We start from the raw sequence: 72,089 nt of genomic DNA, 5'->3' as shown, positions 1-72,089 counted from the left end.
CAGGTGTCACAGAAACAGTTTTCTGTGATGCACTACTTTCCAATAAGGGAGCAGGTACAGTTACCTCATCAAGTTCTACTTTCCTCCCACTCACTTCTTTCGAGAGAAACTCCTTCTCCAGAAAGTTTCTGAACTTAGCAACAAAAGTCTTGCCTTCGGATCTGTGATAGAAGGTGTATCCAATAGTCTCCTTTGGATATCCTATGAAGACACATTTCTCCGATTTGGGTTCGAGCTTATCAGGTTGAAACTTTTTCAGATAAGCATCGCAGCCCCAAACTTTCAGAAACGACAACTTTGGTTTCTTGCCAAACCATAGTTCATAAGGCGTCGTCTCAACGGATTTTGATGGTGCCCTATTTAACGTGAATGCGGCCGTCTCCAAAGCATAACCCGAAAACGATAGCGGTAAATCAGTAAGAGACATCATAGATCGCACCATATCTAGTAAAGTACGATTACGACATTCGGACACACCATTACGCTGTGGTGTTCCGGGTGGCGTGAGTTGAGAAACTATTCCGCATTGTTTCAAATGTACACCAAACTCGTAACTCAAATATTCTCCTCCATGATCAGATCGTAGAAACTTTATTTTCTTGTTACGATGATTTTCAACTTCACTCTGAAATTCTTTGAACTTTTCAAACGTTTCAGACTTATGTTTCATTAAGTAGATATGCCCATATCTGCTTAAGTCATCTGTGAAGGTGAGAAAATAACGATATCCGCCACGAGCCTCAATATTCATCGGACCACATACATCTTTATGTATGATTTCCAACAAATCTGTTGCTCTCTCCATAGTACCGGAGAATGGCATTTTAGTCATCTTGCCCATGAGGCACGGTTCGCAAGTACCAAGTGATTCATAATCAAGTGGTTCCAAAAGTCCATCAGTATGGAGTTTCTTCATGCGCTTTACACCGATATGACCTAAACGGCAGTGCCACAAATAAGTTGCACTATCATTATCAACTCTGCATCTTTTGGCTTCAACATTATGAATATGTGTGTTACTAATATCGAGATTCAATAAGAATAGACCACTCTTCAAGGGTGCATGACAATAAAAGATATTACTCATATAAATAGAACAACCATTATTATCTGATTTAAATGAATAACCGTCTCGCATCAAACAAGATCCAGATATAATGTTCATGCTTAATGCTGGCACCAAATAACAATTATTTAGGTCTAATATTAATCCCGAAGGTAGATGTAGAGGTAGCGTGCCGACCGCGATCACATCGACTTTGGAACCGTTTCCCACGCGCATCGTCACCTCGTCCTTAGCCAATCTTCGCTTAATTCGTAGTCCCTGTTTCGAGTTGCAAATATTAGCAACAGAGCCAGTATCAAATACCCAGGTGCTACTGCGAGCATTAGTAAGGTACACATCAATAACATGTATATCACATATACCTTTGTTCACCTTGCCATCCTTCTTATCCGCCAAATACTTGGGGCAATTCCACTTCCAGTGACCAGTCTGCTTGCAGTAGAAGCACTCAGTTTCAGGCTTAGGTCCAGACTTGGGTTTCTTCTCTTGAGTAGCAACTTGCTTGTTGTTCTTCTTGAAGGTCCCCTTCTTCTTCCCTTTGCCCTTTTTCTTGAAACTAGTGGTCTTGTTGACCATCAACACTTGATGCTCCTTTTTGATTTCTACCTCCGCAGCTTTCAGCATTGCGAAGAGCTCGGGAATAGTCTTATTCATCCCTTGCATATTATAGTTCATCACAAAGCTCTTGTAGCTTGGTGGTAGTGATTGGAGAATTCTGTCAATGACGCAATCATCTGGAAGATTAACTCCCTTTTGAATCAAGTGATTATTATACCCAGACATTTTGAGTATATGGTCACTGACAGAACTGTTCTCCTCCATCTTGCAGCTATAGAACTTATTGGAGACTTCATATCTCTCAATCCGGGCATTTGCTTGAAATACTAACTTCAACTCCTGGAACATCTCATATGCTCCATGACGTTCAAAACGTCGTTGAAGTCCCGGTTCTAAGCCGTAAAGCATGGCACATTGAACTATCGAGTAGTCATCAGCTTTGCTCTGCCAGACGTTCACAACATCTGGTGTTGCTCCAGCAGCAAGCCTGGCACCCAGCGGTGCTTCCAGGACGTAATTCTTCTGTGCAGCAATGAGGATAATCCTGAAGTTACGGACCCAGTCTGTGTAATTGCTACCATCATCTTTCAACTTTGCTTTCTCAAGGAACGCATTAAAATTCAATGGAACAACAGCACAGGCCATTTATCTACAATCATACATAAGCAAGATACTATCAGGTACTATGTTCATGATAAATTTAGGTTCAATTAATCATATTACTTAAAGAACTCCCACTTAGATAGACATCCCTCTAATCCTCTAAGTGATTACGTGATCCAAATCAACTAAACCATGTCCGATCATCACGTGAGATGGAGTAGTTTCATTGGTGAACATCACTATGTTGATCATATCTACTATATGGTTCACGCTTGACCTTTCGGTCTCCGTGTTCCAAGGCCATATCTGTATATGCTTGGCTCGTCAAGTATAACCTGAGTATTCCGCGTGTGCAACTGTTTTGCACCCGTTGTATTTGAACGTAGAGCCTATCACACCCGATCATCACGTGGTGTCTCAGCATGAAGAACTTTCGCAACGGTGCATACTCAGGGAGAACACTTATACCTTGATAATTTAGTGAGAGATCATCTTATAATGCTACCGTCAATCAAAGCAAGATAAGATGCATAAAAGATAAACATCACATGCAATCAATATAAGTGATATGATATGGCCATCATCATCTTGTGCTTGTGATCTCCATCTCTGAAGCACCGTCATGATCACCATCGTCACGGGCGCGACACCTTGATCTCCATCGTAGCATTGTTGTCGTCTCGCCAATCTTATGCTTCCACGACTATCGCTACCGCTTAGTGATAAAGTAAAGCATTACAGCGCGATTGCATTGCATACAATAAAGCGACAACCATATGGCTCCTGCCAGTTGCCGATAACTCGGTTACAAAACATGATCATCTCATACAATAAAATTTAGCATCATGTCTTGACCATATCACATCACAACATGCCCTGCAAAAACAAGTTAGACGTCCTCTACTTTGTTGTTGCATGTTTTACGTGGCTGCTACGGGCTTAAGCAAGAACCAATCTTACCTACGCATCAAAACCACAACGATAGTTTGTCAAGTTGGTGCTGTTTTAACCTTCACAAGGACCGGGCGTAGCCACACTCGGTTCAACTAAATTTGGAGAAACTGTCACCCGCAAGCCACCTATGTGCAAAGCACGTCGGGAGAACCGGTCTCGCGTAAGCGTACGCGTAATGTCGGTCCGGGCCGCTTCGTCCAACAATACCGCCGAACCAAAGTATGACATGTTGGTAAGCAGTATGACTTATATCGCCCACAACTCACTTGTGTTCTACTCGTGCATATAACATCAACACATAAAACCTAGGCTCGGATGCCACTGTTGGGGAACGTAGTAATTTCAAAAAAATTCCTACGTACACGCAAGATCATGGTGATGCATAGCAACGAGAGGGGGAGAGTGTGATCTACGTACCCTTGTAGATCGACAACGGAAGCGTTAACTTGGTTGATGTAGTCGTACGTCTCCACGGCCCGACCGATCAAGCACCGAAACTACGGCACCTCCGAGTTCTAGCACACGTTCAGCTCGATGACGATCCCCAGACTCCGATCCATCAAAGTGTTGGGCAAGAGTTCCGTCAGCACGACGGCGTGGTGACGATCTTGATGTTCTACCGTCGCAGGGCTTTGCCTAAGCACCGCTACAATATTATCGAGGACTATGGTGGAAGGGGGCACCGCACACGGCTAAGAATATGATCACGTGGATCAAATTGTGTCTATAGGGGTTGCCCCTGCCTCCGTATATAAAGGCTCAAGGGAGGGGGGCCGGCCGGCCATCATAGGGCGCGCCAGGAGGAGTCCTACTCCCTCCGGGAGTAGGACTCCCCCCTTTCCTAGTTGGAATAGGATTCGCGGAGGGGGGAAAAGAGGAGAGAGAGGAGGAAGGGGGGGCGGCCCCCTCTCCTTGTCCTATTTGGACCAAGGGGGGGAGGGGCGCGTGGCCCATCTCTGGCCACCTCTCCTCTCTTCCACTAAGGCCCATATACCTCCCGGGGGGTTCCGGTAACCTCCCGGTACTCCGGTAAAATCCCGATTTCACCCGGAACACCTCCGATATCCAAACATAGGCTTCCAATATATCAATCTTTATGTCTCGACCATTTTGAGACTCCTCGTCATGTCCGTGATCACATCCGGGACTCCGAACAATCTTCGGTACATCAAAACGCATAAACTCATAATATAACTGTCATCGAAACCTTAAGCGTGCGGACCCAACGGGTTCGAGAACAATGTAGACATGACCGAGACACGTATCCGGTCAATAACCAATAGCGGAACCTGGATGCTCATATTGGTTCCTACATATTCTATGAAGATCTTTTATCGGTCAGACCGCATAACAACATACGTTGTTCCCTTTGTCATCGGTATGTTACTTGCCCAAGATTCAATCGTCGGTATCCCATACCTAGTTCAATCTCGTTACCGACAAGTCTCTTTACTTGTTCCGTAATACATCATCCCGCAACTAACTCATTAGTTGCAATGCTTGCAAGGCTTCAGTGATGTGCATTACCGAGAGGGCCCAGAGATACCTCTCCGACAATCGGAGTGACAAATCCTAATCTCGAAATACGCCAACCCAACATGTACCTTTGGAGACACCTGTAGAGCACCTTTATAATCACCCAGTTACGTTGTGACGTTTGGTAGCACACAAAGTGTTCCTCCGGCAAACGGGAGTTGCATAATCTCATAGTCATAGGAACATGTATAAGTCATGAAGAAAGCAATAGCAACATACTAAACGATCGGGTGCTAAGCTAATGGAATGGGCCATGTCAATCAGATCATTCAACTAATGATGTGATCCCGTTAATCAAATGACAACTCTTTGTCCATGGTTAGGAAACATAACCATCTTTGATTAACGAGCTAGTCAAGTAGAGGCATACTAGTGACATTCTGTTTGTCTATGTATTCACACATGTATTATGTTTCCGGTTAATACAATTCTAGCATGAATAATAAACTTTTATCATGATATAAGGAAATAAATAATAACTTTATTATTGCCTCTAGGGCATATTTCCTTCAGTAGGGTCACAAAAGATTCTTCGTCACGTGCATCACGTCGATTGCGGAGCAGACCTCTAGGTCTCCAATAGGGCAGGTCCCAAAATATAGATTTCTTCTTCCACATGGGTGCACGTCCGTCAGCGTCATTCGGAACAGGTTGTCCACCAGGACCCTTTCCAAAGACCACCTTCAAATCCTTGACCATATCATGTACATCAGCACCAGTACGGTGGTGAGGCTTCGTCCGGTGATCTGCCTCACCTTTGAAATGCTTGCCTTTCTTTCTTACGGGATGCCTGCTTGGAAGAAATCGACGATGTCCCGGGTACACATTCTTCTTACAATTAGCCAAATATATACTGTCGGTATCGTCCAAACAGTGCGTGCATGCGCGGTATCCCTTGTTTGTCTGTCCTGAAAGGTTACTGAGAGCAGGCCAATCATTGATGGTCACGAACAGCAACGCCTTTAGGTCAAATTCTTCCCCCATGTGCTCATCCCACGCACGTACACCTGTTCCATTCCACAGTTGTAAGAGTTCTTCAACTAATGGCCTTAGGTACACATCAATGTTGTTGCCGGGTTGCTTAGGGCCTTGGATGAGCACTGGCATCATAATGAACTTCCGCTTCATGCACAACCAAGGAGGAAGGTTATACAAACATAGAGTCACGGGCCAGGTGCTATGGTTGCTGCTCTGCTCCCCAAAAGGATTAATGCCATTGCCGGTGTACAAAAAGAGGGGTACACTTTTTGTACCCCTATAATTGTGCACGGGCAGTCTGAGCCACGGGCACCACCACACCAAGCAAGGCAAGGGAGGTGAGTCAGGGTAAGACCGAAGCTCAAGAGAACTAGAACAACGCCAAGGCCAAGACCACGAAGAGCAAAGGGGACGAAGCGGACTCCCCAGACAAGATCCTTGCCGGGAGACAGTTCTAGCAGCCCCGGCAAGACCCTTGCTGCGGCGACTCGTCCCGCGCCTACGGAGCAAATCACCCTTGAGTCCACTGCCCCCAAAAGGGCAAGGATTCGGGAGACATCCCCGTGGCGGCATGCAGATCTTTGTGAAGAAATTCAAGATCAGATACGCATTAAGGAGACGACAACCCTTGGCGAGATCCCAGCCGAGGAAGACCACAAGGCCCCCGGCAAGCGCCTTGCCGGGGATGACAGCAGGCACCTCGGCAAGACCCTTGCCGGGGCCCCGGCAAGGCCCTTACCGAGGACACCCGCAGGGCCACCATCAGGCCCACGCCGACTAAACCTCCACCACCGCATGCATGCAGCTGCCGACCCAACCAGCTGGGCAGGCACCTGCGTGGCGGCATGCAGATCTTCGTGAAGACCCACCACTGCGCCACCTCAGCTTCCTGCCTACCTACATGGCATCGCAGGCGTCGATTGCCAGGGCGCGTGTCAACACAAGAAGGAGCGGCGACGGACGAGACAGATCTCTCCCCCGTCCCCGATAAAGCAAGGACATCTAAGCAAGATGCATTAAATGCGCCTTGTCATGTAATGCGAGGGATAACCTCGCATCACTGTACCCTTTCCACCTCCTGTGTGCCACTGTGGCAACCCCTTTTTTCTATAAAAGGAGGCCCGAGGCGACCAGGATAAGGATTGGGCTTTTTGGAGCTCCTCACGCCCCATAGCTAGCTCAAGAACACAGATATACAATGTTGGAAATATGCCCTAGAGGCAATAATAAAAGCATTATTATTATATTTCCTTGTTCATGATAATTGTCTTTATTCATGCTATAATTGTGTTATCCGGAAATCGTAATACATGTGTGAATAACAGACACCAACATGTCCCTAGTAAGCCTCTAGTTGACTAGCTCGTTGATCAACAGATAGTCATGGTTTCCTGACTATGGACATTGGATGTCATTGATAATGAGATCACATCATTAGGAGAATGATGTGATGGACTAGACCCAATCCTAAACATAGCACAAGATCGTATAGTTCGTTTGCTAGAGTTTTCCAATGTCAAAGTATCTTTTCCTTAGACCATGAGATCGTGTAACTCCCGGATACCATAGGAGTTCTTTGGGTATGCCAAACGTCACAACGTAACTGGGTGACTATAAAGGTAGACTACGGGTATCTCCGAAAGTGTCTGTTGGGTTGACATGGATCAAGACTGGGATTTGTCACTCCGTATGACGGAGAGGTATCACTGGGCCCACTCGGTAATGCATCATCATAATGAGCTCAAAGTGACCAAGTGTCTGGTCACGGGATCATGCATTACGGTACGAGTAAAGTGACTTGCCGGTAACGAGATTGAACGAGGTATTGGGATACCGACGATCGAATCTCGGGCAAGTAACATATCGATTGACAAAGGGAATTGCATACGAGGTTGATTGAATCCTCGACATTGTGGTTCATCCGATGAGATCATCGTAGAGCATGTGGGAGCCAACATGGGTATCCAGATCCCGCTGTTGGTTATTGACCGGAGAGTCGTCTCGGTCTTGTCTGCTTGTCTCCCGAACCCGTAGGGTCTACACACTTAAGGTTCGGTGACGCTAGGGTTGTGAAGATATGTATATGCAGAAACCCGAATGTTGTTCGGAGTCCTGGATGAGATCCCGGACATCACGAGGAGTTCCGGAATGGTCCGGAGGTAAAGAATTATATATAGGAAGTGCTGTTTCGGCCATCGGGACAAGTTTCGGGGTTATCGGTATTGTACCGGGACCACCGGAGGGGTCCCGGGGGCCCACCGGGTGGGGCCACCTGTCCCGGGGGGCCACATGGGCTGTAGGGGGTGCGACTTAGCCTTCATGGGCCAAGGGCACCAGCCCCACTAGGCCCATGCGCCTAGGGTTTCCAAGGTGGAGGAGTCCAAGTGGTGGAAGGCACCTCTGGCTGCCTTGGGGGGGAGGGAATCCTCCCCCTGGCCGCCGCACCTAGGAGATCAGATCTCCTAGGCTGCGCACCAACCCCCCTTGGCCCTCCTATATATAGTGGGGGAGAGGAGGGACTTGATACACCAGCCCCTGGCGCCTCCCTCTCTCCCCGTTACGTCTCTCTCTCGTAGTATAGGCGAAGCCCTGCTACTGTGACGCCCTGCATCCACCACCACGCCGTCGTGCTGCTGGATCTTCATCAACCTCTCCTTCCCCCTTGCTGGATCAAGAAGGAGGAGACGTCTCCCGTCCCGTACGTGTGTTGAACGCGGAGGTGCCGTCCATTCGGCGCTTGGTCATCGGTGATTTGGATCACGTTGTGTACGACTACATCATCACCGTTCTTTGAACGCTTCCGCACGCGATCTACAAGGTATGTAGATGCATCTGATGACTCGTTGCTAGATGAACTCCTAGATAGATCTTGGTGAAACGAGTAGGAAAATTTTTGTTTTCTGCAACGTTCCCCGACAGTGGTATCAGAGCTAGGTCTATGCGTAGTTCTTCTTGCGCGAGTAGAACACAGTTTGTTGTGGGCGTAGATTTGTCAACCTTCTTGCCGTTACTAGTCTTTTCTTGCTTCAGCAGTATTGTGGGATGAAGCGGCCCGGACCAACCTTACACGTACGCTTACGTGAGACTGGTTCCACCAACTAACATGCACTAGTTGCATAAGGTGGCTGGCGGGTGTCTGTCTCTCCCACTTTAGTTGGAGCGGATTCGATGAACAGGGTCCTTATGAAGGGTAAATAGAAGTTGACAAATCACGTTGTGGCTTTAACGTAGGTAAGAAGACATTCTTGCTAGAACCCTAATTCAGCCACGTAAAACTTGCAACAACAATTAGAGGACGTCTAACTTGTTTTTGCAGCAAGTGGTTTGTGATATGATATGGCCAAAGTTGTGATGAATGATGAATGATCTATATGAGATGTATGAGATGTTCATGCTATTGTAATAGTAATCACGACTTGCATGTCGATGAGTATGACAACCGGCAGGAGCCATAGGAGTTGTCTTTATTCTTTTATATGACCTGCGTGTCATTGAGAAACGCCATGTAAATTACTTTACTTTATTGCTAAACGCGTTAGCCATAGTAGTAGAAGTAATAGTTGGCGAGCAACTTCATGGAGACACGATGATGGAGATCATGATGATGGAGATCATGGTGTCAAGCTGGTGACAAGATGATCATGGAGCCCCAAGATGGAGATCAAAGGAGCTATGTGATATTGGCCATATCATGTCACGTTTATTATTTGATTGCATGTGATGTTTATCATGTTTTTGCATCTTGTTTACTTAGAACGACAGTAGTAAATAAGATGATCCCTCATAACAATTTCAAGAAGTGTTCTCCCCTAACTGTGCACCGTTCCTAAAGTTCGTCGTTTCTAAGCACGCCGTGATGATCGGGTTTGATGGATCCTTACGTTCACATACAACGGGTGTTGACGAGCCTAGCATGTACAGACATGGCCTCAGAACACATGCAAAACACTTAGGATTAACTTGACGAGCCTAGCATGTACAGACATGGCCTCGGAACACAGAAGACCGAAAGGTCGAGCATGAGTCGTATAGAAGATACGATCAACATGAAGATGTTCACCGACGTTGACTAGTCCGTCTCACGTGATGATCGGACACGGCCTAATTAACTCGGATCATGTAATACTTAGATGACTAGAGGGATGTCTAATCTAAGTGGGAGTTCATTAATAATTTGATTAGATGAACTTAATTATCATGAACTTAGTCTAAAATCTTTGCAATATGTCTTGTAGATCAAATGGCCAACGTAGTCCTCAACTTCAACGCGTTCCTAGAGAAAACCAAGCTGAAAGACGATGGCAGCAACTATACGGACTGGGTCCGGAACCTGAGGATCATCCTCATAGCTGCCAAGAAAGATTATGTCCTACAAGCACCGCTAGGTGATCCACCCGTCCCACAGAACCAAGACGTTATGAACGCTTGGCAGACACGTGTTGACGACTACTCCCTCGTTCAGTGCGGCATGCTTTACAGCTTAGAGCCGGGGCTCCAAAAGCGTTTTGAGAGACATGGAGCATATGAGATGTTCGAAGAGCTGAAAATGGTTTTTCAAGCTCATGCCCGGATCGAGAGATATGAAGTCTCCGATAAATTCTTCAGCTGTAAGATGGAGGAAAATAGTTCTGTCAGTGAGCACATACTCACTATGTCTGGGTTACATAACCGCTTGTCTCAGCTGGGAGTTAATCTCCCGGATGATGCGGTCATTGACAGAATCCTCCAGTCGCTTCCACCAAGCTACAAGAGCTTTGTGATGAACTTCAACATGCAGGGGATGCAAAAGACCATTCCTGAGTTGTTCTCAATGCTGAAATCAGTGGAGGTAGAAGTCAAGAAGGAGCATCAAGTGTTGATGGTGAATAAAACCACTAAGTTCAAGAAAGGCAAGGGTAAAAAGAACTTCAAGAAGGACGGCAAGGAAGTTGCCGCGCCCGGCAAGCAAGCTGCCGGGAAGAAGCCAAAGAATGGACCCAAGCCTGAGACGGAGTGCTTTTATTGCAAAGGGAAGGGTCACTGGAAACGGAACTGCCCCAAATACTTAGCGGACAAGAAGGCCGGCAACACCAAAGGTATATTTGATATACATGTAATTGATGTGTACCTTACCAGTACTCGTAGTGACTCCTGGGTATTTGATACCGGTGCCGTTGGTCATATTTGTAACACACAGCAGGAGCTACGGAATAAGCGGAGACTGGCGAAGGACGAGGTGACGATGCGCGTCGGGAATGGTTCCAAGGTTGATGTGATCGCCGTCGGCACGCTGCCTCTACATTTACCTACGGGATTAGTTTTAAACCTCAATAACTGTTATTTAGTGCCAGCTTTGAGCATGAACATTGTATCGGGATCTCGTTTAATTCGAGATGGCTACTCATTTAAATCCGAGAATAATGGTTGTTCCATTTATATGAGTGATATGTTTTATGGTCATGCTCCTATGGTGAATGGTTTATTCTTTATGAATCTTGAACGTAATGCTACACATGTTCATAATGTGAGTGCCAAAAGATGTAAAGTTGATAATGATAGTACCACATACTTGTGGCACTGCCGCCTTGGTCACATAGGTGTCAAACGCATGAAGAAGCTCCATGCAGATGGACTTTTAGAGTCTCTTGATTATGAATCATTTGACACGTGCGAACCATGCCTCATGGGTAAAATGACCAAGACTCCGTTCTCAGGAACAATGGAGCGAGCAACCGACTTATTGGAAATCATACATACTGATGTGTGCGGTCCAATGAGTGTTGAGGCTCGCGGTGGCTATCGTTATGTTCTCACCCTCACTGATGACTTGAGTAGATATGGGTATGTCTACTTAATGAAACACAAGTCTGAAACCTTTGAAAAGTTCAAGGAATTTCAGAGTGAGGTTGAGAATCAACGTGACAGGAAAATCAAGTTTCTACGATCAGATCGTGGAGGAGAATACTTGAGTCACGAATTTGGCACACACTTAAGAAAATGTGGAATAGTTTCACAACTCACGCCGCCTGGAACACCTCAGCGTAACGGTGTGTCCGAACGTCGTAATCGCACTCTATTGGATATGGTGAGGTCTATGATGTCTCTTACTGATTTACCGCTATCTTTTTGGGGCTATGCTTTAGAGACTGCCGCATTCACTTTAAACAGGGCTCCGTCGAAATCCGTTGAGACGACACCGTATGAATTATGGTTTGGGAAGAAACCTAAGCTGTCGTTTCTAAAAGTTTGGGGATGCGATGCTTATGTCAAGAAACTTCAACCTGAAAAGCTCGAACCCAAGTCAGAAAAATGCGTCTTCATAGGATACCCAAAAGAAACTATTGGGTACACCTTCTACCTCAGATCCGAAGGCAAGATCTTTTTTGCCAAGAATGGGTCCTTTCTAGAGAAAGAGTTTCTCTCGAAAGAAGTAAGTGGGAGGAAAGTAGAGCTTGATGAAGTATTACCTCTTGAACCGGAAAATGGCGCAACTCAAGAAAATGTTCCTGAGGTGCCAGCGCCGACTAGAGAGGAAGTTAATAATAATGATCAAGATACTTCTGATCAAGCTCCTACTGAAATTCGAAGGTCCACAAGGACACGTTCCGCACCAGAGTGGTACGGCAACCCTGTCTTGGTAATCATGTTGTTAGACAACGGTGAACCTTCGAACTATGAAGAAGCGATGGCGGGCCCGGATTCCGACAAATGGCTAGAAGCCATGAAATCCGAGATAGGATCCATGTATGAAAACGAAGTATAGACTTTGACTGACTTGCCCGTTGAACGGCGAGCCATAGAAAATAAATGGATCTTTAAGAAGAAGACAGACGCGGATGGTAATGTGACCATCTATAAAGCTCGGCTTGTCGCTAAGGGTTATCGACAAGTTCAAGGGGTTGACTACGATGAGACTTTCTCAATGGTTTCCTTAAGGAAGAATTGTATATGATGCAGCCGGAAGGTTTTGTCGATCCTAAGAATGCTGACAAGGTGTGCAAGCTCCAACACTCGATTTATGGGCTGGTGCAAGCATCTCGGAGTTGGAACATTCGCTTTGATGAGATGATCAAAGCGTTTGGGTTTACACAGACTTATGGAGAAGCCTGCGTTTACAAGAAAGTGAGTGGGAGCTCTGTAGCATTTCTCATATTATATGTGGATGACATACTTTTGATGGGAAATGATATAGAACTCTTGGAAGCATCAAGGCCTACTTGAATAAGAGTTTTTCAATGAAGGACCTTGGAGAAGCTGCTTATATATTAGGCATCAAAATCTATAGAGATAGATCAAGACGCCTCATAGGTCTTTCACAAAGCACATACCTTGATAAGATATTGAAGAAGTTCAATATGGATCATTCTAAGAAGGGGTTCTTACCTGTATTACAAGGTGTGAAATTGAGCTCAGCTCAATGTCCGACCACGGCAGAAGAAATAGAAGAGATGAGTGTCATCCCCTATGCCTCAGCCATAGGTTCTATTATGTATGCCATGCTGTGTACCAGACCTGATGTAAACCTTGCTGTAAGTTTGGTAGGAAGGTACCAAAGTAATCCCGGCAAGGAACACTGGACAGCGGTCAAGAATATCCTAAAGTACCTGAAAAGGACTAAGGAAATGTTTCTCGTTTATGGAGGTGACGAAGAGCTCGTCGTAAAGGGTTACGTCGACGCTAGCTTCGACACAGATCTGGATGACTCTAAGTCACAAACCGGATACGTGTATATGTTGAATGGTGGAGCAGTGAGCTGGTGCAGCTGCAAGCAGAGCGTCGTGGCGGGATCTACATGTGAAGCGGAGTACATGGCAGCCTCGGAGGCAGCACAAGAAGCAATATGGGTGAAGGAGTTCATCACCGACCTAGGAGTCATACCCAATGCGTCGGGGCCGATCAAGCTCTTCTGTGACAACACTGGAGCTATTGCTCTTTCCAAAGAGCCCAGGTTTCACAAGAAGACAAGGCACATCAAGCGTCGCTTCAACTCCATCCATGAAAATGTTCAAGATGGAGACATAGAGATTTGTAAAGTACATACGGACCTGAATGTAGCAGATCCGTTGACTAAACCTCTCCCTAGGGCAAAACATGATCAACACCAGAATTCCATGGGTGTTCGATTCATCACAATGTAACTAGATTATTGACTCTAGTGCAAGTGGGAGACTGTTGGAAATATGCCCTAGAGGCAATAATAAAAGCATTATTATTATATTTCCTTGTTCATGATAATTGTCTTTATTCATGCTATAATTGTGTTATCCGGAAATCGTAATACATGTGTGAATAACAGACACCAACATGTCCCTAGTAAGCCTCTAGTTGACTAGCTCGTTGATCAACAGATAGTCATGGTTTCCTGACTATGGACATTGGATGTCATTGATAACGAGATCACATCATTAGGAGAATGATGTGATGGACTAGACCCAATCCTAAACATAGCACAAGATCGTATAGTTCGTTTGCTAGAGTTTTCCAATGTCAAAGTATCTTTTCCTTAGACCATGAGATCGTGTAACTCCCGGATACCGTAGGAGTGCTTTGGGTATGCCAAACGTCACAACGTAACTGGGTGACTATAAAGGTAGACTACGGGTATCTCCGAAAGTGTCTGTTGGGTTGACATGGATCAAGACTGGGATTTGTCACTCCGTATGACGGAGAGGTATCACTGGGCCCACTCGGTAATGCATCATCATAATGAGCTCAAAGTGACCAAGTGTCTGGTCACGGGATCATGCATTACGGTACGAGTAAAGTGACTTGCCGGTAACGAGATTGAACGAGGTATTGGGATACCGACGATCGAATCTCGGGCAAGTAACATATCGATTGACAAAGGGAATTGCATACGGGGTTGATTGAATCCTCGACATCGTGGTTCATCCGATGAGATCATCGTGGAGCATGTGGGAGCCAACATGGGTATCCAGATCCCGCTGTTGGTTATTGACCGGAGAGTCGTCTCGGTCATGTCTGCTTGTCTCCCGAACCCGTAGGGTCTACACACTTAAGGTTCGGTGACGCTAGGGTTGTGAAGATATGTATATGCAGAAACCAGAATGTTGTTCGGAGTCCCGGATGAGATCCCGGACGTCACGAGGAGTTCAGGAATGGTCCGGAGGTAAAGAATTATATATAGGAAGTGCTGTTTCGGCCATCGGGACAAGTTTCGGGGTTATCGGTATTGTACCGGGACCACCGGAGGGGTCCCGGGGGCCCACCGGGTGGGGCCACCTGTCCCGGGGGGCCACATGGGCTGTAGGGGGTGCACCTTGGCCTTCATGGGCCAAGGGCACCAGCCCCACTAGGCCCATGCGCCTAGGGTTTCCAAGGGGGAGGAGTCCCAGTGGTGGAAGGCACCTCTGGCTGCCTTGGGGGGGAGGGAATCCTCCCCCTGGCCGCCGCACCTAGGAGATCAGATCTCCTAGGCTGCGCACCAACCCCCCTTGGCCCTCCTATATATAGTGGGGGAGAGGAGGGACTTGATACACCAGCCCCTGGCGCCTCCCTCTCTCCCCGTTACGTCTCTCTCTCGTAGTATAGGCGAAGCCCTGCTACTGTGACGCCCTGCATCCACCACCACGCCGTCGTGCTGCTGGATCTTCATCAACCTCTCCTTCCCCCTTGCTGGATCAAGAAGGAGGAGACGTCTCCCGTCCCGTACGTGTGTTGAACGCGGAGGTGCCTTCCGTTCGGCGCTTGGTCATCGGTGATTTGGATCACGTCGTGTACGACTACATCATCACCGTTCTTTGAACGCTTCCGCACGCGATCTACAAGGTATGTAGATGCATCTGATGACTCGTTGCTAGATGAACTCCTAGATAGATCTTGGTGAAACGAGTAGGACAATTTTTGTTTTCTGCAACGTTCCCCGACATACAATCCATCAAAGTAGGAGTAGGGTTTTACGCATCCTCGTGGCCCGAACCTGGATAAACGAACCGTGTGCTACCTGTTAGATCCGCTCTTCTCACGACCCCGCGCCCCGCTAACCGTAGTAGGGATTCTTGTGATCCCATAGGTGTCATTCCCACTAACATCTTTGGCGCGCCAGGTAGGGGGCTGGCGCAGTTGTGAGAATCGGCTCTAGCAATCAGCCCAGCACTCCTTCATCTTCGTGGCTCTTGGAGAGGGAAGGAGGCCAGAAGATCGGCGCTCAAGCGATTGCAAACAGAAGCTAAGTTGCACTGAACCCTTATTTGTTCTGTCCTTCTTATATGAGGTTATTCCTCCCCCCCCCCCCCGGAGATGTCACGCCTTTGTATGAGAAACCTGCACGCCAGGGGGCTCCCCCACGATCGGCAACGCCCTTGCCCTGTTTCGAGTCCGCTCAACAGCTCAAGCGGCTGCGTCGAGAATGGCAGAGTAGCCTTCTGCGATCAACAACGCTCTCGATTCTGACTCGAGTCAAGCTCGACAGTTCGAGCGGCCGCGTTCAGAACGGAAAGGTGGCTCGTCCGGCAGCACGCATACCCAGCAGGCCCATGGGGATCCGTCCCCAAAACGCCGCTAGGGGCTTCCACGCCGGCGAGCCTACCCAATCGACGTAGGGCGCGCATACAAAGAGGAATTGAACGGGGAAATAACGTGCATGAAATTAAGAGTACTGCAAAGTTATATTACATCACATCATTGCTGCGGTTCTAACTAAAGATGAAATTTGTCTTGGTCGTGAACCTGCAGCGGCGGTGAAGAACGGGATGCCTAATCCCGGCGCTGGTCTTCCACCCTCTTGATTTCGTCGATGCTGCTGATGACGGGCTTGATGCGCTCCTTGAGCACCGTGAGGTCAGTACCATCCGGCAAGCTATCCATCGTGGCATCGAAGTCGAGGTCGGGATTCTAGTACGCCATCTTGGTGAGGACCTTGGTCATGAGCCCCCGGCAAAGTCGCCGGGCTTCCCCGGCCAACGTGGCCGCTCTGCTGGAGTGAAGATAAGCCAAGGCTCCAAGGACGCCCTCGAAGAACTGGGTCAGCTTGGCGTTGACGGTCCCGCTGTGCTCAGGGGCATACCTCACGTTTGGCATCCCCATGGTGGCCAACTGCGAGGTGACCCTGCCGGCGACGTCCTCCAGATGGCTGATCCATCTGTTCTCGCCCGCTACATATTCCTGGTGGGAGGCAGCCTCGTTCGCCCGCAGCTGCTTCTCCTCCTCCAGACTCCTGGTCAAGGTCTCCTCCCGAGCCCTGCTCTCCGACAACATCTTCTCGAGATCCTCCAGCTTCAGCTTGAGATCTCTGACGGAGTTTTGCGCTTCGGAGAGCTCCCCAGCCCTGCTGATGACCGCTCCTTGCGCCTCTACCAAGGCGCTGTTGAGCGTGCTCTTCTCGTTGGACAGCTTGAGGGCCTGCTCCTTCAACTCGTCCTGCTCCACCTCCAACTCCCTTACTTTGCCGGCATGGGCCAGAGCCTGGGCATCGAGTGCCTCCTTGTGGCTCTGCTCCAGCTCGCGAGTCCACCGCGCGACAAGGGCCTCGAGCTCCTCATCCTTGCTACGGAGCGCTGCGGCAAGGTTCACCTCACGCACGGTGAGGTCCTCTTCCTGGGAATCCAGTGCGGCTTGATGCTGGTTCCGGACGGCCTCGGCCACGGCAGGCAAGTTCGCCGCCTTTTCCTGGGCTCTCTCGATGTCAGCCATCTTCATGGTGAGCTCGACATTGCGCTTGGCCAATTCCTCCTGCAAGGCCCTCTGCTCCTCGCGAGTCTGGTGGAACCAGGTCTGCGTCTCAGCAACGCGCGCCTTGAAATCCACCTCCGCCTGGTCCACCGTTGCCGTCCTGGACTTAACCTTGTCCAGACAGACATGGTAGAGCGCCTGGAGTTTTCCGAAGTTGGCCCCCATAGCGCGGAAAAGCTGTTCTTCTGGAGAACCATCACCGCCAACGCCCGGCTCATCGACAACCTCGAGCCCAGTGGCAGCAATCACCTCGCCGTCAAAGACTTCCCCTTCGATGGGCGCTTGGGAACTTGATGCCCCTGGAAGATGGATGAAAAGATCGTCGCCCACCTTCAGGTATCTGCCGGGGCCCGAGGTTGAGGAGGAGGAAGGCTGATCATCAACCACCTCTTCCTCGGCGGTGGCCTTGCCGGCTTCCCCGGCAGGCCCACCGCTGGCACCCTCGGCAGAAGCCTCGCCGGTCGCCTCGGCGGCCCCCGCAGCGGTGTCCTCGGCAGCATCCTTGGCGTCCTCCTCCACGGCCTCCTCAGCAATATTCCTAACAACAGTATCCACGTCCTCCATATCTATTGAAGGAGGGCCTGGGTAGTAATGGGAGCATTGAAGCCAAGAAAAAGAATAAGGAAAAAACAGAGATGGAGGACAGGCGACTCACCAGTGCCAGGCTGTGAAGCAGAAGCCCCCTCCCTGCCAGCATCCGGCGCCGTGGTAGAGTCACCAGCGCCCAAGTTCCCCTATTCCTCCATGGGTGTGGGCTCCGTGCTTGATGCCCTTGCCGGGGACGCCCCTCACGGCGGCGTAGTCGATGGGGGTGGTGTGTTGGGGGTAGCCGTCTGCAGCTCCTCCTGCTGCCGCTCCCCTCCTGCAAACCCGACAAGGTCAACACCATAGCATCGAACGTCTACCACATGTCGAATAAGAGGAGGGCGACGAACTTACGCTGGGGGCTGTGCTGGGGGCTGCTGTCCGGGTTGCTCAACACCACCAGTGGCGTCTTTGAAGCCCCAGCTGGGGGCTGACTGCTCGCCGAGGCCTTCGCCCTCTTCACCCTTTGGGCCAACGTCTCTGCATCCCTGCAAAAGCAAAAACGGATCAAGATGAGTGACTTAATTCAGAGGAATGGAAATGGCAGTAAGGAACGGAGTACTTACTCGTCATCCACCTCCTCCTCTTCCACCACTTTCCTTTTCCTCTTCGGGCTGAGAGGCCCGAGATCAAAAGCGACCTCCGCGTCAACATTCGAGTCGACATCTGCCGGAGGAGGCGAAGACGGCGGGGTTTGTGCGTGCCCAGATGAGGAAGGGGTTGTTGTCTTCTTCTTCTCAGCGGCCTTCGTCAGCCTCTTGGCTGCCGTGGCCCTCGTGTGATGCCCAGACCTTGAGGCCGCGTAGCCCTACCGGGCCGGACCGGCTCGCCGGAGCCAGCCCGCCGCAGGATTCGCCCTCTTCCCCTGGTTGGCGTCAAGCCCGCCGCCACGTCCTCCTTCGACGACGACTCGTCGGCCGCGTCTTCAATGAGCGGAGCTCCAGTGTCGGCGCTGCTGACCTCCCCGGAGGCCGCCGCCCACCGGGTGAGCTCCTCTTCCTCCGCAGCCGTTGTGGCCTTGTCCTCCACACACCCGGCGCTGCCGGCCTCCATGGCAAGCTGTGCCTCCCTCGCCCTAGTGGCGATGTAGTCCAGCTCTGCCTGGGTGGTGTCCATGACAAGCCACGGCTCGACGTCAGCATTGACATACACCTCGATCAGGGTGTCAAAGAATTGCTGCACATCAGCATCCTTCGGCTCCTTCCAGCTTGGGACAGGGCCGTGCGCGTTACAGTCCGGCATCATAGCAATGATCTCGGACCGACATGAATTATTGCACAACGGGACCACCCCTACTGGCAACTTGAAAAACGGCCCCTTGAGGGCCTTGCCAACCTTTGCGGCAGCCCTCGCGGCCTTGCCGGTCCGTTCGACCTCGCCATCGCGACCCACATCAAGCTGGAAAAGCCGCTGGCAGAAGTGGGCATGTGCCAGCACTGTGAAGTTGTGATCGAGGCCGGGGCGGAGTCGCATAATGTTAGCCGAATTCGTAAAGAGCCAAGCTGGCCTCCCCTTGTTGTGCAACAGGGCGATCCGGCGGCGAATGAAGTCCGCCCCGATCATCTCAAGGGTGAGTCCGGCCCGGGTGAGCCAGAGAATCCTAGTAGTGGCAACAGTGAGCCTCCCGTCGGCGGCGTCGACATCGCTCCAATCGCTGCCACGGACCGGCGGCACTCGGCGGACCTTGCAGAATTCCGGCGGGTTTTCATCCTCAATCCAGCACCACCGGCCACGCCATTCCTCCCACCTCTCCTTCACGGCACCGTCTGGGTACGCCCCCTTGGATCTTGGGATCCAGGTGACGCAACCAGAGACGGCACCTCCCGGCTGGATCCGAGGGAAGAAATAATGGCGGAAGAGCGCCGTGTTGGGCTGCACCCCGGCAAAGCCTTCGCAAAGATGCGCGAAGAAAGCCATGCACGCCACCGCATTCGGAGTAAAATCCAAGAGGCGAAAGCCGAAGGTGTGCATAATGTCGCAGAAGAAATTGGAGAAAGGGGGGCATAACCCGCAAGAAAGATAATCGACGAAAAAGGGATGCCGATTTGGAGCAGGATAGGCGCAAGCAGCAGGAATGACGCGCGTCACCGGGTGTCCCGAATTCTCTCCTCAGTCTTCGCTCCCCATAGGGGCCTGAAGGAGGCCCGGAGCTCATGAACATCAACCGTCGAGGGGAATAAAAAGGCAGACTTCGTCCGGTCCCCCGACAGCGCACTCTCCGGTGGCTCCACAGTCCCAGCGCCCTTAGCCACCCCCTTGCCCTTGAAGGATTTGGGCGCCATGGCGGCCAAGAAGTTTAGAGGGCTGAGGAAGGGGGGTGGCGAAGCAACGACGGCGGGCGACGGCAGAAGCTTAGGAAGGAAGGAAGAGAGGAAACGGCGGCTCTGAGATTGGAAAAGGCACGAGGAAAGAGGAGAAAGTGAGCAGCGCGCCCGCGGTTATTCCTTTTTTATGGGGGAAAACACGGGCCGCCTCCTTTCACATTAACTATGGTGTGACGCATGCCCGCGGGAACCAACCCCACGCATGCTGCCCACATCACACGCACCTCCCCACGCCGCGCCACGCGCGGGAGTCGTGGGAAGCGCAGCGCGCGAAGAATCTTACCGCGGTAAAAACCGCCCCGCCTGCCTGCGCACCGTTTTTGGGCCTAGCCCAACAACGCGTTGTGCTTATGTGTGACCCAGGCCCGGGGGCTCCTGTCGGTGTACAAAAAGAGGGGTACACTTTTTGTACCCCTATAACTGTGCACGGGCAGTCTGAGCCACGGGCACCACCACACCAAGCAAGGCAAGGGAGGTGAGCCAGGGTAAGACCGAAGCTCAAGAGAACTAAAACAACGCCAAGGCCAAGACCACGAAGAGAAAAGGGGACGAAGCGGACTCCCCCGGCAAGATCCTTGCCGGGAGACAGTTCTAGCAGCCCTGGCAAAACCCTTGCCACGGTGACTCGTCCCGCGCCTACGGAGCAAATCACCCTTGAGTCCACTGCCCCCAAAAGGGCAAGGATTCGGGAGACATCCCAGTGGCGGCATGCAGATCTTTGTGAAGACATCCAAGATCAGATACGCATTAAGGAGACGACAACCCTTGGCGGGATCCCAGCCGAGGAAGACCACAAGGCCCCCGGCAAGCACCTTGCCGAGGATGACAGCAGGCGCCTTGGCAAGACCCTTGCCGGGGCCCCGGCAAGGCCCTTACCGAGGACACCCGCAGGGCCACCATCAGGCCCACGCCGACTAAACCTCCACCACCGCATGCATGCAGCTGCCAACCCAACCAGCTGGGCAGGCACCTGTGTGGCGGCATGCAGATCTTCGTGAAGACCCACCACTGCACCACCTCAGCTGCCTGCCTACCTACATGGCATCGCAGGCGTCGCTGGCCAGGGCGCGTGTCAACACAAGAAGGAGCGGCGACGGACAAGACAGATCTCTCCCCCGTCCCCGATAAAGCAAGGACACCTAAGCAAGACGCATTAAATGCGCCTTGTCATGTAATGCGAGGGATAACCTCGCATCATTGTACCCTTTCCACCTCCTGTGTTCCACTGTGGCAACCTCTTTTTCTATAAAAGGAGGCCCGAGGCGACCAGGAGAAGGATTGGGCTTTTTGGAGCTCCTCACGCCCCATAGCTAGCTCAAGAACAGAGATATACAATCCACCAAAGCAGGAGTAGGGTTTTACGCATCCTCGCGGCCCGAACCTAGATAAACAAACCGTGTGCTACCTGTTAGATCCACTCTTCTCATGACCCCGCACCCCACTAACCGTAGTAGGGATTCTTGTGATCCCATAGGTGTCGTTCCCACCGACAACCATCTGCGCTTAGACCAAACCATACGTTCCTTGCGTCATCTACAAACTCCTTCCTGTACTTTCTTTCGATTTTTCTCCACTGCGACCCGTCAGCGGGTACTCTCAACTTTCCGTCTTTCTTACAGTCTTCTCTGTGCCATCGCATCGCCTTGGCATGCTCTTTGTTTTGGAACAAACGTTTCAACCGTGGTATTATAGGAGCATACCACATCACCTTGGCAGGAATCTTCTTCGTGGGGCGCTCGCCCTCGACATCACCAGGGTCATCGCGGCTGATCTTATAGCGCAATGCACCGCATACTGGGCAAGCGTTCAAATCCTCGTACTCACCGCGGTAGAGGATGCAATCATTAGGCATGCATGTATCTTCTGCACCTCTAACCCTAGAGGGCAGACAGCCTTCTTTGCTTCGTACGTACTCTCGGGCAATTCGTTGTCCTTTGGAAGCATATTCTTTATCATTACCAGCAACTTTCCAAATCCCTTGTCAGATACACCATTCTCTGTCTTCCATTGTAGCAATTCCAGTGTGGTGCCTAGCTTTTTCTTGTCACCTACGCAATTCGGGTACAGCAATTTTTTGTGATCCTCTAACATGCGCTGCAACTTCTTCTTCTCCAAATCACTTGCACAGTTTCTCTTTGCATCGGCAATGGCCCGACCTAGATCATCAACGGGCTCATCCGATGCCTCTTCTTCAGCTTCTTCCCGCATTGCCGGCTCAGCTTCTTCCCGCATTACTGGCTCAGCTTCTTCCCTCATTGTTGTATCATCGTATTAAGGGAACCCATGGCCAGGATAGCTGTCGTCGTCCTCTTCTTCTTCATTGTCTTCCATCATAACCCCTCTTTCTCCATGCTTGGTCCAAACATTATAGTGGGGCATGAAACTGGACCCAAACAGGTGGACGTGAATGGTTCTTGACGTAGAGTAATTGTGACCATTCTTACAGCCAACACATGGACAAGGCATAAAACCATCCGCCCGCTTGTTTGCCTCGGCCGCAAGCAGAAAAGTGCACACGCCATTAATGAACTCGGGACATCATCGGTCATCGTACATCCATTGCCGACTCATCTTCAATACACAGCACCGAAAACACCAAATTAATAGAATACATAAAGTTCATACATAAAGATCATACAACACTTAAATGCAACAAACAAATAACTCTCTAGCTAAAGAATTTAAATGCAACAATAAATGCGATCAAGATCGCAACTAAGGTAACAATTGATCCAACCGCATAATGATACCAAGCCTCACTATGAATGGCATATTTTCTAATTTTTCTAATCTTCAAGCGCATTTTCTCCATCTTAATCTTGTGATCATCGACGACATCGGCAATATGCAACTCCAATTCCATTTTCTCCCCCTCAATTCTTTTCAATTTTTCCTTCAAATCCTCGTTTTCTCTTTCAACTAAATTTAACCTCTCGACAATAGGGTCGGTTGGAATTTCCGGTTCAACTACCTCCTACATACAAATATCTATGTCAACTTGATGGGCATAATTTGTCATAAACACGAAATGCAATGAATAGTTTTAAAAGAGAATATACCACATCCGAATCATAACCCGGACAAGGGCCGATGGGGACGGATATCAAAACCATGGCACTATGTATAACAAACAACGTATGGGTAAGATAATTATACGAGTAACTATATATCCAAATCACACAAACATCAATTTTTTATATAAAACTTCATGAACAAGAGGCTCACCACAAGGTGGTGCCGGCGACGGGACGTTGCGAGCGATCGACGGTGGTTACGACGGAGATTTAGAAGGTACTAAGTAAACCACACCTACATATGCAAACTAAGTGTTATTTTTGACCTCAAATTGCATATAAATCAAATACTAGCACATATATATAATTCCTCCCAAATTACTAAACTCAAAAATCAATCACTATATAAAGCATTGCACGAGCTAATCTAGCAATGAGAGATGAAAGGACAAAGTTGCTAACCTTTGTGATCATTTGAATGGATGGGGGCCTTCAAATCTTGACAATTTTTGGGCAAAATGTGTGATGAGCTTGAGAGGAAGAGGGAAAAGAACAGAGAGAAGAGGGGAAAGGGGAAGAACAGAGCGAGCTCGGGTGGACGGAGAGTCTATGTAGGACGACCTTTAGTACCGGTTCATGATACGACCCGGTACTAAAGGTGCTGGAGGGGCCCCGGACTGGCAACATCCTGCCACCACTCACTTTAGTACAGGTTCGTGGCACGAACCGGTGCTAAAGGTTCGCCACGAACTGGTACTAATGAGAGCGGCCGGCTAGCCATTGGAACCGGCACTAATGCACACATTAGTGCCGGCTCAAATTCAAACCAGCACTAATGTGCTTCACATTTGACCCTTTTTCTACTAGTGTCCCTCGGCAAAACTTGGTGGCCATCTTCCTCGCGGAACTAGATCTTCTAACGTTAAGAAGAAAAGTTAGAGAAATTACAATACCTTCACTTTCGTTCTTTCAATCCATATATGATTAAGGCTAAAATAATTTAAATTAATTTGTAAATTACAGATTTAATGTGTGCATTTATAATCACTACATACAAACAAATTGATGATGAAACAAAATTAATTATAGATTATTTATATCTACAATAAATAATCTGCTAAACGTCTCTAATATGCTTTCTTCATTTTACACTAGAATTGCACTGTAGGACCGTGACTTTGCTTCTCTAAGTTAGAGCATCTGGCTCCCTTCCTCGCATGGTAGCAAGGCCAAAGATCGCCGAGTTGGGGATTCCGCTTCTGACACGGTCGGCAAGAGCACTAGGAGCTGGTCGTGTTTTACATCTGAGGTCCTATGCGCCCATTGGAAGGACTAGTTTGTAATTTTAAATTCTTTAGAGGTATTTCTAGGATTTTGTTGTAATCCTATCTCTACTCTTATAAAAGTTCGAGTTGGTGATGATGGTGTCTGCCATCTTGCAATATAGACCATCCGATCTATATCTGACGGATAGAAAACAAACTATGGCAATTTTGTAAAAAAAGATACACATATCTCTCTCCACATTTTTAGATAAGGCCTTTCCTAGTTCATCCTTATCTCCCACAACCTCGTTGTTGAGCAATTAAAAAAGGAAGCCTCTGGAACAATCTGGCATGGGGGCCGCTGCCGGCGTCGTCCATCATCATGCCTCCGCTCAGTCTGACCACCAATCACCACCATGCCCCACTCCTCCTCACCTTATCTCTCCTCTTTCTCGAGATATCATTGTTGGGGAACGTAGTGATTTCAAAAAAATTCCTACGCACACGCAAGATCATGGTGATGCATAGCAACGAGAGGGGAGAGTGTTGTCCACGTACCCTCGTAGACCGTAAGCGGAAGCGTTATGACAACGCGGTTGATGTAGTCGTACGTCTTCACGATCGACCGATCCTAGTACCGAAAGTACGACACCTCCGCGATCTGCACACGTTCGGCTCGGTGACGTCCCACGAACTCTCGATCCAGCTGAGTGTCGAGGGAGAGCTTCGTCAACATGACGGCGTGATGACGGTGATGATGATGCTACTGTTGCAGGGCTTCGCCTAAGCACTACGATGATATGACCGAGGTGGATTATGGTGGAGGGGGCCACCGCACATGGCTAAGGGATCAATGATCAACTTGTGTGTCTATGGGGTGCCCCCTCCCCGTATATAAAGGAGTGGAGGAGGGGGAGGGCCGGCCCTCTACTATGGCGCGCCCTGGGGAGTCCTACTCCCACCGGGAGTAGGATTCCCCCCTTTCCATGTAGTAGGAGTAGGAGAGTAGGAAAGGGAAGAGAGAAGAGAAGGAAGGAGGGGGCGCCGCCCCTCCCCCCTAGTCCAATTCGGACTAGGCCTTGGGGGGCACACGTCCTGCCCTAGGTAGCCCCTCCCTCTCTCCCCTAAAGCCCATTATGGCCCATATACTCCCCGGGGGGTTCCGGTGACCCCCTCCCCCCGGTACTCCGGTTAATGTCTGAACTCACTCGAAACCATTCCGATGTCCAAACATAGTCATCCCATATATCGTTCTTTATTTTTCGACCATTTCGAGACTCCTCGTCATGCCCGTGATCACATCCGGGACTTCGAACAACCTTCGGTTCATCAAAACACATAAACTCATAATACCGATCGTCACCGAACGTTAAGCGTGCGGACCCTACGGGTTCGAGAACTATGTAGACATGACCGAGACATGTCTCCGGTCAATAACCAATAGCGGAACCTGGATGTTCATATTGGCTCCCACATATTCTACGAAGATCTTTATCGGTCAAACCGCATAATGATAGACGTTGTTCTCTTTGTCATCGGTATGTTACTTTCCCGAGATTCGATCGTCGGTATCTCAATACCTAGTTCAATCTCGTTACCGGCAAGTCACTTTACTCGTTCCGTAATGCTACATCCCGTAACTAACTCATTTGCTACATTGCTTGCAAGGCTTATATTGATGTGCATTACCGAGAGGGCCCAGAGATACTTCTCCGACAATCGGAGTGACAAATCCGAATCTCGATCTATGCCAACTCAATAAACACCGTCGGAGACACCTGTAGAGCACCTTTATAATCACCCAGTTACGTTGTGACGTTTGGTAGCACACAAAGTGTTCCTCCGGTATTTGGGAGTTGCATGATCTCATAGTCATAGGAACATGTATAAGTTGTGGAGAAAGCAATAGCAACAAACTAAATGATCATCATGCTAAGCTAACGGATGGGTCAAGTCAATCACATCATTCTCTAATGATGTGATCCCGTTAATCAAATGACAACTCATGTCTATGGTTAGGAAACATAACCATCATTGATTCAACGAGCTAGTCAAGTAGAGGCAAACTAGTGACACTCTGTTTGTCTATGTATTCACACATTTACTAAGTTTCCGGTTAATACAATTCTAGCATGAATAATAAACATTTATCATGATATAAGGAAATATAAATAACAATTTTATTATTGCCTCTAGGGCATATTTCCTTCAATCATTAGTTTTTACACATGGGATTACTCCCGCATGGGTCAACCACAACATGTGTTTTGTAAAAAAGTGCATCTTGATGTTCCGTGCATATAAATAAGTTGGCGATCTTCCATAACATATTTCTCTCAATATGCAAATATTTTCACCTCAATATGCAATCATCCATGGAAAAAAAATGCTCACCTCAATGCACACTTTACAACTACTCCCTCTGTTTCTAAATATAAGTCTTTTTAGAGATTTCAATATGGACATACATCTATACCCCTATATAGTGTGCGAATAATTTTGAAAGATGGTCGTTGGATGAAGCCAATCTGACGGTATAGAGATGGCAAATCCGAACACTACTGGCCGTTGGATATCGTCTACATTTAACCAGATTTTGCCACGTGTACAATCTAGAAAACTCCATGGTTGAACTTAAGCATAATGCACAAACCTCAAAATACAAGCAGTTCTCATTTGTTCTAGAATCTTCCATATCATAATTGCGCAAACTTTTTTTTCTAGATGAATTGCAATCATTTGTTTTTTACTTTATGCTTTACAACGCACAATTCCATGAATCTTAAAATAGATTAACTTTTTTATAAAAACTAATTGATTTTGAATGAGATGAACTATAAGAATTAAATGAATGTCTACATCGTGCATATATGACTCAAAGCTTACATGCTAGCTAGTGTGGTATATATATATATATATATATATTCATAATTTGGTTGACAAATCTCATGTGTGCAACGCAAGTGTACATTCCTACTAGACATAGTTTAGATTTATATTTAGTCTATGTTGGAATATCTAAAAAGATGTATATTTAGGAATGGATGGAGTATATAACAAACCGTATGTATTTTTACTTTAAACTTTCGTATTATTAATCTTAATATTTAGGTTTCGTATAATCAATCTCACTGGAATCACTCTAGGGCATTCATGCAACAATCCGATGTTTATCTTTTACTAATTAATTCAAAAAATAAGAAGCACTTGTAACTTTACTCATCCTGTTGTAACACTTTCATGTACAATGCTTTGGATCCAAGATCCAAAAAAATCAACTAAAAAATCCAGAAACCCACAAAGTAAACTAAATCACTTGGAGATATCTTCTCTGAGGTATCATTCTTTGCAAGAAAAAAACAATACATTTCAGACTTTAGTAAATATACTGCAATTGGACCCGAGCAGCGAGACTGCCACTCGTTCACCTGCATGAACTTGATTGCCAATAACATTTTGAAACCCCCCTTGAGTTGCCCATTCAAATAGCTGGGAAGTCAAGATCTTCACCACAACTCTGACACTCTAAAATATCAAACCAACAAAAACAGCAGGACACAATACATAAACTCATCTATCCGAATAGACAGATCTACGAGGATACAAACACCTTTGCCTCCATGGCATCATCACGGTGGAGACAAAGAATTTATTCGCGAAAGCATACTACAAAGATGCTGACAAAAAAAATAGTCTTAGATCTGAAAACCCCTCACCTTTGTGCGTCAAAATGGCTGCCAAGGTGAGGACACTGACAAAATCTCCAGTCGCCACCTCCGTCTCTCTGAAACCCTATGTAACTACCCGCCACCCCACTTAAGTAAGTCAGCTTACGAGTCCTCTGTGGAATGTGAACCCTCATAGTTGTTCCAAAAAAAGTTTCCTCCATGAAAAGATGGATGCACTTCCAATTGGAAGTATATATACTAAGAAGACTAGGTCCGTAAGGGTTTCTTTTTTCTGATTTTTTTGGAATTATTTTTACCATGTTTCTTTGAGTGACGCGTGTGCAGGTGCAGCCCTTGTTTACCTTCACCTGTCCAGCCCATCGTAAGGGAGAGTTCCTTTGCTTTTTATATTTGTTTGACTGGCCGGTTTGCATGGTCAAGCTGACGTGCCTATTCTATATTTCCTGGGTTTCCTTCCTTCGACGCGTCTCTGTATGGGCATGCAGGTCTGCGCCATGCACCTCGCCACGTTTGCCTCCACCGCTTTGACCGGTCTATCTCTGTCTCTCCCGAAAATTCTAGCTCAATCCCGTGTCGTGGCTCTGTCAACCTATGTGCAAAAAGCCCCCCGTAGCGTGGGTCTCTCCAGTCACCGCTGCACCCAGACCGCTCCTCACCAATACGCCCATCTCTTCTCCCGATGCTGCCCTCCAGCCGAGATCCCATGGCGCGCTACGTCGCCGCTCCGGCTGGCCGGCTGAGAGGTGCGCACAGGCTACAACATGAATCGGGAGAGCCATGTACCATCGCCTCCCATGGATCTTCCCCGGCTCCGGCTCCCTGCCTCCCATGGATCTTCCTCGGCTCCGCCCCCCTGGCCTGAAGGCGGATAAACAGCGGTGGCCTTTGCGTGATCCAAGGTGGCACACCTGCAGCTGGCAGCGGATAGCTCGCTGCCCTATTGCTCTCCATCCTAATCGGCTCCCCTTGGCCTTCCCCAGCTTCGGCCCCGGCTGCCGGTCCCCTCTATCCGCCCGACGGCCGTCCCTCCGCTGCAGCGCTCTTGCAAAGGTACGCATCGCATCTGCCTTTCCTCTCCTCTGATCTGCGTGGTTTCTTTGTACAGGTAGATGAGTTATTAGTACTAGAATTTCAGATCTAAAGTTGGTGCATATGGTACAGATTCTTAATCTGAGAAGAATGTTCAGGTATTGCATGCAGGTCTGTGGTGAGGACAAAAATTTGGGTGTCTAGCTCCTTGCATGAATGTGCAAGGAATTTAGAACCTGCATCTTTTCTTCAGTATACCATGGTATATTTATTCTTGATCTCTCCTTGACGTTGTGTTGCATTTTTCTCGATGGAAGTAATTTTGGTTTAATTTCACATGATAAAAGAAATAAACACATGATATGTTGAATAGCTGACATACAGAGGAAATGCTACAGCTTGATGATTATTGCAGTACTACATTATTTTCAGGTATGTATTGTTCCTTTTGTGATAGTTCTCTCTCCTATGAAAGTAAAATGAATCATTTTTATTTTTTGAACAAGGTTGCTCTCTCCTATATAGAAGTAAAATGACTCATTTTTAATTCTTTGAACAAGGTTGCCGAAAGTAGGGCGCTCAGCCATTGAGGCATTATCACTTTTTTAAGAAGCTTCGCAAAATCTGCTTACTAGAGAAATCTAATGTAGGTTTGTTAGCCTTATAGGGTACTAATATGCTGAACACATGATATTAAATATACAGTACATTGCACTGTGAAGAGTATGTATATACTATCCACACAGGATTTAGTATGTCACACTTGACTTCATCATCCTTTCTTTTCAGATGTATTCTTTAGGCATACACTAATGTGGTAGCTTGGTCATATCCTGTAGCTAATTTAGTCACCACAATACTCAGGATTTTTTCCCGGCTTTGAATATAAATAACTTCCACTTGCCATTTCACATGACAAGCACTACATTTCATTTATTTATGGCCTACAACTTATTATTTATGGATAGTCACAACTGAAGTCTTTAGTTTTTGAGTATCATAGAAGAACGACATTACTTTTTGTAGCGATAGAACAAATTGATCAACGTTTGACCTTTTTTCAGCTATTATTGGAACACTAAGATGCACAAAATCAACCTGTATTAGAGCCAATGGTCCTTTCCAAACGTGAAATCTTGCATGTGTTATTTATCAATTCCAAAAGGTGATGGTTGTGTTATTATGTTAGAAAAGTGGTACTTGTACAATTTTGCTACTAATTTTGGCTAAGGGTTTTTCGGTTCTCATCTCTATATGGATATGCTTTTTTCAGGTTAGTGGTTTAGGAGTTCCTGCCAAGACTGGCTTTTGGAATTTATCCTCGTTTCGCCAGTTGGGCTTAACAAGGACATAATTGATTCTTTGTTGGTAATTAGAAAAAGATATCTGGTTGGAGAAAACTTCTCTTTTGGTTAATTGATTGTTTCTGAATTTTAGTAATCTTTTTTAGATTTTCTTTTTTCAGGTTAGTAGTACGGGACTTCCTGTCAAGAACGACTTTTGGAAGTTATGCTAGCTTCATCAGTTGGGATTTCTGTATAGAATTAAGATAATTTATTTTGGTGCTTGCGATGAGTATTAGACAGAGGGGTGATGGACACATACTTCACCCAGTATATTTGTTCATTTATGTTGTTAATTAACTAATTAGGCAAAAAGCCTCTATCTGTATGGTGTTTGTGATGATGCTCTCAATTCACCAAACACTAAATACCGGGTTGTGCTTTTCAAATCTAGCAAATTAATTTTCTCTATTGCTTCTTTTCCAAACAGAAGTATTAGATCTACCTGTGCCATGAGTCATACTATCAAAATATTATATAAGCCGCGCCGGATGATTATAGGTAACTTATATCAAGAACTTTGTTTTAGCAGCACAATTCGGATAACTTGCAGTTTTATACCAACGAAAAAACTATTACATACCAGATCAAAGATAGAAGCCAGGCTGAACATTGCGATCTTACAGTTCTGCCAAGTGCATCCTCATGAAATAGATAGTAGCGTCGCTGATAAAAAAAGTAGATCGGCCAATCTAGGTAGCATCAGAAGTTGTCTCCATCGGAAAGAACACTGCCTAATGCCATCTTCCAGAAAGCTGGACATGCAAAAAATGACAAGAAATTAGTGTTGGACATTTCTCTCTGTAGCAACGAATAAATTCATTTTATTATTGTATAGCCATGGTGGCAATCTTTTTCGGATAATAACAAGAAACAATTCGCTCAAATATTCTCATCAGAGATAATATTGTGGTCTATCAGAAAAAAAATGTTAGCTATTTAATTAAGGGATAAGTATACTTTTTGTCCTCGAACTCTTCCGAGAGTTTAGAAATCGTCCCTCAACTCTAATCCAGAGAGTTTTCGCCTCTCAACTATCAAAACCGGATAGTTTTCGTCCCTCGTGCGGCAGTTTTCGTCCGACGTGAACAGTAGACCGACGAACAGTAAATTTAAATTAAAAAAACAGCAAAAAAAAATCTGAAATTTTGTGGGATCAATGTTCCTCGGGGGCGTAAGGTGTGTGCATATATTCATACTGTTTGGACATCCAGGTTCTCCTGACAAAGAAAAAACTTCAAACATATATGTCGGTGAACAGTAAAATTGAAAAAATAGAAAACAAATTCAAAAAACTATGAATTTTTTTTTTGGCATCAAAGATGCGTAGGTGTGCAAGGTGGGTGCAAATTTTTGTGCTCAAATGACATAAGAGGAGCTCTAGCCAAAAAAACAAACAAAATAGTGCACTTTTTCAAAGTTTCTTTCCGAGCCAAAATTATTATTTTTTTGCCACGAGCTCCCACAATGTCCAAACACCATGAAAAAATTTAGGCACCTTGAGCACCCGAGCATCTTAGATGTCAACAATTTTTATATTTTTTTGAAATGTTTTTCTATTTTTTTACTGTTCACCAACGTACATATTTATGATTTTTCCTTTGTCACGAGCTCCTGAAATGTCCAAACAGTATGAAAAATTGCATGCACCTTGCGTCCCCGAGGAACTTTGATCCCGCAAATTTTCAGATTTTTTGATTGTTTTTGCTACTTTTTTTGAATTTACTGTTCATGTCGGACGAAAACTGCCTGAATCGGCACGAGGGACGAAAACTATCCGGTTTTGATAGTTGAGGGACGATAACTCTCCCGATTAGAATTGAGGGACGATTTCTAAACTCTCAGAAAAGTTCGAGGATGAAAAGTATACTTATTCCTTTAATTAAACAGAGAACTCTGTCACTGTAGCAACAGATGCTAAACAGTCAGACTACCTGACAGAAAAGTATATATAGAGCAGTTAAATTTCTTCAATCCAAAAATAGATGTAGTGGTAGATGTTAATCGTACAACACGAGGATGATGTAGTGGCAGGGAAGCACTATCTAGGACCGTTTAGACACTAGCTAGAAGAGTGTTCTGTCTACAACCGTATAGAGTTTAGACACTAGCTTGAAGAGTGTTCTGTCTACAAAGGTATAGAGAGACTAATAGTTTCATTTCTCATCTTGACAGTCAGCTACAAGAGTGTTTTGTCTCATTTCTCATTTTAGCATAATGAACTGTGATTTTGCCCACCAAATTATACACAAAGACATACAGTGTTAATAGCTGACCAGAATATGGATTTCCTTTCTCTGTCATGATGTGCGGTACATTTTGCTGCCACCTGGTGGTGATAGTCAATCCCCCCTTAGTACTATCTTATGTTAACCCTTATTTTCACCATATTTCCTTATGCAGAGCCAAAGAAGGAACAAATAATCAACATAACCAAAAGAAACAAATTTAGGATTTGAAGGATGGGAGCCAACACTCTATTAATATTATGAATGATCTGAATTGATCGTTTTCTTTAAATAAGAAAACACTACCAACAATGCCAGTCACCCTGAATATAAGAATTTAATCACTATTTTCCCTATTATGAAACGAGTCAAGTGCCCAAGTCCACTTATCTGCTTACTAAGCGTCCACCCAGGAACTGAGTATTCTAGAAAAAAACAATAACTCGTCAGGGATTCAGGAAAGCTCAACACATGCAGAAGAAGCCAAGGAAACGCACGGCCACGAGAACAGCAAGGGAAGCAAAGGAACCGAAGCTGAGGCACCCAAAGCGCCAGAATTTGCCATCTTTGCCGGCCAGCCCAAACACGGCCAGAATTCAGGAGCAAGGCCGGTCTGCTCACCCCATGAGCAGCTCCACCTATGTTGGCCCGCAGCACCACGAGAACATGAGTGAGATGCCGAGAATCGTATGTGTCAGAGGAGGCGAGGCGGGAGATGTATTCAATCAATTGTACTAGCTATCAACATCGATGGACAAATCACAGCTACAGAACATCATACTCTAAATTCTGTCCCAAGAAAGAAATCGACAAAACTGGAACAAATTCAGGCATCCGAGTTGAGCAACTACTGAACCGAATCGACAAGGATTTTATACCTTGAAGGCGTAGGCTTCAGCCTCGGAAAGAACCCTCTTCAGCTCGCCGCTCCGGTACCTCTCTGCAAGCGCAACCATAACAGCAGCGCATCAGCTCGATTCGATCCGCTCTTCCACCGTCGGCGGGACCCTTTGTGGTTTCTCTCACCTCGGAGGCGACGATAGAGGGAGAGGACGCCTGGATACCGCCGGTGCTCGCGAGCGCGGCTGCCACATCCGCGACGACGGCAGTGGCGCCACAATCATACAGGAACTCCATCTCCTCCTCCTCCCTCCACGGCAGTGTTCCCGCGTCCAGGTGAGGGGGTTGTCGCTGTCGGGAGGAGCTCGCGTAGGCAGGCCGGAGGCGGCCGGCGGACGGCGGAAGGTGGTGGTGGTCTTTCGCGGTGTGATGTTTAGCTTAGCGCAACCAGGCATGAGGCAACGCAACAGCGAAAGCAGAGGAGGCAGTGCGCAGCAGGGGGGTGGACGGGTGGTGCGCACAAGGGGGTCGGTTGGTGGACAGGTGGTGTTGGTGACTTGCTGCTCCTAATTTATTTTTTCTCTTTGTTTTTGTTTTGTTTTTCTAGATAGTAGTAGAACTGAAGGTAAAACACAAGTGGTGCTGAAATTATTTGTGTAGCTGCGACATTCTATATCTTCAGAAATAGAATCTCAAGGCTGAGATTATAATGCTACTACTGATATGGGCTGGCAGAGTATGGTGTTATGAAGATACACCTTTGTCAACCAATATGTTGTTACATTTATGGAGGTCTTGGCATGACAGCATCAATGTCCAAAATACGTAGTACTAACAAGATGGATAAATGCAAGAAATTCTCTAGATACTAATAGAAGTATTTTACAATTCGGATAGAATATGTTGTACGTGTACTTTATTCTCAGTTAATCATTCAGTTGTGTTTTTTTGCATAATATTGACAATATATTCTATGTTGGCTGGAATATGCAAGGTCGTGTGGATGATAACAGCGGGTGCAATTCTACCAACTCCAATAATTTTTTCCATTCAGCATCATGTGCAGATTTAGTTTTCTGAAACATCTATGACAAGTTAGTGTGCTTAAAGTTTTGCTGACTTCCAACTCATGTGTTAATTCAATGATCACGATGGGAGCAACATAAGCTGGGTAGTGCGCAATTATTCTCTTCGCCACTACAAAGATATACACATGTTGAACATACAACAAATTCTCAAAAACTTCACAAAAACAACAAACCTCAAGCAAATCAACAGGGCCTTGTATGAACTATTTTGCCATTAATAAAATTTTGAGACGACTTACAAAATATTAAAAACTAAATAGCTTATCACTCCTTGTGGCGCGGCGTGCCGCCACGCACTACCCGCTAGTACTTTCTATGGCCCATACATATGTCAGGCTTTATTGGTCCATACAAAATTCGTATGGCCCATACAAATGTACCATTGGGGCTGTACCTCACCTATTGTGAGATGGTACTCCGTCTCACCGAAGACATTTCAGAAGCTTAAGTACGGTTTTCTTTCTTTCATTTTTCTGTGTTTCTTCCCCGGTTTTCTTTGTCCTTATTTTTATTTTTTCCTTTTTTCTTTTTCTCTCTATTTTTCTTAACACGTGTCTACTTTTTAAGACATATTATACACTTTTGTTATACAACAAGAACATTTTTCATATACACATTGAACATTTTCCAAATAAACAATGTACATTTTCACATACATGTTCTGAACATTTTTTCAATACATGTTCAACATTTTTTAATGGCATGAAACATTTCTTCACTACTGAATACTTTTTTACATTGTATAAATATTTCTTTAAATGTTACCAATATTATTTTTAAATGCATGCATTTTTTTCTTTGTATGAAACATCTTTTTTGTATTATGTGAACATTGTTTTTACATTTTAGAAAGATTTAAAAAAATCAGGTATCATTTATGAAATGCTTGAACATTTCGTAAAGGTCACCAACTTTTTTAAAAGTTACGAGGACAAATATTTTGCACGACGTTAACATATTTACAAATGTTTAATTTATTTTTGAAGTATATGTATTTAGAATATTTCAAAAAAGTATGAAAGGAAAACTAGCAAAATAAATAAATGAAGGAAAGCAATGCATAGTTCCTTGATGCGAGTAGATACTTGGTTTGCTTAAAGCGAGGCATAGCCGTGCAAGACCTCCCAATAAGCGCTTCTGACGCCTAAGGGCATGTACAATGGTTTTATCTTAAGAGTGCCATATAGGATAAATGATGAGGTGGAGGAAAGAGAAAGCCTAAGGTAAGGTTTGTCTTCTCTTATTTAAGAGAAGACAAGAGATGATCTCTTAGCATAATTTGTCTCACCATGTTTTTAGGAACAACTAATTATTAAAGATAAGACTAAAAGATGACCCATTGTAGACATCTTTTCTTGTCATCTCTAATTTACATGCAAAACTTAAGATAAGACTATCTTATCAACCATTGTACATGCCCTAATCAACGCAGAACGCTCAAACGGCCATCGTGCGAGGGTGGACCAGTCCTTTCACTTGCTCGCTCATTGCCCACGGTGCATTCGCTCGCTTTTGTTCCGTTTTGCTCTGCTATAAAGAACAGAAATGGTTATCGATTTTCAAATTAAAAAATCGCATATTTGAAAAGGGTTTCTGAAATTTTCATGAATTTGAAAAGGATTACAGATATTAAAAAAATCATGATTCTGAAAAATCATTGAATTGTAAAAATTTCATGAGTTTGGAATATGTTCGCAAATTTGAAAGGCAACTGTGAAATATTAAGAAAGTTCATGAATTTAAAACAAGTTTGTGATTTTAATTTTTTCAAATATTATGATCACTAAAACAAAACAAATGAAAAAAAACAGGAATGAAAACAAAATAGAAAAATGACCATAAGCTTTGCCAAAACCTTCTGGAAGGAACAGATCAAAGCCCAGCTAGAAAAATGAAAAAAGAAGAAGAAGAAAACTAAAACAATAATAAACAGAATAGAAAACCGATCGACAAAACCAAAGTAAAATCAAGAGAAACCAGCCAAAATAACCTGAGGGAACCTTGTTCAAATTCTGTGTGAAGAGCTAAAAAGGGCCGTCCCATTTAATTCACTGTACATTAATTCACTATACATCGCTGGGAGTAGTAAATGGGTTTTCTTCCCGACCTCTAGGGTCTTGGCTTTTCTTCCCGTGGAAATAACATTGGTCAAAACCAAATGAGGACTTACAGTCTATGGATTCTTGATGTGCAAACAAAAAATGTGTACATACAAACTGGAACGTGGCTGATTCCCCCGTGACTGGAACATGGTAACATGCACGCAACAACACCAAACGTGCCAAGCTCTTCTGGTGAAAGCAAGAGACACATTTACACTAAAACATTTCAACAGCATCATTCAACTTGCAGGTAACACCATGCAAGTACATAGAACCACCGGTCAGAGCAACAATTCTCATAACACCATGCATGTACCATCTAATGTCTGTCACTCGGTAGACGTGTTTCAGGTAATGGGTTACTACGATTTACAGGTCGCTACTTCTACTCCCTTTACTCTACCGTTTCCTCTCAGGTACAGTTGTAGGCATGTTTCAGGAAATGGTACTGCTATTACCACAATTCACGAGTCCTAATTCTATTATCTTTTTCTACTGTTTCCTCTCTGCGTTCAACCACTTCTAGCGCTTGATCTTTCGTTTCTTGGGGTCCTTGGGTTTCAGGAGAAGCTCGGGCTCCTTGAAGAGATATTCCTTGAGATGTATCACCGGGCGATCCTTAATGCGTTCCATCTCTAAGGGTATCGTCTCAAGTTTCTCCATATTTTTATTGATTTTCTCCAGTAAAGTTCGGGCAATTGGATGGTGGGCCTGATGCTTGAGCTTCATTTGGACAAAGCTGCATAGATCAAACAAAATTTGACATCCGTGTCCATAAATGTTACAATGCAATTGAAGTTCATAGATGAATATGAATAGTCAACCATATATGATTTGCACGTCAATATACTTTACCACGCGCACAAAGAAAATGAACTCATGGGGACATGGCTCACACAACATATAACTTTGATATCATGTGGGCAACACAAGCTTTACACAGATGACACTATAAAATGTAAAATATAACTTTGACGTTTTATTAAATACTTAAATAATTACATCTAAGTAAATTTTGACTCCAAACACAAAAGTGATGACCAAGCATTTATGGAGGTTTTCAAATTTACATTTGGGCCATTTTAAGTAGGAAACATTTATTAATTAATCAATATCTTTTGAATTTGTTAGCAGAGAAAACCAGCTAATTGTGAACATAATTTTGAACATAATGAAATGGGCATATATTGGTTACACGAAAATGTACATAGCTAATTGTGTGCACATGTTACTTCAAGCACCGTAAAATACATATGGACGTACACATGTAAAAAATACATTGAGATGTGGGCCCAGCAGAACTGATTTATATGTTTGCGGGAAAACGACTTGACTTTAGTATGCAGCCTTGTACCATTCCCTTTTGTACTCTAGAGGCCTAGATGCATGAAGCAAAGGAACTTTTTTCTACCCCATGGTTTGTACAGACTCTTGTGGAGACTACTGGAAGGAAGCAAGGGAGAGAGAGCAAGAAACGTGAGTCCACCTGACAGAAGATGAGTCCCATGCTCAGTACAGCTTTGGGTCAGTTCAATTCAATTAAAAAGTTACTACAGGTACTGGTGTGCTGTGTGGCTTCTGCCATGACGGGAGTGCCATCTGTGCATGTAGGAGGCGGGCAAGTGGTAGGGGTCAATGCAAAGCGCAGGCATTGCAGCTGTAGGATTGCCATATCCAACGGTATATAACTATATAATATGGCACGAAGATATTTTGGAGTTGCAGCAAAGCAATGTGAACCATCCGATTGAAAAAATCCAACGATCAATATTGAGAGTTATTTGTACACTGTAAATAATAATACCTTCGCCTGTCCATGGAAGAGAGACCAAGGGCTTCGTACAGGTCATCACCCAATTCTCTAACCCTTGGCCCTAGTGCAGTGAGCTCCTCGGGGAGCACATTGTAACGATACAACTCCTGCAACTTGTAACACATCCCATTACGGTCTTGTCTATACAATTGAAATCTAGCAACCTCACAAATATTACTAGAGAAAGTATACATTCACAATGAAAGCTATGCCTATCACTTTATGACTACCCCATGCAACACGAGGCTGCAGCAATCACCTAGTGTTGTACTCCCTCTGTACCAAAATACTTGTAGTTGGGGGAACTTGTACTAGTTTCCCCAGCTACAAGTATTTCGGTACAGAGGTAGTATGTGATTCAGGCATGACTAAATGTGATGATTGCTCAATGATTGATTGTTCTATGAGAAAGTCAGGCATGGCTGGAAACACTAATCTGCTTTTGTACAAAAATAACTAGCGGTAAAACCAATATCAGTAAATTCATCTATCAATAAAAATTCTATTGCTTCAAAGTACTTCCTGTCACAAATCTAATTTATGCAACCTGAAATGAGGATAACAAGTCTACGTTATTCAGTTTGAACCGATCCAGAGAACTGCTGAAACAGCAAATTCATTCAAGTAGATACAACATGTTTAATAACAAGAAACTTACATCTTTTGGGACACGGGGATTCTTATCCAACTCCTGGATCAGGAGAAGATCAGCTATGACCGCATCAAATTTCTCTTGCCCATCACCGTAGTCTGGATTCCCGTCCTCAAACGCTGCCTAAAAACATTTAAACACATATGGCATATTAGTCACACTAAAGATTGAGATCACATTAGATCTGACAGCCAGGGAACATCCTCCAGAGCAACGATCCAGATGAAGCAACGTCAATATCGAGTCATCATTACCTTCCCGTTACTACACCCCCTATACAGAGTACAGCAGTTTTTGAATTTGGATTTGCCCTGCATCTACAGTGTTCCCGCTAAAGGCTGAGCACTTATAGCCATTGATTGAATGAATCATGCGAGTGAAAACACAAGTGAATCCCTGCAACGTAAGCCATGTATTTGTTTCATCCAACGGCTTGTGTTCACGCAGAGTAATGGACCCCCATCGTAGATGATAAAAAGGCAGTGGAAGCTACAAACTACTAGACAGGCAAGCCTACACCACAAATGAACTGGACCCCAGCATGCTTGATGTCTTGCAGGCCCACACGGAATAGCTAAATAGCTAAATATAAAGGTGTCAATGCCCTCTCCAATGCATCGGAGCACAATCCCATGGGTACATGCGTATAGCAGCAACATTGCACTATGCTTGGCTAGGTATTCATGCTAGCATTCTGATCGTGTCTTCCATGCACAAGGCCGTCTCCAGGAATTTGAGGCCCCGGGACAAAATAGAAAGTGGGGCTTGAAATTTCGAAATAAATCATATAACTAATTAAATCATACTCTCACATGAATATATAACTTCAAATAAGTGTTATTAGGTATAATGTTCGTAAATAAATAAAGGGGTTTTATCATTTATGCCACTAGTTGTGTCCCACTACTCAGTTCTGCCATTAGAAGTTACAACTGCTCAAAAATGCCATCGTTATGTTACATGCTTCCTCAAACATGCCCTTAGATACCTCAAAAATGCCATCGTTCCGTTAAATGTTTGCTCAAAATGCCATTAGACACTGTTACTATCAGGTCAAACCTGTTGACCATGTTATATGACCAAAATACCCCTAGACCCACCTATCATCTCTCAATCTCACTATGATAAGTGCGGACCCACATATCAGGAGTAACAAACCAAGAATTTTAGAGGAAAATAAGAACGTTGTTGGAGATCGAGTGGGACCAACACTTTACGTAGTGAGATAGAGGGAGAGCTGGCATGTGGGTTCATGGGTATTTTAGTCATATAACATGATAAACAGGCTTTGAGCTGACCATAATGGTGTATGGTGGCATTTTTTAGCTTGCGCCTAACAGAGTGATGGTATTTTTGAGCAGCTGAAACTCCTAGTGGCAAAACTGAGTAGTGAGACTATTATGACCAGCCTGACTTATGGCCGTAGAAGGCCCACCGGGCAATCTTAGCCCACAAGTTATCTTAGGTTAATTCGTATGCAAGTTATCTAGGTTATAAATATATGCTGTAAGACTCTTTTTCAGATTAAGCAATAAGAATATTATCTCTATTGCCCGGCTCCCAGAGAAGTCGGAACCCTAGCCGCCCCTGCCTCTTGCGCCGCTGCCGCCATCCTCATCTCCCGCGACGGCGCCCAGCCGCCGGCGCGGCCGCTCATCGCCTCGCCCAGCCCCCTCCTTCCCTTACCGCTTACGCCCCAGGCCTGGTGGGGTACAAGCTCCTACCAATTTGGTATCAGAGCACCAACTTGGAGACGGCCAACTTCATCGCGGAGGACACCCGGGCCGACGGGGCCGATGCACTACCGCCCCCCCCCCCCCACCGCGGCTGTTGAGGCTGCCCCCGCAGCTGCCCCGGCGATGGCCCTAGTGGTCTCCCTCCACGCGCTCGCTGGCATCCACGACGAGCGAACCATGCTCTTGCCGGTGATGATCCACGGCGAGCGCTTGGTGGCCTTGGTGGATACAGGCTCCACCCATAACTTCCTTCCCGAGGCTACCATGCGTCGCTTAGCGCTTCAGCCGACGAGCGGGGAGCAACTTCAGGTCACGGTGGCCAACGGTGATCGCCTCCGGTGTCATGGCCTCGCACGAGACATACCCATCACCGTCGGCGATGAACACTTCTCCATCACATGTGCGGGCATTGATTTGGGCTGTTTCAACTTCATCCTTGGCGTCAACTTCCTGCGGACCCTCGGTCCCATACTTTGGGACTTCGACGATCTGACGATGACCTTCTGGCGGCTGGGCCGCCACATCCGGTGGGACGGCGTTGGGGGCACAGCACCGGCGACGCCGCGGCTTCAGCTGGCCGCGGCTACCTCCGAGGCCGAGCACCCACTCTTGGAGCACCTTCTGCAACAACACGACGACCTCTTCACCGAGCCGCAGGGCCTCCCGCCCACCCGGGCTTATGACCACCGTATACATCTCCAGCCGGGCTCCGCACCGGTGGCAGTGCGTCCTTACCGCTACCCGCAGCTGCAGAAGGACGAGTTGGAGCGGCAGTGTGCACTCATGCTCGCCGCGGGCATCATTCGGATATCCACGTCGCCGTTTACCGCGCCGGTTCTCCTCGTTCGCAAGTCGGACGGCACGTGGCACTTCTGCATCGACTACCGCGCCCTTAATGCTCTCACACTCAAGGACAAGTTTCCTATTCCGGTGGTCGATGAGCTCCTGGATGAGCTCCATGGGGCGCGCTTCTTCACCAAGCTTGATCTCCGGTCAGGGTACCACCAGGTTCGCATGCACCCAGACGACATCGCCAAGACGGCATTTCGGACTCACCACAGCCGCTTCGAGTTCTTGGTGATGCCCTTTGGCCTCTCCAACGCTCCGGTGACCTTCCAGGCTCTGATGAACGACGTCCTCCGGCCCTACCTACGTCAATTTGTGCTCATTTTCTTTGATGGCATTCTTATCTACAGCGTCTCATGGGCGGAGCACCTCCAGCACGTCGCCATCGTCTTCAAGGAGCTTCGGGCGCACCATCTTCATCTTAAGCGCTCGAAGTGCTCGTTCGGGACGCCTTCGGTCGCCTACCTCGGCCACGTCATCTCGGCCGACGGGGTTGCTATGGATGCCGACAAGGTGGCGGCCGTCGCAGCCTGGCCGACGCCGCACTCCCCGCGGGCTCTTCACGGTTTTCTCGGCCTCGCGGGATACTACCGGAAGTTTATCCGGGAGTTCGGCCTCATCGCATCACCACTCACGTGTTTGCTGCGTCGCGACGCCTTCACATGGGACGACGAGGCGACGGCGGCATTCAAGGCCCTCAAGGGGGCCCTCACGACAGGCCCTGTTCTTTAGATGCCGGACTTTGACCGCCCGTTCGTGGTGGACTGTGACGCCTCGGGCGCAGGGTTCGGCGTCGTGCTTCATCAGGACGATGGCCCTCTCGCTTTCTTCAGCAGGCGTTTCGCTCCGCGCCACCTTAAGCTCGCAGCGTACGAGCAGGAGCTCATTGGCTTGGTGCAGGCGGTGCGCCATTGGCGGCCCTATCTGTGGGGTCGGTCTTTCCGGATTCGCACGGACCACTACAGCCTCAAGTTCTTACTGGACCAAAGGCTCTCGACCGTGCCGCAGCACCAGTGGATCATCAAGCTCTTCGGCTTTGACTTCTCCGTCGAGTATCGTCCGGGCCGCCTTAACACCATCGCCGACGCCTTGTCTCGCCGTGACACCGACCATGACACCACCGGCGGGGACGGCACTCTGCATCCGCTCCAGGCCGACCTTCGGCCTCTTCACCGACATTTGCCAAGCGACGGCGGCTGCGCCCGACGCTCTTCTTCTTCAGCAGCAGTTGGCTGCGGGCGAGCTGGAGGAGCCTTGGCGCCTCGCCAATGGGTTGCTCCTTCACGGGCTCCGCGTCTTTGTGCCGGCGCTTGACGATCTCCGTCACCAGGTGTTGCTGCTGGCCCACTCGGCGGGCCATGAGGGGGTGCAGAAAACCCTCCATCGTCTCCGCGCCGACTTCTACATCCCTGGTGATCGGGCCCTGGTCCGCGACTGGGTCCGGTCTTGTGTGACGTGCCAGCGCAACAAGACAGAGACACTATGACCAGCTGGTCTGCTCCAGCCGTTGGAGGTGCCATCTCAGGTCTGGGCGGATATTTCCATGGACTTCATTGAGGGCCTCCCTAAGGTGGGCGGCAAATCAGTCATTCTCACGGTGGTGGACCGCTTCTCCAAGTATGCTCACTTCATTGCGCTCGGTCATCCATACACTGCTGCCTTTGTGGCCCGCGCCTTCTTAGACGGGATAGTTCGTCTCCACGGGTTTCCCTCTTCGATCGTCAGCGATCGGGACCCAGTGTTCACCGGCCATGTCTGGCGCGATCTCTTCCGGTTGGCGGGCGTGAAACTCCGCCTGAGCACGGCCTTCCATCCTCAGACGGACGGCCAGTCCGAGGTTGTCAACAAGGTGATTGCCATGTATTTGCGTTGTGTCACAGGTGATCGTCCTCGCACTTGGGTTGACTGGCTCTCATGGGCGGAGTACTGCTACAACACCTCCTTCCACTCCGCTCTGCGCGCCACTCCTTTTGAGGTGGTCTATGGCCGACCGCCCCCGGCCATCATTCCGGTTAATTCGGCCACGGCTCGGACAGAGGTGGCGGGTGAGCTTCTGCGGCGCCGGGACGAGATGTTGGCCGAAGTCCGGCAACGCCTTCTTCAGGCCCGGCAGCTGGCCAAGCACTACGACGACGACCACCATCGCGAGGCGGAGTTCGCGGTGGGAGATTGGCTGTGGCTGCGTCTTCTTCACCGCTCTACGCAGTCACTGGACCCGCGCGCGAAGCGCAAGCTGGGCCCTCGTTATGCCGGGCCTTTTCCTGTCTTGGAGCGCATCGGGAAGGTGGCTTACCGCCTTCAGCTTCCTGTCGGTGCCCGCATCCACGACGTCTTCCATGTGGGGCTCCTGAAGCCTTTCCATGGGGAGCCACCTGCGGCCCCTTCCGCGCTGCCTCCCACCTTCAACGGGCGCATCCTTCCGAGACCGGAGAAGATCTTGAAGGCCCAGCTCCGTCGCGGGGTGTGGTACGTGCTGATTCAGTGGGCTGGACTTCCGGCGGACGAGGCCACTTGGGAGCAGCGTGATGAGTTCCGCCAACACTATCCAGACTTTCAGCTCGAGGACGAGCTGTTTGCGCAGGCGGGGAGAGATGTTATGACCGGCCTGACTTATGGCCGTAGAAGGCCCACCGGGCAATCTTAGCCCACAAGTTATCTTAGGCTAATTCGTATGCAAGTTATCTAGGTTATAAATATATGTTGTAAGACTCTTTTTCAGATTAAGCAATAAGAATATTATCTCTATTGCCCGACTCCCAGAGGAGCCGGAACCCTAGCCGCCCCTGCCTCTTGCGCCGCTGCCGCCATCCTCATCTCCCGCGACGGCGCCCAGCCGCCGGCGCGGCCGCTCATCGCCTCGCCCAGCCCCCTCCTTCCCTTACCGCTTACGCCCCAGCCTGGTAGGGTACAAGCTCCTACCAGAGACACAACTAGTGGCATAAATGATAAAAACCCATAAATGAAATATAAATGCTAAAATAGTACATGTGGCATTTTGAAGCAATAAAAAAACCTCATGTTCTACCCAAAAAAGCATCATTTGTCTTCTAATAAAAGTAATTATTCAGACAATACATGAGTTCTAAGCTTAGCAAGATAGGAAAACAGGAAAAACCTAAACCTTGAAATTTGAAGCATCAAATATTATGTTTGAGCAGCTACCTAAATAAATAGTTTCATCAATTTATCCGAACTCTCGGAGCATAAAGCAACGTATTAATTGTAAAGATATATAAAATAGAAAGGCCAATCCTGTAATTTACTAATTACAAAACTATGCTACTGTTGTAATGCTCATTGCCAATAATGTTCATTGCAGGTGCACTTGACAATTTTGCAAAATAAATCTGATGTCATGCTGCGTGAAAATCTGTTTGGAGACCTTCTAATTTCACCTTTTCTATTTCGTGAGTTAGAAAAGAAAAACAACCAGAGCTGTGAAGTACAGATAAGCAGAGGTGAAGAGTTCTAAAGCCTTGTTTGGGAACTTCATTCTGGATGGAGGGATCTTCTAAAGCAACAAAAACTTATACTACACTCCATCATTGTTTCAATTCATTGCCCAGTTTTAGTTATGGTCCGACTTTCCTCGAAGAAACTTTACAATATGCCGATTATATTTGGGATGTTCATTGATTTGCAGTGTTAGAGGTTTTATTGCAAGATTCTGGATTTGGAAAGTCTAGCAAAACGTCGGTTAGTGCAGGGGCTTGGTGAAACTAATAGGCAGTCTGCTTCTTTGACGGTTTTGGAGTTTTAATTAATCCTGAAGCATATTACTTGATTGCTTTCAGTTTGAATTTGCATTCAGAGGAAGCTTTTGAGTTAGTAGTATCTATCAAGTCTGAGATGCGATGTAGATTCTGTGATTCATGGTAGCATTAGTAACTGCGGAAACAACATTAACAGATCACAAAGGAAAATCCCACTACGCTGGATATGTTGAACAGTTTAATAGCGTCTAGTTAACGACTTCGAACCTAATGAAAAAGCCCAAGTACAGCTGATGGCATGACTTGACGAACGGCACAAATGACATCTGGAAATCAAAAGAAATCATCGGAACGACCACCAAATGGGGAATCGCTTCAAGATTGGACCAGATACATCGAACCCTAACGCAAACATCGGACATGCCAATGATCTGAATCAGAGAGGGGGAATGGGAGCGGGAGGGGAGGGGGGAGAGATGCGATATACCGCTTCGGCGGCGGCGGCGACGGCGGCGGCGGCGGCGGCGGCGACGGCGGCGACGGCGACGGCGGCGGCGGTAGCGGCGGCGCCGGCAGCACCGCGCTCGGCAGCCTCTGCCGCGATCGGCAGCCTCGCGTGTATCGCCGCCATCTAAACCAGAAAACAGATTAGCAACTTCGAGAATGGAATGATATTCCATAGCAGATGCGAGTGAAGGGGAGCTGCGAAACCAGAGGGAGGCGGGGGTCTGGTGGCGACGCCGGCTGCAAGGGAGGCGGATGTGGTGGCGACGCCGGCTGCGAGGGGCCGGATGCGGTGGCGAAGCCGGCTGCTAGGGAGCGGATGCGGTGGCGACGACCGCTGCGAGGGAGGCGGATGCGATGGCGACGCCCGGCTGCGAGGCGGAGTCGGTTCCTGTTGCGACGGCGGAGGCGGAAGCGGAAGCCGGTCTTGTTGCTTGCGATGGTTGCAGGCCTGTCCAACTGGGCCTTTTCTGGCGTTCCAGTCCGATAGCACGCGTGCCCGGTGGCCTGGCACGTGGCTAAAGGGGGAAATCCCTATTCGCCGCTCGCTGCGGCAAAATGTCGGGCTACCGCACAGGGCACCGCAGCGAGCGACAAACCTGGGCCGGCCCACTTATACATAATGCGTTCAACCGGTTTTGGGAACCTTCTAGAAGGTTCCCTGAACCGGGTTTTTTCCTGTATCATTTTTTTCTGCTTCTTTTTCGGCTTTCTATTGTATTTTCATTTCTCTTTTTTCGTTTCAGTTTTTTTTTCATTTTTTCGTTTCTTTTGTTTCATTTTCTTTTTCAAGTTTATTTTTCTTTCTCAGAACTTGTTCGCAGTTTTACAAAATGTTTACGACCTTATTTTTTATCTCTTTTTCTTTTCTTCTCTTTTAAAAAAAAAATCAAAAAATTCAAATTTTGTTCGTGTTTCCAAAAAATGTTCTATTTTTGAAAAAATGTCCTCAAAATTTAAAATCTGTTCTCGTTACAACAAAAGTACAAACTTTCGAAATTCAGAAAATGTACCGGATTTCAATTTTTTGTTCACATATTCAAAAAATGTTCGCACTTCCAAATTTGTTCGGGATTTTTCAAAATTGTTCTCCGTTTCAAAATATGTTCTCAAAATTCAAAAAATGTTCATACTTTAAAAAATTAATCGCTCTTCCAAATTTGTTCAGGATTTTCCAAAATTATTCCTTGTTTCAAAATTTGTTTTCAAGATTCAAAAAATGTTTGGGAATTGAAAAAATGTTCCAGCTTTCCTAATTTGTTCAAAAATTCAATAATAGTTCATATTTTTCAATTTTGTTCACAAATTAAAAAAATCTGGAATTTTTAAAAAGTATTTTTTTAGTTTTTGTTCACAAATTCAAGAAATGTTCCCCTTTTTCAAATTTGTTCACATCATCAAAATGTTCCTGTTTTACAAAATTTGTACGAAAATTCCAAAAATGGTTTTATTTTGAAGAAAATATTCTTATAATTTCGAAAAATTCAGTTGTAGGAGGTCTTTGATTCGACCCAATAAATGGACTGTAGTTTTTAGGATTTTTTGGGAATTAATGTTTAAGTTTAGTCTCTGGCGTTTACGTCTTTAATTGTCGCGCTGCTAATTAAACATGAGGTGGTCTAGGTCGTGGTGGTTTGCACGGCAGGCCATTTCGTGCATAGTCTCGTGTTCGAGTTACAGCGCTAGTGTGATTTTATTTTTTGCGATTTTTTTTATCTCGGGAACGTGCCGCCGCGTGCCACTGTAAATGGGCCGGCACATGCTAGCCGCTCCTGTGCGAAGCGCCGGCACTTTGCCGCAGCGAGCGGCCTATAGGAGCTCTCGCTAAAGGGTCCATGCCCGCAAAATCCTATTCGGCGCCTAAGCGCAGGAGCAACTAATCAAAAGATAAACTATGATAAATCTTCAATATTCTTTAGCAAACGATGTATGGAGAGAATTAGAGGAGAAGTTAAAGAGATATTGGAAGTGCCAAATGAAACCCTCAGTGCAGAATATTTGGGCAAGCCATCTGATGTTGGCTGCTCAAAAAATGATGCTTTCAAATACTTAAAAGGATTATTTGTGAAGCAAAGTGCAAGGATGGATTGAAAAAACTATGTCTACTAGTGTAGGAAAAGAGGTTTTGGTTAAGTCAGTGGCCCAGGAGGTTTCGATTTACTCTATATCTTGTTTTAAACTGCCACGTGGTCTATGCGAGCATCTGAATATGTTCATACAGAAATTTCGTTGGGGCTGTAAGGATGGAAAACGCAAGTCTAGTTGGGTCTCCTGGGAGGCGATGACTCGGACAGAGGCGATGACTCATCGCAATCTGGGGAGGTCAGGTCAAGTGACCGTTGGAAGAAGTACCCCTCAATTAAGAATTTCACCTAAACACTCGCTACGATACAATTTGCAAACAGCACACCCCTCGTACGCGTCGGGCCAGCCCATTCTGCCTTATCTTTTTTGCTAAAACCTGCAAAAAGTTGCGGCCGACAGGATTCAAATCAGCGCTCTCCTCGTTAAATAAGGCTGGAGTAACCACCTCGTTAAATACCTTTTCCTACTTTTATTTTTTTATATGTGCGTGCAACAAACCTTTTTCCTAGTTCGCTGGTTCTTATATGGTTTTTTCTTTCTTTTTCGTGCCCCAAATCGATGAAAATTTTCAAATACATGATTTTTTTCCCAAATTCGTGAACTTATTTCAAAATTTCATGAACTTTTTTTCAAATTAGTGAACTTTTTTTCAAAGTCGTGATGTTTTTTCAAAATTTATGATTTTTTTAAAAAAATCATGAACCTTTTTTTTCAAAATTGATGAAAGTTTTCCAAATTCATGAACTTTTAAATTAAAATCGATGAACTTTTTTCAAATACATAAATTTTTTTCAATATCCGATGAACTTTTTTATGAAAATAGATTAACTTTTTTAAAATCCATAAACCATTTTCAAAATTTGGTGAACTTTTAAAAACTTTTTTCAAATTAGTGATTTTTTCCAAAATTCGATGAACTTTTTCAAATTCATGAAGTTTTTTTTTCAAAATTGATGATTTATTTTTGTTTTTGTGAACATTTCTTTGAAAATCTGTGAATTGTTTTGCAAAATCGATGAACTTTTTTTAAAAAAAAAGATTCTTTTTCAAATTTATGTTTTCTTTAAAAAAAAATCCGAACTGGGACCAAAACAATGGTCATATACTTGCTTTGGGAAAGAACATATCAAAGTCATTGTGGTCCCGTGGTTACTGCGCCAAGTTTCTCGCGTAGGCATGTTGGTCGAATACTTGTTCTTTCATATTTTTCTTGATGTTTGTTTTTTAGCATATGGACACGAGCAATGCTGGGCCGGCCCATTATCGTGCACCTTCGCGCGCCCTCTACCCTAAGCGGCGCTGAGGGCGCCAAAGAGGAGCTCTCTCCATGCGGCATGTGGCATATCCGTAAATCACTAATTAAGAAGCAGTCTTTGCAAAGGTCAGTTCCATCTCCCCAGGTTGCCACATGCCACATGTCGGGCATGCAGTGCATCATTTGTCGTAACCTGGGAGCTTTCCCTTTATTCGTAGATTTGATTATTCAAAATGTTTTATATCTTAAACTATATGTCCAAATCTTGAACCATTTGCACAGTTGAATTCCTCGTGTCGGGATCTTCAAAACAAGATCCCATGTTTATAGGTTTTGATGAACGTGACACAAAAAAACGGACGAAAAAAATCATAGAAAAAACCGAACCGGAAGCACGTTCTTTTTCCTTTCTAAAGGACGCACGAGTGTGTCTCTTGGGGAAGCAAATTTGTGCCTCCACGAGAAGTAAATTTGTGCTTCTCGTGAATGGAAAAAAAGAAAACAAGTTTTTTCCCGTTTCCGAGAGGCACGACTGTGTCTCTCGTGAAAGAAAATTCGTGCTTCTAGCGGAAGAAAAAACACATTTTTTTCTTTCAGATAGGCATGACCGTGCCTCCCGGGGAAGCAAATCTGTGGCTCTCACGGAAGAAAAAAGAAAAACATGTTTTTTTCATTTTTGAGAGGTGCGACTGTGCCTCTCGTGATAGCAAATCCATATCTCTTGCAAAATGAAAAGAAAAAAAATGCATTTTTTTCGTTTCACGAGGCGTTCGCGGAAGGAAAAAAGAAACACATTTTTTCATGCAAAATTTTCTTTTCAGAACTTTTTTTTGCCCAAAACCTAAGAAAAATCAGAAGGAAACTGAGAAGCCGAAAAACCCGGAAAAAATAATCTTAAAAGTCGGAAAGACATGCAATTTTTTAAAAAAAAATTCGGAGAGAGCGCGACATGTGGTGGCGAATGAGAGCGCGACACATGGTGCGCTCTCAGCCCACCCTAAGTAACCCTTACATGGTCTCCGGAAGGAGTATTCCTTCGTTAATTGCTCTCGGCATATCTGAGACAACTTAAGTAGCCAAGTTTCTCAAAAACAAAACTGAGACAACTCAAATATCTGAGACCGTGTTAGGTACGCGCACCACACGGCCCTTTAAAATGTACTAGCAAAAAGCCCCGCGTGTTGTAACAAGAGAAAAAAATAACACATGCTCTTAATTTACAAAAAATGGTCTATAGTCTGAAAATTTATAACTATGACTTAAACAAAGATGGTCTTAACCTATAAAAGTGCAGTTTAAGAATCTACAGGTGTTCTATTTCAACACCGCTTACATGTAGATTTAATCCATATAAAAAAATAGGCAAGTGATTATGCATTTATTCATGTCATGTTCGGAATGGGATGTTGTTACGGACGAGCAAAGAGAAACGACAAAAACAAACGATGACACATTAGCACACTACAGAGACATGTATGCATCAATGACAATTTTCAGTTTAAGAATCACCAACTTAGGGTAACTCTTGAACACTTTTTTTCAAATGCATATCTCTTAAATACATGAAGAATTGTTAAAATAGTTGTTAAAAAGATACAGGATTTTTTAATAAAAAAAGAGAAATTTTTTTGTTTGAAAAAGAACATTTTTGTATGGTCTCCTATGGACGCAGGTACTTGCACCCCTATTTTATCATTATTTCTTGCCATACATGTGATACGTATTGGTCCCTATTTCATCACTATTTATATCTTATCAAACTTATCTTTTATTGCGAATCAACCTGTGGTTGAGATGGTTAGGTGGGCAGTGGTATCCCCAACCCACCAGGGTTCAAATCCTGGTGCTCGCATTATTCCTGAATTTATTTCATCAGTGGGAGGAGACGTTTCCGTCGACGACGAGGTGCCTACGGTTTTTTTGAGCATCAGTACATACACAAGCGCTCATATACACGCGCATACACTCACCCCTATGAACGCACACACGCATACCCTACCCTATGAGCACCTCCGAGAGACTGAGCCGACATATCATCTTGAGATTTACGAAGTCACCATAGGCGCCTCGTCGTCGACGGGAACGTCTCCTCCCATTGAAAGCGCATCGCCGGAAATTCTGAAATAAAACCAGGAATAATGCGAGCACAAGGATTTGAACCCTAATGGGTTGGGGATACCACTGTCCACCTAACCAACTCAACCACAGGTTGATTCGCGACGAGGTGCCTACGGTTGCTTCGTAAATCTCAAGATGATATGCCGGCTCAGTCTCTCGGAGGTGCTCATAGGGGTAGGGTATGCGTGTGTGCGTTCATAGGGGTGAGTGTATGCGTGTGTATATGAACGCTTGTGTCTGTACTGATGCTCAAAAAAAAACTTATCTTTTATTCTATTTTTTATAATGCATGCCTCCTTTTTACTTTTTTTATGCATGTCTTTTTTTAGAATGACGAGCCCCAACGTTATATAGGAGAATGAGTACAATCAAAACACCTCCAATAATCTGAAATCACCATGCTCTCTTGCCTCGGCCGCCAGAACATGGGCCAGCTTATTTCTTTCTCTATTGATCCAGTTAACTTTGCATGACTTGAAAAGACTCATGAGCCTCGCAGGTTACTTTTTTCACCTACACGCGAGCAGACGCCGAAGAAATAATTTAATTAAGGCGCTGACCCGGCCTGATGGAAGTCTGACGGAGGACAAGGTAGAGAGGGAAAATATGACTACAGATTTTTATAAAAATCTTTATACTTGGGACGGGGTTAACAACATGGAAGAGGTCCTTCAAACTGTGCCAGTTATGGTGACACAACAGAAGAACACCATGCTTAACGCACCCTACGAGAAGGAGGAGGTAAAACGGGGACTATTTCACATGTTTTGGATTAAGGCGCCGGGGCCGGACGGTTTTCCCGCCCAATTTTTTTAGCGCCACTAGGACATATGTGGGAGGAGGTTACGAAGGCAGTGATACGTATCATTGATGGGACGGAATCAGCAGCATCTATCAACAAGATGATTTTGGTATTAATACCAAAGGTAAAAAAATCCGACCCTGCTTTCACAATTTCGGCTGATTAGCTTGTGTAACGTTCTCTATAAGATTACATCAAAAGTGATCTCTAATCGTCTAAAGCAAATACTACTAGAGATAATATCGAAGGAACAATCAACCATTGTCCCAGGAAGGTTCATAACGGATAATATTATTGCTGCATATGAATGCCTTCATTTTATGAAGAGGAACAAAGCAAAAAAGAATCAACATTTTGCGCTTAAGCTGGATATGATGAAGGCCTACGATAAAGTTGAATGGGCATATCTGAGGGCGATCATGTTAAAGCTTGGTTTTTACAGAAAGGTGGGTAAACATTGTCATGGATATGGTCAACTCGGTTAAATTTTCAGTTATGATGAATGGGGAGAAATTGAAGCAATTCTCACCCACACGAGGTATAAGGCAAGGGGACCCTATATCTCCATACTTGTTCCTGGTAGCAGCAGAGGGCCTTTCGTGCCTATTGAAATCGAAGAGTGAGTCATCAAACCTACATGGTCTGACTGTGGCACCTACGGTGCTATTGGGGAACGCAGTAATTTCAAAAAAAATCCCACGCACACGCAAGATCTATCATGGTGATGCATAGCAACGAGAGGGAAAGAGTGTTGTCCACATACCCTCTTAGACCGTAAGCAGAAGCGTTATGACAACGCGGTTGATGTAGTCATACTTCTTCACAATCCGACCGAGCCTAGTACCGAAAATACGGCACCTCCGTGATCTGCACACGTTCGGCTCGGTGACGTCCCACGAACTCTCGATCCAGCTGAGTGTCGAGGGAGAGCTTTGTCAGCACGACGGTGATGATGATGCTACCGTCGCAGGGCTTCGCCCAAGCATTACGATGATATGACTGAGATGGATTATGGTGGAGGGGGGCACCGCACACGGCTAAGGGATCAATGATCAACTTGTGTGTCTATGGGGTGCCTCCTGGCCACGTATATAAAGGATGGAGGGAGGAGGAGGTCGGCCCTTATAGGGCGTGCCCAAAGTGTGGATTCCTACGGGTTCGAGAACTATGTAGACATGACCGAGACTCATCTCCATTCAATAAGCAATAGCGAAACCTAGATGCTCATATTGGTTCCTACATATTCTACGAAGATCTTTATTGGTCAAACCGCATAACGACATACGTTGTTCCCTTTGTCATCGGTATGTTACTTGCCCGAGATTCGATCATTGGTATCTCAATACGTAGTTCAATCTTGTTACCGGCAAGTCTCTTTACTTGTTCTGTAATGCATCATCTGTAACCAACTTATTAGTCATATTGCTTGCAAGGCTTATAGTGATGTGCATTACCGAGAGGGCCCAGAGATACATCTCCGATACTCGGAGTGACAAATCCTAATCTTGATCTATGCCAACTCAACAAACACCATCGGAGACAACTGTAGAGCATCTTTATAATCACCCAGTTACGTTATGACGTTTGATAGCACAAAAGGTGTTCCTCCGGTATTCAGGAGTTGCATAATCTCATAGTCTGAGGAACATGTATAGGTCATGAAGAAAGCAGTAGCAATGAAACTGTAACGATCATCGTGCTAAGCTAACGGATGGGTCAAGTCAATCACATCATTCTATAATGATGTGATCCCGCTTATCAAATGACAACTCTTTGTCCATGGCTAGGAAACTTAACCATCTTTGATTAACGAGCTAGTCAAGTAAAGGCATACTGGTGACACTCTATTTGTTTATGTATCCACACATGTACTAAGTTTCTGGTTAATACAATTCTAGCATGAATAATAAACATTTATCATGATATAAGAAAATATAAATAACAACTTTATTATTGCCTCTAGGGCATATTTCCTTCAGTCTCCCACTTGCACTAGAGTCAATAATCTAGTTCACATCGTCATGTGATTTAACATCAATAGTTCACATCTCCATGTGACTAATACCCAAAGGGTTTACTAGAGTCAATAATCTAGTTCACATCGCTACGTGATTAACACTCAAAGAGTGATCATGTTTTGCTTGTGAGAAAAGTTTAGTCTACGGGTCTGCAACATTCAGATCCGTATGTATTTCGCAAATTTCTATGTCTACAATACTTTGCACGGAGCTACTCTCACTACAAGGATACCCCTTATAAAGCAACACAAATTGTACAACATTTTGACTATTCGTTGTAAAATTAATAATAGATACGCATATAAACGATGCAGCATATGCGTTGCAGATTGATATACATATATGGAAATAAATAAACATAGGAAAGGAGAGAGAGAGAGACGCGAGAAACAGAGCCTCCGATTGCCCTGGTCTCTCCCAAATCGCCGACACCAACCGTCTCGTCTCCCTCCTCCGCCCAACCTCGCCGCCGGCCCTTCTCCTTCCAATCTCCATCTCGCAACCCCGGAGGCTACCAGATCCGCCGCACCCCCCACCCACCCATCCCTCGCGCGTCCAATTTCTCTCTTCACACGATTCCTCGTTGCGCCACCGGCGGTGGCTGCTTCCGGCGACGTTCGGCCGATCCCGCCACCGCGAAACACATCCTGAGGTCCTCTTGCACCACGGCGCCCTCCCATCCACCTAGATCGGCGCTCGCGGCCACCAAAGCCCACCTGCAACCCTCCCCCCATGCCTAGGGTTTCGGGCGTCGGCTCCGGCGCCGTTGGCCATGTCGTCCTCGTTTCATCCGGTGAGTGCATCCCATCCTCTCCCATTGCTCCGTCCTATCTGTCTCCCCCTTTTTTAACCTCTACTCTTCTCTTCTCCTGTAGACGTGCAGGGAGTAACGGCCACTGGACAGCCTTGCTGCTGCTCGGGACGAAGCAACCATGTAGCTTTCTCCTCCTTCTCTGGCTTCAGGTGAGTTGGTCCACTCCTGTTAATCAATAATTTACCTCTAAAGTTGGATTTTGGCAGAAATCTATCCATCATATGCACATTAGATTCCCCTCCAGCAGTGTTGCATGCGCACCAGGGGCTAGGACAGAGCATATTAGCTAGCGTAATCACATTAAGATTTCCCCAGTAGTGTTGCATGCGCACCAGGGGCCAGGCCAGTGTTCCTCATTGCTCAGTAAAGAGGAACGACCACCCAGAAAATATAGATATTGAGCTAGATTTGCAAGTATGTTGAGCTCCATGCAGCCTGGTTTCAGTGGCTTCTTTGTGTCTTTTTTCTTGAATATGTCCATTCTAACAAGAACAGAAATAAGATGCTCTCTATCATTTCTCTAACAGTCTTGTATCTGTATGTAGAACTCGGAGGAGAAATCAGAATTGTCGTCAAAGTAACAACTATGGAAGGTAACATATGCAGTTGGCTTTGTTTTCTTCAAACATGATTTGGCTAACTTTTTGCCTTGCTCGAATTCTAATTTGCAAATACATTTTTTGTTTCTGAATTACAGAGATAAAAAGGTGCATGGAGAAGGATGTTAACGGAGTGACAAAGGTTGCAAAACTCACTGGAATCAAAATGACAACACTAGAATAAAGAGGTGAGTTAACTTGTATAAGTTTATTTTACTATTGTTCAAGCTATCACAGACCGGCAGCGTGTAGAGGTGAGCATGGCCATCACTGGATCTGCACTTGTGCAGTAGGTTGGCTTCTGCTGGATGTGAGTAGAGCGGAGGCTTGTGCGGAGCAGGCTAGCAACACCTCTGACCTCCTATCTTTCTCTCTGTAGCTCCATGTACCATCGAGCCTGTGTGGATTATTTGCAGTAGCAAGTGCCGAACGGCAGCAACTTGCAGGGCATGGTCTCTCCTGGGAAAGATTCAGTGCACGCTCGCCTTTGCTAGCCCTTGAACAGATAAGCACATTTCAAAAAAAAAATGGTTTGTTTAAGGAGTGCTCTTATATAAGGATAGCTATTGCAAATGTAGTTCAAATGTTAGTTGAAAAATATTGAATTTGAAAACATTGCATGTGCGATAGCTGAAATGATAGTTGAATTTGTACTCATTTGACAAATTATTTTGTCGACCTTTCTTTATTGTGGTTCCATAGCAAAGCATGTGCATGATGATATGAAAGGTTAATCATGAAGATTGCATACAAAATACGTATGCCCCTGTTGCAACGCACGGCAATTACCTCGTATATTTTTAAAATTAGAAATGTACAATCTGATGCATCTACACGAAAAAGACATAAAGTTGACTGGATAAAGTAAACTTGTTATTATTTTGCTGAAGCTTGTTAAATTATTAAGCATATCAGCAAGCTAGTTAACCTTCTTTTTCTTTTCTTATTCACATGAGTCAGTCTTTCATTCTTCTCTAGTCGCATATACTTGCATGTGCTGCCTAAATATTTTGTTATTAGATACGCTAGTATGCATGTACAACATTCATGCAAATAGTGCCTAGTTTGGTATCTCTTTGAATTCATAATGGACTTTTTAATTAAAAAAAGCATGGAAAACACATCCTAATCAATGGGTGATAGAAGCATGATGTCACATGCATGGAATTAGCGTACGGCTTGGCCGGCTGGCCGGATTGGCCTACAGTACCTTGTTTGTCTCGGGCACAAACATAGATATATGCATATACATATTTGATGAATTGACGGGCCTCATTTTTTCTTTTCCTTGAGAATCTCGCTCATGCACTTTTGGACTTATCATTATGTAAGATTATGTATACTTGTACACGCATAAGATTGGTGTTACGTAACTTGCACATATCTATTAATCCCAAACATCAATGAAGAAATCAATGGTGTACGAAAAAGGCATATGCGGCTGATTTTATTTTAGTAATATATATGAGTCCACATGGATTTTTTAATATTTTGTGTGGTGGTCGGACTCTTCCTTATTCCTTATAGTTGACACCCATACTATGCAATAGCAACGTATGAGTTTGCATGTGATTGTCTTGGAGATATCTTTTTTTAGTAGAAAAGGCATATAAGACTTGGATGAAAGATGTGCACATGACACGCTAAACTGTTTTTACATCATTTTATTTGTACGTAATACTACATCTTTTTAATCTTAATCGTTAATATATAAAATTGATGATCAAGATAATTTAATCTGTGTGGATGAACATGATTGCTTGTTTGTCTCTTGTTTAAATAATATAATAGATGGAACTTGATGACGCTTCACTTGTGTTGCACCTTTTTCCCTTGGTTTTGCAGTTGCATGCACCAACTGGATGGAAGGGGGCGCTATGGAGCAAGTCATAGATGATACCATGGAAGGTATACTCTCTCACTCTTCCTATTGTTCTACTACAATACTCTTGGTAATGCAGAAACAACAAAGATTATACTCTAATATCCTGCCTCTGTCACTAGTTGCGTCATGTCAATGCATTGTGTGTTAACAGTTCATTTTGTTATTTTCCTTGTAGATTCAAAAGATATATGGATGATTATATGGGTGTGACAAGTATACTGCAATGATGTGATGATGATGTTCCGGTTCATGATGATGATGATGTTCTGGTTCATGATGATGATGATGGATGCTTTCAGTTTTAGTCAAGTTGTAGAGATATTGTTCTTGTTGGATGTTGTTCCTAGGTTAAGTTTTTGTTAAGTTGTAGGGATGTTGATGAATGCTTTTGGTTTAAGTTTCTTTGTCAAAAATATATTTAGATTATGCATCACATTTGATGATGTACCCCTTTCATATCCACTATTGTAATCCAACTGTTTTATCAATATATATGTTTTCATTCTCTTGTGAGTATATTCTTTTATTTTTTTCCTCACTTGATATAGATAATTATTTCCATTATCTAGAGCATTAATTGCATATTATTATTAAAAATATATGCATGAACACCTGAAGCGTTGCAAATTCTTTCAAGCAATGATATTTGGATTCCTGCACATTAACCACCAACGTATAAAAGTGTTGTAATAGTCGATTTTATGTGTTGTACTCTTGCAACGGTCCATTTTACCAACGGAAGTGTAAGTGTTGCATTATGCGCTAGCAACACTGGATAAGGCAACGCATCCCAAAGCGTTGGTAAAGACACTAACAACGCATATATGGACTTTTAGATACGGAAAAATCCGTTGCTATAGGTGGGTTCCTGTTGTAGTGTCTAGCTAATTGCTCCCACTTTCAATATGTATCTAGATCAAGACTTAGAGTCATCTAGATCGATGCAAAAAGCTTGCATCGACGTAACTCTTTATGACGAACTCTTTTACCACCTCCATAACCGAGAAATATTTCCTTAGTCCTCTAAGGATAATTTTGACCGATGTCTAGTGATCTACTCCTAGATCACTATTGTACTCCCTTGCCAGAATCATGCTAAGGTATATAATAGGACTGGTACACAACATAGCATACTTTATAGAACCTATGACTGAGGCATAGGGAATGACTTTTCATTCTCTTTCTATTTTCTGTTGTGGTCGGGTTTTGAGTCTTTACTAAACTTCACACCTCGCAACACAGGCAAGAACTCCTTATTTGACTGTTCCATTTTGAACTACTTCAAAATCTTGTCAAGGTATGTACTCATTGAAAAAACTTATCAAGCGTCTTGATCTATCTCTATAGATCTTGATGCTCAATGTGTAAGCAGCTTCACCGAGGTCTTCCTTTGAAAAACTCCTTTCAAACACTCCTTTATGCTTTCCAGAAAATTCTACATTATTTCCGATCAACAATATGTCATTCACATATACTTATCAGAAATGATGTAGTGCTCCCACTCACTTTCTTGTAAATACAGGCTTCACCGCAATTCCGTATAAAACCATATGCTTTGATCACTTTATCAAAGCATACATTCCAACTCCGAGATGCTTGCACCAGTACATAGATGGATCGATGGAGCTTGCTCACTTTGTTAGCACCTTTAGGATCGACAAAACCTTATGGTTGCATCATATACAACTCTTATTTAAGAAATCCATTAAGGAATGCAGTTTTGACATCCATTTGCCAGATTTCATAAAATGCGTTAACTGCTAACATGATTCGGACAGACTTTTAAGCATCGATACGAGTGAGAAAATCTCATCATAGTCAACACCTTGAACTTGTCGAAAACATTTTTGCGACAATTCGAGCTTTGTAGATAGTAACACTACTATCAGCGTCCGTCTTCCTCTTGAAGATCCATTTATTCTCAATGACTCATCGATCATCGGGCAAGTCAATCAAAGTCCATACTTTGTTCTCATACATGGATCCCATCTCATATTTCATGGCCTCAAGCCATTTTGCGGAATCTAGTGTTGGGGAACGGAGCAGAATTTTAAAATTTTCTACGCATCACCAAGATCAATCTACGGAGTCATCTAGCAACGAGGGAAAGGGGAGTGCATCTACATACCCTTGTAGATCGCGAGTGGAAGCGTTTAAGTGAACGGGGTTGATGGAGTCGTACTCGTCGTGATCCAAATCACCGATGACCAAGTGCCGAACGGACGACACCTCCGCGTTCAACACACGTACGGTTGGGAAGACGTCTCCTCCTTCTTGATCCAGCAAGGGGAAGGATAGGTTAAATGGAGATCCAGCAGCACGACGACGTGGTGGTGGAAGCAGCGGTGATCTCGGCAGGGCTTCACCAAGCTCCAACGAGAGAGAGAGAGAGGTGTTACGAGGGGAGAGGGAGGGGCCAGGGACTTGGTGCGGCTGGTCTCCCTCCCCCCACTATATATATGGCCCCTAGGGGGGGCGGCCCTAGGAGATGGGATCTCCAAGGGGGGGGGGCGGCCAAGGGGAACTTGCCCCCCAAGCCAAGTGGGGCGCCCCACCCCTAGGGTTTCCAACCCTAGGCGTAGGGGGAGGCCCATGGGGGGCGCACCAGCCCACCAGGGGCTGGTTCCCCTCCCACTTCAGCCCATGGGGCCCTCTGGGATAGGTGGCCCCACCCGGTGGACCCCCGGGACCCTTCCGATGGTCCCGGTACAATATCGATTACCCCCGAAACCTTCCCGATGGCTGAAACTGGACTTCCTATATATAAATCTTCACCTCCGGACCATTCCGGAACTCCTCGTGACGTCCGGGATCTCATCCGGGACTCCGAACAACTTTCGGGTTACCGCATACTAATATCTCTACAACCCTAGCGTCACCGAACCTTAAGTGTGTAGACCCTACGGGTTCGGGAGACATGCAGACATGACCGGGACAACTCTCCAGTCAATAACCAACAGCGGGATCTGGATGACCATGTTGGCTCCCACATGTTCCACGATGATCTCATTGGATGAACCACGATGTCAAGGATTCAATCAATCCCGTATCCAATTCCCTTTGTCATTCGACACGTTACTTGCCCGAGATTCGATCGTCGGTATCCCAATACCTTGTTCAATCTCGTTACCGGCAAGTCACTTTACTCATCCTGTAACACATCATCCTGTGACCAACTATTTAGTCACACTGAGCTCATTATGATGATGCATTACCGAGTGGGCCCAGAGATACCTCTCCGTCATACGGAGTGACAAATCCCAGTCTCGATTCATGCCAACCCAACAGACACTTTCGGAGATACCTGTAGTGTACCTTTATAGCCACCCAGTTACGTTGTGACGTTTGGCACACCCAAAGCACTCCTACGGTATCCGGGAGTTGCACAATCTCATGGTCTAAGGAAATGATACTTGACACTTAGAAAAGCTCTAGCAAATGAACTACACGATCTTGTGCTATGCTTAGGATTAGGTCTTGTCCATCACATCATTCTCCTAATGATGTGATCCCGTTATCAATGACATCCAATGTCCATGGTCAGGAAACCGTAACCATCTATTGATCAACGAGCTAGTTAACTAGAGGCTTACTAGGGACATGTTGTGGTCTATATATTCACACATGTATTAAGATTTCCGGATAACACAATTATAGCATGAACAATAGACAATTATCATGGACAAGGAAATATAATAATAACCATTTTATTGTTGCCTCTAGGGCATATTTCCAACATCTAGGCTCATCATCGCTTCCTCATAGTTTGTAGGTTCGTCATGGTCTAGTAACATGACTTCCAGAACAGGATTACTGTACCACTCTGGTTGGACCGCACTCTGGTTGACCTGCGGGGTTCGGTAGTAAGTTGATCTGAAGTTTCATGATCATCATCTTTAGCTTCCTCACTAATTGGTGTAGGAATCACTGGAACTAATTTCTGTGATGAACTACTTTCCAATTCGGGAGAAGGTATAATTACCTCATCAAGTTCTACTTTCCTCCCACTCACTTCTTAGCAACAAAATATCTTGCCTTCGGATCTATGATAGAAGGTGTACCCAACAGTTTTTTTGGGTATCCTATGAAGACGCACTACTCCGATTTGGGTTCGAGCTTATCAGTTTGAAAGTTTTTCACATAAGCATCGCAACCCCAAACTTTAAGAAACGCCAACTTTGGTTTCTTGCCAAACCATAGTTCATATGGTGTCATTTCAATGGATTTAGATGGCGCCCTATTTAACGTGAATGCAGCTGTCTCTAATGCATAACCCCAAAACGATAGTGATAAATCGGTAAGAGACATCATAGATCACACCATATTCAATAAAGTACGATTACAACATTCAGACACACCATTATGTTGTGGTGTTCCAGGTGGCATGAGTTGCGAAACTATTCCACATTGTTTCAAATGAAGACCAAACTCGTAACTCAAATATTCGCCTCCGCGATCAGATCGTAGAAACTTTATTTTCTTGTTATGATGATTTTCCACTTCACTCTGAAATTCTTTGAACTTTTCAAATGTTTCAGACTTATGTTTCATTAAGTAGATATACCCATATCTGCTCAAATCATCTGTGAAGGTTAGAAAATAACGATACCCGCCGTGAGCCTCAAACTCATCGGATTGCATACATCAGTATGTATTATTTCCAATAAGTTAGTTGCTTGCTCCATTTTTTGAGAGAACAGAGTTTTAGTCATCTTGCCCACGAGGCATGGTTCGCAAGCATCAAATGATTCATAATCAAGTGATTCCTAATGCCCATCAACATGGAGTTTCTTCGTGCGCTTTACACCAATATGACCTAAACGGCAATGCCACATATAAGTTGCACTATCATTATTTACTTTGCATCGTTTGGCTTCAATATTATGAATATGTGTATTACTACGATCGAGATTCAATAAACCATTTATATTGAGTGTATGACCATAGAAGGTTTTATTCATGTAAATAGAACAACAATTATTCTTTGACTTAAATGAATAATTATTCTTTGACTTTCCTCCCACTTACTTCTTTCAAGAGAAACTCTTTCTCTAGAAAGGATCCATTCTTGGCAACAAAGATCTTGCCTTCAGATCTGAGGTAGAAGGTATACCCAATAGTTTCTTTAGGGTATCCTATGAAGACGCATTTTTCTGATTTGGGTTCGAGCTTTTCAGGTTGAAGTTTCTTCACATAAGCATCGCATCCCCAAACTTTTAGAAACGACAGCTTAGGTTTCTTCCCAAACCATAATTCATACGGTGTCGTCTCAACGGATTTCGACGGAGCCCTATTTAAAGTGAATGCGGCAGTCTCTAAAGCATAGCCCCAAAATGACAGTGGTAGATCGATAAGAGACATCATAGATCGCACCATATCCAATAGAGTGCGATTACGACGTTCGGACACACCATTACCCTGAGGTGTTCCAGGCGGCGTGAGTTGTGAAACTATTCCACATTTCCTTAAGTGCGTGCCAAATTCATGACTCAAGTATTCTCCCCCACGATCTGATCGCAAGAACTTGATTTTCCTGTCACGTTGATCCTCAACCTCACTCTGAAATTCCTTGAACTTTTCAAAGGTCTCAGACTTGTGTTTCATTAAGTAGACATACCCATATCTACTCAAGTCATCAGTGAGAGTGAGAACATAACGATAGCCACCGCGAGCCTCAACACTCATTGGATCACACACATCAATATGTATGATTTCCAACAAGTTGGTTGCTCGCTCCATTGTTCCGGAGAACGGAGTCTTGGTAATTTTTCCCATGAGGCATGGTTCACACGTGTCAAATGATTCATAATCAAGAGACTCCAAAATTCCATCTGCATGGAGTTTCTTCATGCGTTTGACACCAATGTGACCAAGGCGGCAGTGCCACAAGTATGTGGGACTATCATTATCAACCTTACATCTTTTGGTATTCACACTATGAATATGTGTAACATTACATTCGAGATTAAATAAGAATAAACCATTGACCAGCGGGGCATGACCATAAAACATATCTCTCATATAAATAGAACAACCATTATTCTCGGATTTAAATGAGTATCCATCTCGTATTAAACGAGATCCTGATACAATGTTCATGCTCAAAGCTGGCACTAAATAACAATTATTGAGGTTTAAAACTAGGGACATTTACATCTATGCCCCTAATTTGCACCCACTCTCAGATTTACCCCTAATTTCAAAGCCTGCTCAAATTTGCCCCTCCGTCGTTAGGTGCACTTACAGAAATACCCTTCTGTGCCGTTACCGTCCGGTCAAAGCAGGTCAAAGGGCTTTGACCATCCTGAAAAAAATAGCAAAAAAATTCTTAAAAATCTGAAAAATTTGTGGGATCAAAGATACTCAGGTTCGTAAGGTGCGTGCAAAGTTTCATGCTGTTCGTACATTCCAAGAGCTTGTGTAAGAGGAAAAACAATAAATATGTAAGCCTGTGAACAGTAAATTCAAAAAAATAGTAAGAAAATTCAAAAAAATATGAAATTTTTTGGCATCAAAGAGGCTCGGGTCTGCAAGCTGCGTGTAAATTTTTGTTGTGTTTGGACATTGGAGGGGCTTGTGGAGAAAAAAACAAAATCGGGAACAAACTTGGGAAAAAATGACTATTTTGTTTTTTCTTTCTAGAGCTCCTCGCATGTCATTTGATCACAAAAACTTGCAAGCACCTTGTGCACCCAAGCCACTTTGATGCCAAAAAATTTCATATATTTTTTAATTTTTTGCTATTTTATTTCAAATTTATTGTTCACAAGCGTGCAGATTAACTGTTTTTCCTCGCCACGAGCTCCTGGAATGTCCAAATAGCACAAAAATTTGCACACACCTTGGGCACATGAGTATCTTCGATCTCACAAAATTTTAGATTTTTTAGATTTTTTTTGCTATTTTTTCAGGACGGTCAAAGCTGTTTGACCGGACGGTAACGACGTAAAAGGGCATTTCTATAAGGGCACCTGACGGCGGAGGGGCAAATTTGAGCAGGCTTTCGAATTAGGGGTATATCTGATTAGGTGGTTCGAGTTAGGGACAGAAATGCAAATGGCCCTTAAAACTAATCTCGTAGGTAAATGTAGAGGTAGCATGCCGACGGCGATCACATCGACCTTGGAACCATTCCCAGCGCGCATCATCACCTCGTCCTTCGCCAGTCTCCGCTTATTCCGCGGCTCCTGTTTTGAGTTATAAATATGAGCAACGGCACCGGTATCAAATACCCAGGAGCTACTACGAGCACTGGTAAGGTACACATCAATAACATGTATATCACATATACCTTTGGTGTTGCCGGCCTTCTTGTCCGCTAAGTACTTGGGGCAGTTCCGCTTCCAGTGACCACTTCCCTTGCAATAAAAACACTTAGTCTCGGGCTTGGGTCCATTCTTTGGCTTCTTCCCGGCAGCTTGCTTACCGGACGTGGCAACTCCCTTAACGTCCTTCTTGAAGTTCTTTTTACCCTTGCCTTTCTTGAACTTAGTGGTTTTATTCACCATCAACACTTGATGTTCCTTTTTGATTTCCACCTCCGCTGATTTCAGCATCGAATATACCTCAGGAATGGTCTTTTCCATCCCCTGCATATTGAAGTTCATCACAAAGCTCTTGTAGCTAGGTGGGAGCGACTGAAGGATTCTGTCAACGACCGCATCATCTGGGAGATTAACTCCCAGCTGAGACAAGCGGTTGTGCAACCCAGACATTTTGAGTATGTGCTCGCTGACGGAACTATTCTCCTCCATCTTACAACTGTAGAACTTGTCGGAGACTTCATATCTCTCGACCCGGGCATGAGCTTGGAAAACCATTTTCAGCTCTTGGAACATCTCATATGCTCCATGTTGCTCAAAACGCTTCTGGAGCCCCGGTTCTAAGCTGTAAAGCATGCCGCACTGAACCAGGGAGTAATCATCAACACGGACTGCCAAGCATTCATAACGTCTTGGTTTGCTGGGGTGGTGCTTCACCTAGTGATGCTTCAAGGACATATGCTTTCTTGGCAGCTATGAGGATGATCCTCAAGTTCCGGATCCAATCTGTATAGTTGCTACCATCGTCTTTCAGCTTGGTTTTCTCTAGGAACGCGTTGAAATTGAGGACAACATTAGCGTGGGCCATTTGATCTACAAGACATATTGTAAAGATTTTAGACTAAGTTCATGATAATTAAGTTCATCTAATCAAATTATTCAATGAACTTCCACTCAGATAGACATCCCTCTAGTCATCTAAGTGCTACATGATCCGATTCAACTAGGCCGTGTCCGATCATCACGTGAGACGAACTAGTCATCATCGGTGAACATCTTCATGTTGATCGTATTTTCTATACGACTCATGTTCGACCTTTCAGTCTTCTGTGTTCCGAGGCCATGTCTCTACATGCTAGGTTCGTCAAGTCAACCTAAGTGTATTGCGTGTGTAAATCTGGCTTACACCCGTTGTATGCGAACGTTAGAACCTATCACACCCGATCATCACGTGGTGCTTCAGAACAACGGACCTTAGCAATGGTGCACAGTTAGGGGGAACACTTTCTTGAAATTATTGTGAGGATCATCTTATTTACTACCGTCGTTCTAAGCAAATAAGAAGCAAAAACATGATAAACATCACATGCAATCAAATCGTGACATGATATGGCCAATATCATTTGCTCCTTTTGATCTCCATCTTCGGGGCGCCATGATCATCATCGTCACCGGCATGACACCATGATCTCCATCATCATGATCTCCATCATCGTGTCTTCATGAAGTTGTCTCGTCATCTATTACTTCTACTACTATGGCTAATGGTTTAGCAATAAAGTAAAGTAATTACATGACGTTTATGTTGACACGCAGGTCATAAATAAATTAAGACAACTCCTATGGCTCCTGCCGGTTGTCATACTCATTGACATGCAAGTCATGATTCCTATTCCAAGAACATGATCAATCTCATACATCTCATATATCATTCATCACATCCTTTTGGCCATATCACATCACATGGCACATGCTGCAAAAACAAGTTAGACGTTCTCTAATTGTTGTTGCAAGTTTTTACATGGCTGCTATAGGTTTCTAGCAAGAACGTTTCTTACTTACGCCAAAACCACAACGTGATATGCCAATTTCTATTTACCCTTCATAAGGACCCTTTTCATCGAATCCGATCCGATAAAGTGGGAGAGATAGACACCCGCTAGCCACCTTATGCAACTAGTGCATGTCAGTCGGTGGAACCAGTCTCACGTAAGCGTACGTGTAAGGTCGGTCCGGGCCGCTTCATCCCACGATGCCGCCAAATCAAGATAAGACTAGTAACGACAAGTAAATTGACAAAATCAACGCCCACGACAACTTGTGTTCTACTCGTGCATAGAAACTACGCATAGACCTAGCTCTGATACCACTATTGGGGAACGGAGCAAAATTTTAAAATTTTCTACGCATCACTAAGATCAATCTATGGAGTCATCTAACAACGAGGGAAAGGGGAGTGCATCTACATACCCTTGTAGATCGCGAGCGGAAGCGTTCAAGAGAACGGGGTTGATGGAGTTGTACTCGTCGTGATCCAAATCACAGATGACCAAGTGCCGAACGGACGGCACCTCCGCGTTCAACACACGTACGGTTGGGAAGACGTCTCCCCCTTCTTGATCCAGCAAGGGGAAGGAGAGGTTGATGGAGATCCAGTAGCACGACGGCGTGGTGGTGGAAGCAGCGGTGATCTCGGCAGGGCTTCCCCAAGCTCCAACGAGAGAGAGAGAGAGGTGTTACGAGGGGAGAGGGAGGGGCCAGGGACTTGGTGCGGCTGGTCTCCCTCCCCCCACTATATATATGGCCCCTAGGGGGGCGGCCCTAGGAGATGGGATCTCCAGGGGGGGGGGGCGGCCAAGGGGAACTTGCCCCCCAAGCCAAGTGGGGCGCCCCCACCCCTAGGGTTTCCAACCCTAGGCGCAGGGGGAGGCCCATGGGGGGCGCACCAGCCCACCAGGGGCTGGTTCCCCTCCCACTTCAGCCCATGGGGCACTCTGTAGGTGGCCCCACCCGGTGGACCCCCGGGACCCTTCCGGTGGTCCCGGTACAATACCGATTACCCCCGAAACCTTCCCGATGGCCGAAACTGGACTTCCTATATATAAATATTCACCTCCGGACCATTCCGGAACTCCTCGTGACGTCCGGGATCTCATCCGGGACTCCGAAAAACTTTCGGGTTACCGCATACTAATATCTCTACAACCCTAGCGTCACCGAACCTTAAGTGTGTAGACCCTACGGGTTCGGGAGACATGCAGACATGACCGAGACAACTCTCCAGTCAATAACCAACATCGGGATCTGGATGACCATGTTGGCTCCCACATGTTCCACGATGATCTCATCGGATGAACCACGATGTCAAGGATTCAATCAATCCCATATCCAATTCCCTTTGTCATTCGACACGTTACTTGCCCGAGATTCGATCGTCGGTATCCCAATACCTTGTTCAATCTCGTTACCAGCAAGTCACTTTACTCGTCCCGTAACACATCATCCCGTGACCAACTATTTAGTCACACTGAGCTCATTATGATGATGCATTACCGAGTGGGCCCAGAGATACCTCTTCATCATACGGAGTGACAAATCCTAGTCTCGATTCATGCCAACCCAACAGACACTTTCAGAGATACCTGTAGTGTACCTTTATAGCCACCCAGTTACGTTGTGACGTTTGGCACACCCAAAGCACTCCTACGGTATCCGGGAGTTGCACAATCTCATGGTCTAAGGAAATGATACTTGACACTTAGAAAAGCTCTAGCAAACGAACTACACGATCTTGTGCTATGCTTAAGATTGGGTATTGTCCATCACATCTTTCTCCTAATGATGTGATCCCGTTATCAATGACATCCAATGTCCATGTTCAGGAAACCGTAACCATCTATTGACCAACGAGCTAGTCAACTAGAGGCTTACTAGGGACATGTTGTGGTCTATATATTCACACATGTATTACGATTTCCGGATAACACAATTATAGCATGAACAATAGACAATTATCATGGACAAAGAAATTTAATAATAACCATTTTATTATTGCCTCTAGGGCATATTTCCAACATCTAGGCTCATCATTGCTTCCTCATAGTTTGTAGGTTCGTCATGGTCTAGTAACATGACTTCTAGAACAGGATTACCGTACCACTCTGGTGCGGACCGTACTCTGGTTGACCTACGGGGTTCGGTAGTAAGTTGATCTGAAGTTTCATGATCATCATCTTTAGCTTCCTCACTAATTGGTGTAGGAATCACTAGAACTAATTTCTGTGATGAACTACTTTCCAATTCGGGAGAAGGTACAATTACCTCATCAAGTTCTACTTTCCTCCCTCTCACTTCTTTCGAGAGAAACTCCTTCTCTAGAAAGGATCCATTCTTAGCAACAAAATATCTTGCCTTCGGATCTGTGATAGAAGGTGTACCCAACAGTTTTTTGGGTATCCTATGAAGACGCACTACCCCGATTTGGGTTCGAGCTTATCAGTTTGAAAGTTTTTCACATAAGCATCGCAACCCCAAACTTTAAGAAACGACAACTTTGGTTTCTTGCCAAACCATAGTTCATATGGTGTCATCTCAATGGATTTAGATGGCGCCCTATTTAACGTGAATGCAGCTGTCTCTAATGCATAACCCCAAAACGATAGTGATAAATCGGTAAGAGACATCATAGATCACACCATATTCAATAAATTACGATTACAACATTCAGACACACCATTATGCTGTGGTGTTCTAGGTGGCATGAGTTGCGAAACTATTCCACATTGTTTCAAATGAAGACCAAACTCGTAACTCAAATATTTGCCTCCACGATCAAATCGTAGAAACTTTATTTTCTTGTTACGATGATTTTCCACTTCACTCTAAAATTCTTTGAACTTTTCAAATGTTTCAGACTTATGTTTCATTAAGTAGATATACCCATATCTGCTCAAATCATATGTGAAGGTCAGAAAATAACGATACCCGCCGTGAGCCTCAAACTCATCAGATTGCATACATCAGTATGTATTATTTCCAATAAGTCAGTTGCTTGCTCCATTTTTTGAGAGAACGGAGTTTTAGTCATCTTGCCCACGAGGCATGGTTCGCAAGCATAAAATGATTCATAATCAAGTGATTCCTAAAGCCCATCAACATGGAGTTTCTTCATGCGCTTTACACCAATATGACCTAAACGGCAATGCCACATATAAGTTGCACTATCATTATTTACTTTGCATCTTTTGGCTTCAATATTATGAATATGTGTATTACTACGATCGAGATTCAATAAACCATTTATATTGAGTGTATGACCATAGAAGGTTTTATTCATGTAAATAGAACAACAATTATTCTTTGACTTAAATGAATAACTGTATTGCAATAAACATGATCCAATCATATTTATGCTCAACGCAAACACCAAATAACATTTATTTTAGGTTCAACACTAATCCCGAAGGTAAAGGGAGTGTGCGATGGTGATCTTATCAACCTTGGAATCACTTCCAACTCTCATCATCACCTCGCCCTTAACTAGTCTCTGTTTATTTTGCAACTCCCGTTTCGAGTTACTACTCTTAGCAACTGAACCAGTATAAAACACTGATGGGTTGCTATAAACACTAGTAAAGTACACATCAATAACATGTATATCAAATATATCTTTGTTCACTTTGCCATCCTTCTTATCTGCCAAGTATCTAAGGCAGTTCCACTTCCAGTGACCATTTCCTTTGCAGTAGAAGCACTCAGTTTCAGGCTTGGGTCTATTTTTGGGCTTCTTGACACGTCCATTTTGCATCATGCTTCTATATCAATATTTATTGCATTATGGGCTGTTATTACACATTATATCACAATACTTATGCCTATTCTCTCTTATTTTACAAGGTTTACATGAAGAGGGGGAATTCTGACAGCTGGAATTCTGGGCTGGAAAAGGAGAAAATATTAGAGACCTATTATGCACAACTCCAAAAGTCCTGAAACTTCACGGGAGCACGTTTCAGAATATACATAAAATATTGGGCAAAAGAAGTACCAGAGGGGGCCACCCATCGTCCACGAGGGTGGGGGCGCGCCCTACCCCCTGGGCGCGCCCCCTGCCTCGTGGGCTCCCTAGTGGCCCTCTGATGCCCATCTTTGGCTATATGGAGTCTTCCGTCGAGGAAAAAAATCATAAGCTAGCTCACGGGACGAAACTCCGCCGCCACGAGGCGGAACCTTGGCGGAACCAATCAGGGCTCAGGACGAAATCATCACCATCATCATCACCAACGATCCTCTCATTGGGAGGGGGTCAATCTCCATCAACATCTTCACCAGCACCATCTCATCTCAAAGCCTAGTTCATCTCTTGCATCCAATCTTTGTATCCAAACCTCAGATTGGTACCTGTGGATTGCAAACGAACTATACGATCTTGTGCTATGCTTAGGATTGGGTCTTATCCATCACATCATTCTCCTAATGATGTGATCCCATTATCAATGACATCCAATGTCCATGGTCAGGAAACCGTAACCATCTATTGATCAACGAGCTAGTCAACTAGAGGCTTACTAGGGACATATTGTGGTCTATATATTCACACATGTATTACGATTTCCGGATAACACAATTATAGCATGAACAATAGACAATTATCATGGACAAGGAAATATAATAATAACCATTTTATTATTGCCTCTAGGGCATATTTCCAACAGGCTCCCACTTGCACTAGAGTCAATAATCTAGTTACATTGTGATGAATCGAACACCCATAGAGTTCTGGTGTTGATCATGTTTTGCTCGAGGGAGAGGTTTAGTCAATGGATCTGCGACATTCAGGTCCGTATGCACTTTACAAATATCTATGTCTCCATTTTGAACATTTTCACGAATGGAGTTGAAGCGACGGTTGATATGCCTGGTCTTGCTGTGAAACCTGGGCTCCTTGGCAAGGGCAATAGCTCCAGTGTTGTCACAGAAGAGAGTCATCAGGCCCGACGCATTGGGAATAACTCCTAGGTCGGTAATGAACTCCTTCACCCAGATTGCTTCTTGTGCTGCCTCCGAGGCTGCCATGTACTCCGCTTCACATGTAGATCCCGCCATGATGCTTTGCTTGCAACTGCACCAGCTGACTGCCCCACCATTCAAAATATACACGTATCCAGTTTGTGACTTGGAGTCATCCAGATCTGTGTCGAAGCTAGCATCGACGTAACCCTTTACGACGAGCTCTTCGTCACCTCCATAAACGAGAAACATATCCTTAGTCCTTTTCAGGTACTTCAGGATATTCTTGACCGCTGTCTAGTGTTCCATGCCGGGATTACTTTGGT

The 72,089-nt window shown here is 45.3% G+C and overlaps 1 protein-coding gene and 2 long non-coding RNA genes across 5 annotated transcripts; 1 reads left to right on the top strand and 2 right to left on the bottom strand.

Annotated features, from left to right (window-relative positions):
- Positions 1-22,851: 22,851 nt before the first annotated feature.
- Positions 22,852-34,211, bottom strand: LOC125523391 (uncharacterized). 2 transcript variants are annotated; one of them, XR_015607911.1, is made up of 6 exons: positions 33,869-34,211; positions 33,721-33,782; positions 31,198-31,369; positions 23,500-23,583; positions 23,334-23,391; positions 22,852-23,248 (listed from the first exon to the last, which is right to left on the bottom strand). It is a non-coding gene; the product is annotated as an uncharacterized LOC125523391 (long non-coding RNA). The 2 variants fall into 2 exon arrangements; XR_007290210.2 differs by lacking the exon at positions 23,334-23,391.
- LOC147992051 (uncharacterized) lies at positions 28,399-31,023 on the top strand. Its single transcript, XR_015607912.1, has 2 exons — positions 28,399-29,292; positions 29,430-31,023. It is a non-coding gene; the product is annotated as an uncharacterized LOC147992051 (long non-coding RNA).
- Positions 34,212-37,065: 2,854 nt separating the features above from the next.
- Positions 37,066-46,579, bottom strand: LOC125523380 (uncharacterized). 2 transcript variants are annotated; one of them, XM_048688424.2, is made up of 5 exons: positions 46,344-46,579; positions 46,120-46,263; positions 39,344-39,460; positions 38,677-38,792; positions 37,066-37,611 (listed from the first exon to the last, which is right to left on the bottom strand). In XM_048688424.2, exons 2-5 carry the CDS (start codon positions 46,261-46,263, stop codon positions 37,395-37,397), a joined length of 594 nt encoding a protein of 197 aa, XP_048544381.2. In that variant the 5' UTR covers positions 46,344-46,579; the 3' UTR covers positions 37,066-37,394. The 2 variants fall into 2 exon arrangements, 1 of the variants encoding a protein (XP_048544381.2); XR_015607906.1 differs by lacking the exons at positions 37,066-37,611; positions 46,120-46,263; positions 46,344-46,579 and having other exon boundaries at positions 38,762-38,792; positions 39,344-43,919.
- Positions 46,580-72,089: the final 25,510 nt, after the last annotated feature.

The sequence above is a fragment of the Triticum urartu genome, chromosome 1A (assembly GCF_056163025.1).
Source record: "Triticum urartu cultivar PI428250 chromosome 1A, HENAU_Tu73, whole genome shotgun sequence".
Classification (NCBI taxonomy): Eukaryota; Viridiplantae; Streptophyta; class Magnoliopsida; order Poales; family Poaceae; genus Triticum; species Triticum urartu.
The sequence above is the reverse complement of the archived record's forward strand: the minus strand, read 5'-3'. Positions and strand labels throughout refer to the sequence as shown.

Excerpts from the sequence above, each read along its gene's own strand:
- LOC125523380 (XM_048688424.2), bottom strand. The coding sequence starts at position 46,263 with ATGGCGGCGATACACGCGAGGCTGCCGATCGCGGCAGAGGCTGCCGAG. Across the intron at positions 39,461-46,119 it reads TCGCCGCCGCCGCCGAAGCG|GCAGCGTTTGAGGACGGGAA; the intron begins GTATATCGCATC and ends AAATGTTTTTAG. Across the intron at positions 37,612-38,676 it reads TCTTCCATGGACAGGCGAAG|CTTTGTCCAAATGAAGCTCA; the intron begins GTATTATTATTT and ends TGATCTATGCAG.